The sequence below is a fragment of the Sapajus apella genome, unplaced genomic scaffold (genome assembly GCF_009761245.1).
Source record: "Sapajus apella isolate SASKATOON/1434 unplaced genomic scaffold, GSC_monkey_1.0 scaffold6, whole genome shotgun sequence".
Classification (NCBI taxonomy): domain Eukaryota; kingdom Metazoa; phylum Chordata; class Mammalia; order Primates; family Cebidae; genus Sapajus; species Sapajus apella.
The window spans coordinates 16,378,879-16,450,967 of NW_022436946.1; positions in this window are offsets into that span (position 1 = coordinate 16,378,879).

Sequence of the window (72,089 nt, forward strand, 5' to 3'; positions counted from 1 at the left end):
ATTTGTAGTTTTGGACAAGGTGTTAAAATTAACTATAATTTGTTTGAATCTACATAAAATTGATATGTCTGAGTTTCACAATTCTTTCCTTGACCATGGCTGCATTTCAAGGGATAATGCACTTTACGCGCTGCTCTGGTGGTAAAAACAAATTTCACATAAATGGAGTAAAGAGCATTTAACGAACTGAGCTCCATGCATGTGAAAGCCAACAGCAATATTAGAAATGGTGTTTATTTTATAGCCCAGAAACTGCATTTTAAATGCTAGTATATGTTTATATGACAGTTCTATTAAATATAAAAGAGTCCCATTACAAGGGAAGCCCTTTACATGGGCTTTTTATATGGTCTAAATAGCATACCCAGCTCTGCAACTACTCATGTGAGACATTTTTAGAACCTTATTTATGTTAAAGCCATAACAGGCTAGCAACTAGAAAACTGTAATGGGCACAAACGGCTAATAAAAATGAGATTGTTGAAAATACTTCTCAATAGCAACTTAGGAAGTATCCTGATGAAACAAAGTCAGGGCTTGGTGTCTCTGGAAGCCTGCCACCACAGTAATCACACACATTTGGCCACAGGTACTGCCCTTTTCCATCTTTGCTTTTCTGGCTGAAAACTAAATAGCCAATGCAGTTTAAGATTGGTACTTGCCACATTTTTCACTGTAATGCCTACGGAACCAGAGGTGCTCTAGAAAAAATTCTAGGATCGTTCTTCCTCCCTGCACTGATTATTCACTGAGTGATCCCTCTGCAGAAGGGCAGATGCTCCCAGGCTGATTAGAGGAGGAAGAATACCAGGATGCATTCCAGCTGTATTTGTGCATGTGTGTGTACACATTTGCATATGTGTGCAAATGGGTACATGTGTGTTATATATGTAAGTCCTCCAGACTTGAAATCTGGATCACTTCTCTACTAAACTGCCATGTTTAGACAAGCTGGCTAAAATGAACAGGTCAACCATTTATTTATAGAGTGGAAACTATTTGATCTGGGGTAGATAGCTCCACAGGCATATATGTTGAGCCAAAGTCATTTTTATTGCTGCATCTTGCAGAATTCCAAAATAGTTCATGTGGCCCTTCATGTGAGCAAAGGAAAAATTCCCACAGAAGGGTGGGCTGGTCAAGGGTGAAATGTGGCTTGAATCACCCCAAGCCAATATCTGTTTATATAAGCAAGAGTATAAAAGAATGGGTAAAGAATATCTTTGAGTTTTAAACTGGTGATAACCTCCTAATGAATTTTGCCCATCCAGTCCCTGGTGGTACTCTGATAGGGCAGAACTGAGGCAAGCAACAGAATACATTAATGCTATCTCTTTGCACACATGGATGTTGGAATCCTGTTACACAGGGTTTGAAAACTAATCATCTATTGTAATTATGCCAAAACAACTGATTCCCAAAGCATCCAATTTTGGCATAGGATCACCTTCCAGGTCAGCGGTGTTCACCTCTCATTCAGTGTGGAAATTTCCTCCATCACACCCTGATGATGGTACTCCAGTCTATTTTTGAACTCCTCATGTTGGGAAGCACATGACCTTAAAACTTGTCCAGTGGGCCAGGCTCTGTGGCTCATGCCTGTAATCCCAGTACTTTGGGAGGCCAAGGTGGGTGGATCACTGGAGGTCAGGAGTTTGAAAACAGCCTGACCAACATGTGAAACCCTGTCTTTACTAAAAATACAAAAATTATCTGGGCATGGTGGTAGGCACCTGTAATCCCAGCTACTCAGGAGGCTGAGGCAGGAGAATTGCTTGAACCTGGGAGGCAAAGATTGCAGTGAGCCGAGATCATGTCATTGCACTCCAGCCTGGGCAACAAGAGCAAAACTCTGTCTCAAAAAAAAAAAAAAAAAGAAGAAGAAGAAGAAGAACTTGTTTAGTTTCACTTGCAAGGAAATTCTTTGCAAAACAATTCTGAAACCACATATACTTAATTTATGTTAGCATGTCACTTCAGTGAAAATGGCCACCCAAGAACAGCTGGCTCATCTTATACGCTTCCCACTGCCATTCTCAGAATTTCTTTCTGGGACAGAGAAAAAGTATGAATGTATAGTTATGACTACATTTATGAATATTAATGTCTTTTTCAGCTTGTGTTGTCCTGCTCAGGTTCTGAGCCTTTGTTGTGCTGAGGAAAGAGGAGAACTAGAGGCCAGGCGTGGTGGCTCATGCCTGTAATCCCAGCACATTGGGAGGCTGAGGTGGGCGGCTCATGTCAGGAGATAGAGGCCATCCCGGCCAACATGGTGAAATCCCGTCTCTACTAAAAATGCAAAAATTAGCTGGGCGTGTTGCATGCACCTATAGTCCCAGCTACTTGGGAGGCTGAGGCAGGAGAATTGCTTGTACCTGGGAGGCAGAGGTTGCAGTGAGCCCAGATCGTGCCATTGCATTTCAGCCTGGGCGATAGAGCAAGACTCCGTCATAAAAAAGAAAAATTAAAAAAAAAAAACAAAAAACTGGAAGGCAGGAGGATGTAGAGTGGTTTACATTAGAAAGACACGGAGCCCTTTGCAGAGAACCAGAAAGGGCCTGGAAGGCAGGATACTGAGGGAAGAGTTGGAGCTCACATGAGCATTTTGTGGGGAGAGTTTTATGAGAAGAGAAAGATATGAGGACAATTGCCTGGGGTTGCAGACTCTGAGAGACACAAGTGCAGGGGATTTTAGGAATTTTGACTCTGTTACTCTCTCTTTGGTTTGTTTTTGAGACATCAGTGAAGATCCATTGCTTTTCAAGGTATTTGAAGTTTGATTTCTGGATGAAACAGCTTATTTGTTCTATGCGTCTCTCAGGTCACTTAAGATTTGATCTTGCTCTGGATTTCCACCTCACTAGCATTTTTGTCACTAGTTGCTGTTAAGGGTACATGGAGACACTATTATTAATATTTTGTCATTTTGGAAAATATGAATCAGTCTATCTGAGTCTGATTAACTCTGAAATACAAACACTAAGTTTCTGGACCTGCAAATCTGAGGGCCTGACTTTGAAATATGTGGAAGGTAGGGGAAAAAGAACCAGTGCTGTAGACTGGGGGCTGCCTAGACATCACCTCACACTGTGCTGTGGTTTTAGGAAAGTCACCAACGAGGCTGGGAGCAGTGCCTTCTGCCTGTAATATCAACATTTTGGGAGGCTGAGGTGGGAGGATTGTTTGAGCCCAGGAATTTGAGGCCAGCCTGGGCAACATGGTGAAACCTGTCTCTACTAAAAAGACCAAAAATTAGCTGGGTATGGTGGTGCCTGTCTGTGTAGTCCCAGCTACTGGGGAGGCTGAGGTGGGAGGATCACCTGAGCCTGGGGGGCTGCAAAGCTGTAGTGAGTCATGATTGTGCCATTGCACTCCAGCGTGGGAGACAGAGTGAGACCCTGTCTCAAAAAATTTTTCTTAAAAGTCACTAAGGCTTGGAGATTGGCTCTCAGTTTCACAGATTAAAAATTTTGCTGTTTGAGCCTTGGAGTTGATCAAACTCATAGAGATTGACTCATATGTTTCAAATTCAGGAGATATTGATGTGCAAATTAAAATATCAGATATCCTAGTATATAATATCAGTTGGTTTTTCACCCAATGAGGGGAAAGAATATGGAAAAACCACTTAGAATTTAAGTTATTTTCTAAGTGTGGAATTAGAGCCAGCAGAGGGGCTAGGAGACACTTGTCTTAAAAATTCACTTCTGCAAGAGGCACAGACTTGCTGAGAGTAAGCTGGAAGTTTGATTGAGCTGATCTTCTATTGCCTAATTTTGGCTCAATAAACACCGTCATTCTGTGGTTCTTTGCCAATCACTAATCCATCCTCCACTCTTGTTGATACGACTTTTCTTTCACTATATTATTATCACTGATATGTTTATAGTCAAATGCACCATTCTAATTTCAATCCAAGAGACATGCTATCTCTTTCTTACTGCACTTTCTAATATTTTCTTTTCTATTCAATTTTCAAAGCATTTGTTTGACTTTGTAATAACTCCAAAGAACAAAAATTTTTGTTTTGACTCTGTAGTTGGTATTATGTAGTATGTTAGACAGAAAACAGATCTAAGAAGAATGCTATTTACAATCTCACCCCTCCCTTCATCTTTTTCCAGACCCACCTGTGGTAGATAACTAATGTATCGCTCCTCTGCATTCACACAAACGTATATAAACAGATGTAAAATGAGAGCATATTTATTCATGAATCTGTAACCTGTTTTTTTCCACTTAATGTATTATAGACAGCTCTTTGGATTTTCCCTCCAACTCATTTTTTGACAGTGCCCAATATTCTATCTTGTTAATTTTCTATAATTTATTTAATTATAAACATTCTAATTATTTCCAATATTTTGCCCCTATAAACAATGCTTCAATACACTCAAACTTTGTTCAGTAATCTTTTTTCTTTTCCCTATAGGAGAAAATCTCAAATGTGGGATCACTGGGTCAAAGACTACATACAGTTTATATTTTAATAATATTTCTAGACTCTTTTCTTGAAATATTTCCTGAACCAGTGCATGTGAGAGTGCTAACTTCCTCTCATTTTCATTTATACTGGATATCACCAATCTTTTAAATTTTTGTCATTCTGACACTTTAAGTTGCATTTCTCTCATTAGTGGTAGATTTAACTTTTTCTTTAAAAATCTATTTGCTGATATGCACTTCTTTGACAGTGTTTTGCCTGTTAATATGATTTGCTTGTTTTTTTCTGTTGGGTAATTTTAATTTTTTCAATCAATTTGTAGACATTCTTTCTTTCATATCTATTGTTTTCTTCTTCTTGTCCTTCTTCCCTTCTTCCTTCCATTTCTGTCTTCGTCTCTGCTCCCTCCCTCCTTCCCTCCCTCTCTTCCTTCCTTCTCTGCCTCCACCTTTTCTCTTACTCTCTATCCCTCTTTCTCTCGCTTCCCTCTTATCTGCATCTCATTTTTTCTTCCTTTCTAAGCACCAGACTTGTTTTCCATTTGAACTTCTGTATGGTGTCTTTTATTATACATCTCAAGTTTTTATGTAACAAGGCAAATATGTCTGTCATTCTCACAGGTTTTCTGAAAATCCATCTTGTTTATTAAAGTCTTCTTCATGTTATCACTATCATGTATTTCATTAGGCAGATGTTCTGAGCTCCATTGTTCTACCATACACTGGTGTGATTTGTGCCAGAATAAGGACATACAGCAGAAGGCCTGCTGGGTCCACTTTGGTTTATTATTACTCCAACATAACATTAGCAGAAAGTTATGTTTTAAAAGTACACAAAATACATTTTTTTAAATTTTAAATACAAAGAATTATTTAATGTTACACTGTAGAATATTTCTTGTAATTGAATTGTTCTAGCCAATGGTGTGATTCTCTACTTGTAAAGTAAGTGTTTGGACTAATCTCTGTTGTTCTAGTTTCTTCCTAAAATGTAAATAATTTTTAAACTGTATTACCAGTGCTTTAAAGATAACATCTACAAGTTATTTCAGGGCCCTGAATACAGCATCTTTGGAATTGGAATATGTTAATCAAAGTTAATCAAATATTCTCTCATTTTCTTATTTTCCATCTTAAGCTTTAACTCCCTCTATCTGAAGTTGGCTCTTCCTGTTTGGAGACTATTCTCCCTCACAGGATTCTCCTAATAATAGGAGGGTTCTCCTACTATTTCTCCGATATTAAGTCTCCTCTTATTAGGAGAATCCTGTGAGGGAGATTCTGGGTATGGGATAGCAAGACTGCTAAATGGATAACATCAGTTTGAATGCATTTAGCTATATCTAAATTCAGTTCCTGATTAAAGATACTGGCATCATAATAATTGGGAGGAAATGCTAGATTTTGACTTTTGTAGGTTTTAAGAATGCCAAGTCTGCTAGAATGGTTAAAACAACTTTGAAAACAACAAAAAAATAGAGTTAGAGCACAAATACCACATTATTTTAAGATTTATTATAAAGCAGTAGTAATTTAAGATAGTAGTGGTATTGGTACAAAGATAGAGAATAGAACAATGAAATAAAATAGTCTAGAAAATGACAATTGATTTTCAACCAAGGTGCAAAGGTAATTCATGGTGAAAGGACAGTTTTTCAGCAGAAAATTCTGAGACAAGTAGGTATTCAAATGCAATAATAGACAAGCAAGAAACCTTTTATCCATATGTTATACCATGTGCAAAAATTAACTCAAAATGGGTCATGAATCCAAATATGAAACCCAAAACTCTACAATTTCTAGAATAAAACATAGGGAAAACCTTTGTAATTTGGATTAGGCAAAGATTTTTTAGATGCAACACCAAAAGTGTAATCCATAAAAGAACAAATTAACAACTTAGACGAAAGATTTAAAAAAATTCTTTGAAAATCATTGTTAAATAATAAAAAGACAAACCAATACTGAGAGAAAATCTTTGCCTAGCATACATTTGATAAAAGACAGGTATCCAGAACATATAAAGACCTCTCAAAAATCATTTTTTTCAATGGTCAAATGTTTTAAATCAACACTGTATCTAAGAAAATATGTAAATGGCAAATAAGCACAAGAAAAGATATTTAATATATTTAAGGAAATACAAGTAAATCTACAATGAGATGGACCGGAGTTTCTTCTCAGAGGTCAGAGTGTCTTCATGCTATAAAAGTGCTTCCACGAACTTAGTCCTCCTCTCACTTCATTCTCTACCCAGATGGCTGGCTGCTTAGAACCAGCCCTCTGACACCTTCTCATGGATCCCTTGGACAGTGCCAAGTTCCCTGTCACCTGCTATGGTGACTGGTCCGCCAAACAGGTGCACAAGAACTACTACCACAACTAGGAGGTCACCGTCAACCACCCGATCAACTTTGAGCTCAGCACTTCCCCATCTACCTGCCAATGTCTTGCTACGTAACTGTGATTATGCGGCTTTGAAAAACTTTCACAATTTCCTCACCAGCCTCATGAGGACAGGGGACATGCTGAGAAACTGTTGAAGCTGCAGAACCAACAAAGTGGCCAAACCTTCCTTCAGGATATCAAGAAACGAGGCCACGGCCACTGAGAGAGTGGGCTGAATGTAACGGAATATGTGATACACTTGAAGAAAAGCACGAATCAGTCACAAATGATCACTGAAAAAAACAGACCCCATTTGTGTGGCTTCATTGATAGTCATTACCTGAATGAGCAGGTACAATCCAATAAAGATGGGTGACCACTGAAACCAACCTGCATGAGATGGGGGTCCTGTAATCTGGCACAGCTAAGTATGTCTTTGACAAGCTCACCCTGACAGACAGCAAGGCTGACAGCTAAACTTTAGGTTGGTTCCCTCATAGCCAAGGGAGTGACTTCCACCAAGGCAGTGCATGCATTTGGGTTTATCTGTATCTTTTCTATAAGTTGTACCAAGAATCCATTTAAATTCTCTCATGTGTACTATGTTTCCAAATAAAGTAATTTGGTAACCTTCCTCCCCCGGTGAGATGCCACTGCAGACTTATTAAATGGCTAAAATTGTAAAAGATGACCAGGCCACATGTTGGCAGCAAAGTGGATCTCTTAACCCACTGCTGGTGGAAATGTAAAATAGTACAACCACTTTGGAAAACAGTCCACTTTGTAAAAAGTTAAACTTATACCTATCACATGATCTATCCCTTCCACTAGTTACTTATCCAAGAGAAAATGAAAGCACAAATCTTTATAAATATTTGCACACAAATGCATATTCAAGCTTTATTTATAATAGACAAAATGTGGAACCAACTCAAATTACTGGTAATAGATGAATGCATAAACGAATTGTGGTATATGGTATACCGATCCAATGGAGAGCTACTTATCAATAAATATAAACTACTGATATATACTACAATATGAATGAATCTAAGCAATTACACTGAGTGAACAAAGTCACCAAAAATAGAGATTAAATCCTATATGATTCCAATTTTATGAAGTTTTAAGAAATGCAAGCATATGTAAACTAATGGAAAACAGATCAACAGTTACCAGAAGAGAGGTGAGGAGGTACTGGAGGAAGGGATTATGAAATCGTCCAAAGAAACCTTTGAGAGTGATGAGTATGTTTCCTATTTTGTAGGAGTAGTTCAAATTCTACACTTTGAATATGTGCGCTTCATGTATGTCAAGAACATCTCAATAAAGCTGTTTTAAAAATCTCTAAATGGTGTAAACTTCTATCAGTCTCATCTTTAAATGCATCATTTAAATGTGTCTTTAAAGTGGAAGTCCCAGCACAGGGGTGCACATGCAGGAAGGAGTAGGGATTGTTCCACTGACCCTTCCTCCCGCATCTCCCTGCCCTCCCTAGCTTGTAGGTGTGGGGTCATGCAAGGTGGCTATTGCTTTTGTATCTTGCTTCTTTTTCTTTCATCTTTTTCTGTTCTTTTTCTCTTGGACGTATTTTTCTCAGGGCTTAATATTCTCAATGAAATTCTTTAAGAAAAGATATACATAAAACCAGTAAACATCCTTCTTCCTCCATTTCCTCCTTTAAAAGCCATACCTGTTCTTAGAGTAAATAGCATCGTTTTTTTGTGTTTTTTTTTTAAATTAAAAAAAAATTACTAACATCAGATTTCCATTTGACAATTGAAAAACAAGGGAATGAGCAGAATATGTGAGCCTTCTTTCTATGGAAATTGGTGTAAGTGGATAGGCTTTATTAACCTGGCCAAACAAACAAGAAAGTGGGAGGGCTGGCCCATGAATCCCATCTGGTCCTTGACTAAAGTTCAGCCTGCAGTCCAAAAGCCCCAAGTGACAAGGCTGTCTGCTTCTTCTGTGGAAAGCAGTCACTAACTTCATGGGTTTCGGGGATCAAAAATTCAAAAACCACAGATGGAGATTCTCTGCTCAAAGCTGCCCTGCTTTTCTCCTTTCTGTGCTAATGGCTGTGTGTCTCTTCTTCCATGGGGCCCCTCTCTTTATCTCCCTGTATGTGACTGTGTGTGGTCTCCTTGCATGTCTATTTCTCCTCCCTCTTCTTTGACTCTGTTAACTGTATCTTGAAGTTAAAATTTGTTTTTATTATTTTATTTAATGAATGGGATGTTTGAATTGCCTTCCTTTAAAGTAGATGGGTGGCTTATTTTATTCCTCTCAAAACCACTCCAATTACAATTAATTTACAATGCTTTATGCTTTTTATTTATATGGCTTTCAATGTGCTTTATTTCTGTGCTAGTGGCACTTCCCTCTCCTCTCCTGCCAGTGATTGTAAAGTAGCAAACAATTTAGTGAATTATTGTAGTTTACAGACCTGTTTGTGGGTGTTGACAAAAAGTGCATTACAATCGAGTTGGCAGTGCGTATAAGTATTTGTTGTTTTTATCTTTAGAATATTTTTTCTATTTTGATTTTCAATAAAAAATTGATGATTAAGATGAAACTAAGCATGTGTATTTTTTAAAGCTTGCTTATTTAATAAAACTGTGATAATCTTCAGAAATAACAGCAAAATTAAGAATATGAAATCAGTAGCAGTCAACACAAAACATCAAGTTTCTACTATTGGCTCTGGCCACTTTTCTCATTTTGAAGGAGAGGCCAATTGTGGCTGCACTATTTGCAGTGAGAGATCGTAGAGGACACTTGTTTCAGGAATTCGGTTTCACACGATGTCAGAGCCTTAAACTTCAGAGAAAGTTGACTGCATAAACTCTTACCAATCATCTGTGAGGCTGTTGTTCTACCTAATAAAACATGAAGCCAGGGATAATGGGCCTTGTAACAATTACAGCACAGAATGAAAGAATAATAAAGCAAAAGGCAAATGAGAGAAAAATTACAAAAGAGTTCTGGAAACTTTAAGCAAAAATATTCTAAAATGATTTAGCCAATTATTCAAGGAAACTAGAAAAAAAATAAAATACTGCTTGAAATCCTGTGCCTCTAATTCTCTTTTACATTTTATTATTTTAGTTATAGAAAATAAACAATACAAGGCAAGGGAAATTCTTTTGTCATACAAGCTGGAGATAACTTCTTTTGTAGTTCCTTTATTATTTCATCATCTCTTTCCAGCTCTGCTCTTACTCTGTGACTTCCTTAAAAAGAGAAGTTATAAAATTTCCAAAATTACATCCACCTGCAGGAGTAAGATTTAGAGATGGGAGGATTTCCAGAAGGAGAGTTCAGCCACATTCCTACTGACCTCTGAAGATACAAAACAACCCCTTAGTGACCAGACATCTTTAATAACAGCCAGCCATGCAGGGAAATCTCTCACCTGCATCCCATCTCTCACCTGTGGTCTTTCCTGCTCACATGAAAAATAATCAATGATATTTGAACAATTACTACTACCACATCAGCAGACCAAGTGGATGGTGGAATGTTACATCAAATTTAGATTAAGAGGCAACCAGTAGAAGGGGGAGAAATCTCAAGAGCAACTCTAGTTAGAACAGACTTTGGCCTTGGCTTTTCCACACCACAGCAAACACACACTCTTTTAGGTAAGGAACAGCCAGCAGGCATGGTGTACTTTACCCACAGTAGCTGAAGGGTCTTCAAGCAAGACTTGAATTCCTCACACCTTCCTGGGGAGAGAATCTGGACGCTGCCGCCTTCTCTGGGATTCTTCAAAGACAGTCGTTGGCAGCAGAGGCTAATGGTGTCTCCTCTGCTGCTGAATTCAGCACCAGGCTGAGGAGGCCGAGACTGAGGCACCCAGACCTTGGACTCTTGGGTTGAGACTCAGCCCCAGAATTCCTTACCGTGTAGTCTCCTTTGTCTTTCTAAAGTCAAAAGAGCAGCCCCCACCCATGCTACTACCATCTGTGGTGCCCCAAACTTCACTATGGGCTCGAGCAATTGCAAGGCAGAGACTATCTTCACCAATTCCACCCTCTGAGTCTTATCCGAACCTAAAGACAATTGCCATGTCAAATGGGCACCCATCTTGGAAGAGACAGGGTTGATTGCCTATGAGGAGGAGCTGGTGTGAATATTAGCGGTAAGTCTTGATTTCTTCCAGGTGAGGCTCAAAATGATTGCAGCTGGGCTGAGACAAGCATGGTATCATTAGGTGATGAGAATTCATCAGAACTTGTGCAGGTTAAAAGGATCATTCAGGATTAAAGAAGGAAGGAGGACTCAAGACTAGGGGCTTTTCATGTTAGAAACAGTTACCAGTTGAGGGTTTTCTATGTTCCATGTGCTTTACCTGTATTTTCTCTAATCCTTATTACAATTATACTAGATAACTATACATTCATTCTCAATGAATATGAATAGAAATATGAATAGAAACCTATGCTGTGCTGAGTTAAATGCTTAATTATGGGAAGATAGCTGAGAATAAATCAGCTTGCCTTTCGGGAGCCTACATCACATCTAAAATCCCCTTCCTGTTACAGATGGGGAAGCTGGAGCTCAGGAAGGTTAAGTAACGTATCAAAGATCCATAACCTGTAAATGTGGAATTGGGCTGGTTTCAAACCCAGATCCTCTGACTGAAGTGTTTTTCTTTTAAGCTCAATACTAACAATTTTAAACCTTTTTCTTTTTATAACACATATCATATTTGGGATCCACTGTTTAATATGTGATCATAGCCTGGGCTGTGCCATTGATAACCCATATTTCAGTATTGCTCTCCCATTCACGTTTAGAAAAAATGCACCTAGGAGAAAGTGTAGGAATGATGAAACATCTTCTCTATTTTATTTCAAAGAAATCTTTCAAAGACACCATTGTTTTAATTATCACTGTTTCAAGCCCATATTTGCATGTTAGACATCAGTTAGCCAACTGTAGATGAGTTGTTGGCTAAGCCACATGTCTGCTAGACTGTCCTATGCTCTATCTAGAAGGGATCAGGTATGGGACACAGTGGTGAAGGCACAACTGCTGGCCTCAGACGAGGGCTCTGTATTAAATATGACAGTTATCTGGCAGTGTGGAAAACTTCTCTTCTTCCACCTCTGGAGTCTTACAGAGCCAGGTTTGCCAGAACCCATGTAGCTAGTCTCTCACTGCAGAGCCCAGGGAAATGCCACACTTTCAGCATGGATGGTCCAGTTATGACCCATTTTTATCAGTTTCTACCTGACTTTAAGACCTTGATATAGTTTGCATCTGTGTCCCCACCCAAATAACATGTTGAATTGTAATCCCCAGAAAAGGAGCTGGGGCCTAGTGGGAGGTGACTGGCTCCTGGGGATGGTTCTCATGAATTGTTTATCACCATCCCCTTTGTGCTGTTCTCATGATGGTGAGTGACCTCTTGCAAGATCTGGCTGATTAAAAGCATGTGGCATATCCCCCATCACTCTCTCTCTCTTTCTCGCTCCTACTTTTGCCATGTGATCTGCCTGTTCCCCCTGCTTTGCCATCTGTCATGATTGGAGGCTTCCTGAGGCCTCCCCAGGAGCAGATGCTGCTATGCTTCCTGTACAGCCTGCAGAACCCTAAGCCAGCTAAACCTCTTTTCTTATAAATTACCCAGTCTCAGGTATTTGTCTGCAGCAATGCAAGAATGACCCAATACAGGCCTTATCCACTAGATGTAGCTGTCTTGGGGACTAGATGAGAGGCGTAAGATCTCAGGGTTCTTATCTCAGGTGATAGGACTGGATGTTTGGGGTTTGGTTGCATTTACTTTACGTTAATTATTTAGAATTACTTATTTCCAAACAATTAAAATTAATATTATTTGGATGATATCAAAGAAATTTTTGTGGCCTCCAGCTTCCCCAGGAAAACGATTGAAGCAAAAATGTGTGTGAATTTTTTTTTCAGAAAAATATATACAAATCTCCTCCAAAAAGTGATTTGATGGAGAGGAAATACCTTCTTACATTATAAATGAAGGAGAGCGAATTGTCACATTTGCACTTATATATTCATTTATGTTAACAGAAGTAGTCATAGTTTAAGTAAAACCAGGTTGACTTTTTTTTTTTTTTAGGTAGAAAAATGTATTGGTCCGGTTGCTGTAAAAGAGCAAGAAATTAGTGTAAGCAGTTCAAATGCATGGGTTTCATGCAGGGAATCTGGTGTTTATAGAGCCAGTGGAAAGGCTAGAGGAGCTAAAGTCGGGTTGCAACCGGACATTTGTTTTCAACACCCTGGCATCTGGAAGAATGAGGGCATCAGCCCTTAAGGGGAGATCTGGCTGACAAGCCATAGCACTTTGGGAGACTGAGGTGGCCAGATTGCTTGATCCTGGGAGTTTGAAACCAGCCTTGCCAACATGGTGAAACCCCATCTCTACTAAAAATACAAACATTAGCTGGGCTGGTGGCACGTGCTTGTAGCCTCAGCCACTTGGGAGGCTGAGTCACAAGAACTGTTTGAACCCAGGAGGCGGAGGTTGCTGTGAGCTGGTCTTGCATGACTGCACTCCAGCCTGGGCGACAGAGTGCGACACTGTCTCAAAATAAATAAATAAATAAATAAAATAGACATAGATAAATAGGGTGGGCATTTCAGGTGAGGAAATGAGCTCAGAGCCTGAGAAGTAGAATCCATGTAGAAAAGTCAGGCATGATTGAAAATAAACCCAATTATAATGAATATATTAACTACCATAAGAATGACAATTATTTTCTGGAGAGTATTGGTATCTAAGTGTTTTCTAGCATTCACTGTAGTTTGCTTCTTTTGCCAACTTTATTTCCTTGTACTATAACTTTGCTCCAAAGAAATTGCTATTACTCATCTTTCTTTTCATTTCTTTTACTTTCTCAACTTCTATTTTAGGTTCAGGGAGTACATGTGCAGGCTTTTACATGGGTAAATTGTGTGTCACTGGGCTTGTTGTACAAATTATTTCATCACCCAGGTTGTGAGCATAGTAACCGATAGGTGGTTTTTTGACCCTCATCCTTCTCCCACCTTCACCCTTCAAGTAGGCCTCAGAGTCTGTTGTTTCCATATTGAAAAGCTCACAGGAAGTAGTTTTCTTCTTTCTTCAAGTTGCTTTGAAATTTTTGTAGATATTTTTAAATCTGACATACTCTGGGCTGCTGAACGGAGAACAGGCCCAACAGACTGAGACTGTGACAGTGATTCACTTGTACTAGGATGTTTAAGAAATGCTTATGCTTTAGCTGAAAGTCAAGAATCCAACCATTTAAGCATCCATGATTTTTTATTAATCTGGAAGGTATGTTACCCAAAATGTCCCCTATAATATCAAGCCAAAAAACAAGAATACTGAAATCACCTTGTAAAATTAGATTTGGGAGTCAGGAGAACACCCATTATGGAAATCAATTATATGTATCTTGGGCTTTTCATTGGTAGTCAGTCATTCTTCAGGTGACCCAATAGGACTCACTACATAGAATCAAGCCATACCATAAAAGGGTTACAATGAAGAAGCAGCTTGTCACTAAGGAAAGCTACTTCCTAATGCCCTTACTCATGATTTCTCCAGGGTGACCATGTGGTAGAGTTAGGCTGCTACGCTAAGTGCTTCCCAGGACATAATGGGCCCCTCATTACCACACCATATCAGCATCCCCATGGCCAGCTGAGTTTAGTGCAGCTGTACTGCACAGTTTCAGATGACCTCATGCTCACCTTAGTCAACAGTGTTCTACCTCAAGGGTACATGTCCTTTGCTCTTTTATTCTCCTGCTTTCAAGTGCAGCCCACATGGTGGAGGGGGATGTTTTAATGTCTGGAGACACTCTTTAACGAAGGATGGGTAATAACTGGCAGGGAAATGCCTCTTGTTTCTTCCATTCTTCAGGTGGACAGTGATGAGAGGCATTCTGCCCATGTCCCAAGCAGTCCCAGAGAAATGGATTGCATTGCCCAAAGCAGCAACCTCAATGAAGCTTTTAGGGTGGCTTTCCCTTCTTTCCTGTCTTACTTCTTTCTTACTTCTCCCAGAGGCCAACTCCCAAATAAACTTTCTGAAGCCAAGTTCTTGTCTCTGCTCTGCCTTTCGGGGACACTAAAAATAACGCACCTCTGATTATCATCATTATTGTCATCATCATCCTGCTATTTCATCATGTCAAATGCTCCCTGCTAAAATTTCACAAATTTTAAGTGTTTGTGTGTATTTGGGTCTATTTTTGTACTTGTTGTTGCACTGACAATCTTTTTAATTTTTTGGTTTTTTAAATATTTTGTTTTAGATTCAGGGGGTCCATGTGCAGGTTTGTTACATGGATATATTGTGTGATGCTGAGGTTTGGGCTTTTGTTGAATCTGTCACCCAGATAGTGAGCATAGTACCCAACAAGTCATTTTTCAAGGCTTGTTCTCCTTCCTTCCTCCCCACTTCTGGAGTCCCTGGTATTCCCAGCATTATGTTCAGGTGTATCCAAGGCTTAGCTCCCCACTTAAAAATGTGAAAATGTGGTATTTGGTTTTCTGTGTCTGTGTTAATTCACTTGGGATAATGGCCTCCAGCTGCATCTGTGTTGCTGCAGAGGATGTGAATTCATTCTTTTTTATGGTTGCATAGTATTCCATGGTATGTGTGTAGGTATATATATATATATATATATACATGTATATATATATATATATATATGTACAGTGTTTTCTTTAATCCACTATTGATGGGCACTTGGGTTGATTCTATGTGTTATTGTAAATAGCGCTGCAATAAACATGCAAATGCAGGTATCTTTTTGGTAGAATGATTTCTTTTCCTCTGGGTTAGACACTAAGTAATGAGATTGCTTGGGTCAAATGGTAATTCTATTATTAGTTCTTTGAGAAATCTCCAAACTGTTTTCCACAGTGGCTGAGCTAATGAACATTCCTACAAGCAGTGTATAAGCATTCCCTTTCTCCTCAACCTCACAAGCATCTGTTATTTTTTGATTTTTTAATAATAGCCATTCTGACTGGTGTGAAGTGGTATTTCACTGTGCTTTTTATTTGCATTTCTCTGATGATAAGTGATGTTGAGCAATTTTTTTATTGTTGGCCACGTGTAGGTTTTCTTTTGAGAAGTGTCTGTTCATGTCCTTTGCCTACTTCTTAATCAGGTTGTTTGCTTTTTTTCTTGTTGATGTGTTTAAGTTGCTTATAGATTCTGGATATTAGTCTTTTGTTGGATGCATAGTTTGCAAATGCTTTCCCCCTTTCTGTAGGTTGTCTGTTTACTCTATTGATAGTTTCTTTTACTATATTAGTTTTTAGTTTAATTAGGTCTCAATTGTCAATTTTTGTTGTTGCATTTGCTTTTGAAGACATCGTCATAAATTATTTGCCAAGGCCAATGTCCTGTAGTAGAGTAATAGGTTTTATTCTAGGATTCTTGTAGGTTGAGGTCTTGCATTTAAATATTTAGTCTACCTTGAGTTTATTTTTGTGTGTGGTAAAAGGTGGGGATCCAGTTTCAATCTTCTGCATATGGCTAGCCAGCTATTTCAGCACTATTTATTGAATAGGGAGCCCTTTCCCCATTGCTGATTTTTGTCAACTTTGTCAAAGATCAGATGACTGTAGGTTTATGGCTTTATTTCTGGGTTCTCTATTCTGTTCCATTGGTCCATGTGTCTGTTTTTATACCAGTACCATGCTATTTTGATTACTGTAACCTATAGCATAGTTTGAATTTGGGTAATGTGATGCCTCTGGGTTTGTTCTTGTGGCTTAGTATTGCTTTGACTATCCAGGCTCCTTTTTGGTTCTATATGAATTTTAGAATACTATTTTCTAATTCTGTGAACAATGATATTGGTAATTTGATAGAAATTGCCTTGAATCTGTGGATTGCATTGGACAACATGGACATTTTGATGATATTGATTCTTCCAGTCCACAAGCATAGATGTTTTCCCATTTGTCTGTATCACCTATGATTTCTTTCACTAATATTTTGTAGTTCTCCTTGTAGAGATCACCTCCTAGATTGGATGTAATCCTGGGTATTTTTATTCCACTGATACATACATATGTATGTATATATATAATTCATGTATATACATACATATATATGAATTGTGTTTGCCTTATAACTCATTAATATATGTTAAAGTATGTATACCTTTCAGTTTTCCTCTTTTTCAAGATATTTGCGTCTCTTCTCGTGATTTTTTTTTTATAAAAATTCTAAATTTTATCTAGTTACAAATATGCCAGATTGTGTTTAGAGTAAATTATTGCTGGTTTTAGATTGACTGTACATATTAATTATTACTGGAAGAATTGCATTTTAAAAATAATGTTGTTTCTTTTTTTTTTCCCATTTATTTATTTTATTGCATTTTAGGTTTTGGGGTACATGTGAAGAACATGCAAAATTGTTGCATAGGAACACACGTGGCAGTGTGATTTGCTGCCTTCCTCCCCGTCACCTACATCTGGCATTTCTCCCCTTGCTATCTCCCCAGCTTCCCACCCCCCACTGTCCCTCCCCTATTTCCCCCCCAACTGACCCCAGTGTGTAGTGCTCCCCTCCCTGTGTCCATGTGTTCTCATTGTTCAACACCTACCTATGAGTGAGAACATGCGGTGTTTGATCTTCTGCTCTTCTGTCAGTTTGCTGAGAATGATGGTTTCCAGGTTCATCCATGTCCCTACAAAGGACCCAAACTCATCGTTTTTGATGGCTGCATAATATTCCATGGTGTATATGTGCCACATTTTCCCTATCCAGTCTATTGTCGATGGGCATTTGGGTTGGTTCCAGGTCTTTGCTATTGTAAACAGTGCTGCAATGAACATTCGTGTGCACGTGTCCTTATAGTAGAACGATTTGTAATCCTTTGGATATATACCCAGTAATGGAATTGCTGGGTCAAATGGAATTTCTATTTCTAGGTCCTTGAGGAATCGCCACACTGTCTTCCACAATGGTTGAACTAATTTACACTCCCACCAACAGTGTAAAAGTGTTCCTATTTCTGCACATCCTCTCCAGCATCTGTTGTCTCCAGATTTTTTAATGATCGCCATTCTAAATAACGTTGTTTCATTGTTATGTACATGGTCCATACCTGAGTGCTATACATAAGTTTTTCTGTGTATAAGTAAAACCAGCCTGTTTTTGATCTTCCATGAAAAAAAAATAATGTTATTTCATTCGGACAAGATATATTTTCCTAAGTTTTCAGGTGTTACTATTATTTGATTTTCCTTATCTGAGTTCTGTGTTTCTCCTATATAATATATTCCTAGGTATCTTTCATTTTTTGCTGCTATTATTAATTAATATTTATTTTTCAGCTTGGATCTTTAACTCATTGCTAATATAAAGAAAATCTGTTTTTGTGATTTTTTCTTTTATCTTTTTATTCCAAATAAATTTCTATTCCAAATTTTATTTTTCTTTCTCAATATGAAATTTAAAGTAGTTTTTTCTCATTCTATGAACAAAGTCAATGGTAACTTGATGGAGATAACATTGAATCTATAAATTACTTTGGGCAGTATGAACATTTTAATGATATTGCTTCTTTCTATCCATATTTTTCCATTTGTTTGTATCCTCTCTTATTTCTTTGAGCAGTGGTTGGTAGTTCCCCTTGAAGAGGTCCTTCATATCCTTTGTAAGTTGTATTCCTAGGTATTTTATTCTCTTGGTAGCAATTGTGAATGGGAGTTCACTCATGATTTGGCTCTCTATTTACCTATTCTTGGTGTATAGAAATGCTTGTGATTTTTGTACATTGATTTTGTGTTCTGAGACTTTGCTGAAGTTGCTTAAGGAGATTTGTGGCTGAGATGATAGGGTTTTCTAAATATAGAAATATATAGATTTTTGTGGCTAAATATATATTTTTCTAAATATATATATATATTTATATTTTTCTAAATATATATATATTTATATTTTTCTAAATATATATATTTTTTCTAAATATAGAAAAATATAGAGATTTGTGGCTGAGATGATAGGTTTTCTAAATTGTCTCTGCAAACAGAAACAATTTGACTTCCTCTCTTTCTATTTGAATACCTTTATTTCTTTCTCTTGCCTGATTGCCCTGGCCAAAACTTCCAATACTATGTTGAATAGGAGTGGTAAGAGAGGGCATCCTTGCCTTGTGGTGTTTTCAATGGGAATGCTTCCAGCTTTTGTCCATTCAGTATAATATTGGCTGTGGGTTTGTCATAAATATCTCTTAATGTTTTGAGATACATTTCATCAATACCTGGTTTATTGAGAGTTTTTAGCATGAGGGGGTGCCACACTTTAAAACCATCAGCTTTCCTGAGAATTCACTCACCATCATGAGAACAGGGTGGAGGGAAAAAAAACATGATCTAATTATGTCCCACCAGGTCCCCCCATTGACACGTGGGGATTACAGTTCAAAATGAGATTTGGGTGGGGACACAGAGCCAAACCATATTAAGTCTTCTAAGTATTCTGGGCATAAAATCATATTTTAGATATGTAGAGGTAACTGTCCCCTCTTCTTCAATAGTTACACTGATTATTTCATTTTCTTATTACATTTTCTAATGCCTCCCAAATGATGTTGATTTATAGTGGTATTAGCAGGTATCTTTTCTTTAGGTCTGATTTTGTGTGTGTGTGGGAATTATCTCAATATTTAACTGTTTCATACGCCAGATTTTTTTGTAAGTAGCTTTTATCATATTTAGGTAGTTTTCTTCTATTTCCATTTCACATAGAGTTAACAAAAATCCAGGAATTGAGGGAATGAGATAAGAAGAATTTCTTATGGTTTGATTTCTTCCATAAATGGAAGAGATTGATTGCAATAAAAGAGAGAAATTATTTATTTAGCAAGGTTACAGATGAGGAAAGGCCATCCTGTGAAAGTGGTAGAATCCCTTCTCTGGCAAAGCAGAAGGGACAGAAAGAAAGAAACTCGAGGACCCAGAGAAATCCTGACTCGGGGAAGGGGATGTTTTCTTTCTGTGTGAATTCCTCATGCTCCTTATGAAAGATATTGGGTAGAAACTAAAATGGAAAGAAAAGCTGAGATTATCTTAGGTTTGAGATTGGCAAGTGTGGATAAGAGAGATGTGCCAGAAGATTACATGACTCAGAACAGCAAGCCAGGCTGGACCACAGGAAGCTCAGAGGAAAGAAGCAAAAGTTCAGGTTCCTTCAGAGTGACCTCAAGGAGGCTGATTGAAGTAAGGAGGCTGTGGTCTGCGGAGTGTAGTCAAGGTTTTATGTGAAGCTAAGTGTCCTATGTACAGAAGGGAAACAATAATTTAGCAGGATGATGGTAAATGGAATTAAATTTGAAGGACTCCAAGGAGTGATCTATCTATCTGTTTATCTATTTATTTGTTTATTTATTTATTTATTTATTTTGAGATGGAGTCTCACTCTATGTTATCCAGGTTGAGTGCAGTGGTATGATCATAGCTCACTGCAGCCTCAACCTCCCAGGCTCAGGTGATCCTGCCACCTCAGCCTCCCACGTAGCTGGGATTACAGGAGTGCACCATCATGCCTGGCTAATTTTATATTTTAATGGAGACAGTGTCTCACTATGTTGCCCACAGCAAGACTATGTTGCCCAGGCTGGTCTCAAACTCCTGAACTCAAGTGATCCTCTTGCCTCAGACTCGTAAAGTGCTGGGATTACAGGCATGAGCAACTACACCTGGCCAAAGGCAATATCTTTTTAAGAGCCATTAATATGGAGGTTAAAGCAAATTTTAATTGATGGTAGGGATTTCGAAAAGAAGAGACAACATTAAGCCAGGGCCTGACTCACAGAGGAAGCTGGGATCTGAAGATGACATTGCTGAGTGTAGAGACAGGTAGTTGTACTGGGTGATAAGTTTTGGTAACACCAAAGGTGGCCTTGGCTCAGGTTGGGAGGAGGAAGGAGTACTTCGGGAATATTAAAGGATTAGGACAAGAATCCAATGGGCTGATAAGGTTGATAAAGGCATAGGTAGCTAGTAGGATATAGCTGAGCAAAAAAGGGATGAGCATTTAGGAATCTGCTGATGGGAGAGGGAGGTGAGGATAAGAAGATAAAGGAGGCTGGGCACGGTGGCTCAGGCTGTAATCCCAGCACTTTGGGAGGCCGAGGCAAGCACATCACAAGGTCAGGAGATCAAGACCATCCTGGCCAATATGGTGAAACCCCGTCTGTACTAAAAATACAAAAATTAGCTGGGCATGGTGATGCATGCCTCTAGTCCCAGCTACTTGAGAGACTGAGGCAGGATAATTGCTTAAACCTGGGAGGCAGATGTTGCAGTGAGCCGAGATTGTGCCACTGCACTTTAGCCTGGCAACAGAGCAAGACTCTGTCTCAAAAAAAAAAAAAAAAAAAGAAAGAAAGAAAAAGGAAAAGGAAGTGAAAATTCAGTGCTGGAGAGAGTTTGGTGATCATGCTGTATCAATGGAGGGATGTGGAGAATTCCCAGCTCCAAAGATTGAATTAGAAGTTTATGGCAGGGCCTTTGTGTATGTGTGTGAGTGTGTGTCTGTTGGTGTTACTAGATTTAACAAGATCACCGAGCTAAATCAAAATTTCAAAAAACAAAAAAATTTTTTTAGTATAAGTAGACCTCACACAGTGGAGTACATTTCACAAAACATATATCACTTTTTTGTTATTTATCTAAATTCAAATTTAACTTCTTTGTGTGTCTGTGTGTCTATAGGAGCAGGTATCAAAAATATGAGCTGAAGAGACAATCCTTCAAACAATTTTTTAAAAGAGCATTTCAGAGTAAGCCATGAGAAATAATATCACTGTTTTCTCAATCATTATAATTTTAAAAAGCAGGGTAATTTACACTTACAGAGATTCTTTTAGGCTTTTAAAAATATTTCCAAAGTTTAATATAGAGGTGTTTGTTCTTTAACAGCAGCATTTTTAATGTTAACACATGCTTCCTCAAACCAACCCTTCTCCAAAACCATCTCTCCCCCAACAAACAAACAAATGAAACCTTTCAAGGGAAAATGTTATTTCGGAATTTTGAGAAATTAATGACACTTGAATGTTTAGAAATTTACATTAGAACGTTGTGCTTTTTAGTGATGATACTGTTGATATGAATCTATAAAATCTAACTTTTATCAGAGATCCACATACATGATTTCCTCATGTGACTGGGAAGACTATACTTGTTGTTTAACCCACAAATTAAAATTGTAGTCAGATTTTCTTGATATTAAAAAAAGCTGTAAATATAAGTTTTTTAACCAGGTGCGCTGGCTTACACCTGTAATGTCAACACTTTGGAAGGCCGAGGAGGGTGGATCGCCAAAGTCGAGTTCAACACCAGCTTGGCAAACATGGTGAAAACCCATCTCTACTAAAAATACAAAAATTAGCCAGGCATTGTGGTGTGCATCTGTAGTCCCAGCTACTTGGGAGGTTGAGGTAGAAGAATTGTGTGGAGGCAGAATAATTGCGTGAACCCAGAAGGCAGAGGTTGTAGTGAGCCGAAATTGGGCCATTGCACACCAGCATGGGTGACAGAGGGAGACTCTGTCTCAAAAAAACAAAAGAAGTTTTTAATCCTGAAGAATTATTTACTTAGATCCCATTTTACAAAACAAGTGGAAGCAGTCTAAACATACATGAGTTTAGACATGATGGAAGACCTGACTGCTTCATGGCAGTGGCTTCTGCCTCTTCATGGGATACTCACCATTCCTACCCAGATAAGAATGTCATTGTTATTGGTGTACTAGACTGGGGTACCTGCCAGGGCTAGTTTTCAGCACTATGTATTACTCAGGGTTCTCTAGAGGGACAGAACTAATGGAATATGTATACAGATATATATGTGTATATACACATATATGTCACATGATAAAGGAGAAAGAAAACAAAATGAAGATATATCTATCAACTGGGTAGTTGGCTGACCACCCTGAGAAATGGTGCCATACTGAGAGTTCAGTATTGCTGTCTGCTACTGGCACACTGGGCACTCAGCAGTGGCCATAGCCAGGTCACCCTTGGTGAGTGGCAGTCAATGTTGCTGAGCCCATGGGTGACCTCCATACCTGCCACCACGGCCATTTTGTTCATGGGCCCATGGGGGAGATGACAGGGGTGGCTGGAGAAAGAGGCTGAGTAGTAACCACAAAATGGGTTATCTTATCCACTTGATTATTAAAATCCTCCTCTGCTGAGGTCACCCATTGGTGAGAACTCACATGGGATACAACTATCATCACAGTTTTTGACCACTCAGAGAGGTCCATCCACATACCTCTTCCTCAAATTTATTTGCCTTCAATTTTTCGATCATGCTTCTTCCAAGTCCCTGACTATCCAGCCAAACCATTGGCTAGCACCCATGAATCAGTACGTAATCACACATCTGGCAATTTCTCCTTCCATTCAAAGTGCACAAACAGGTACCCCGCTCATAGTTTTACCCAATGAGAAGACTTCCCTTCACTGTCCTTCAGGGATGTCCTAGAAAGTGGCTGTTGTGCTGCAGGTGTCCGCTTAGGGTGGTGCCTGCATATTGTACAGAACTATCTGTAAACCAGGCTCTAATCTTTCCTTCCTCTGTCAACTGATCATCGAAAACTCCCCATGGGGCCATCTGTGCAGGCCAGGGGAGAGAAGGCAGGGTGACAGGAGTGGATACCATGGGTATTTGAGCCATTTCCTCATGTAACTTACTTGTGGCTTCAGTACCTGCTCGAGCCCAGTCACATATATACCACTTACATTTGATGATGGAATGCTGCTATGCATTACCCACTTTATGGCTAGATGGGTCAGAAAGCACCTAGTTGATGATAGGCAGTTCAAGGCACATGGTGACTTGATGACCCATAGTCAAATGTTCAGTTTCAACCAAAGCCCAGTAACAGGCCAAGAGCTTTCTCTCAAAAGGAGTGTAGTTATATGCATAAGATGGCAGGGCCTTCCTCCAAAATCCTAGTGGCATCTGCTGTGATTCTTCTATGGGGCCCTGCTTAGGGCCCCAAACAGCATCCCTATCTGCCACGGACACTTCAAGCACCATAGGATCTGTTGGGTCATATGGCACAAGTGGCAGAACAGTTTGCACAGCAGCCTGGGCCTATTGCAGAGCCTCTCCTGTTCTGGACCCCACTCAAGACTGGCAGCCTTTTGGGTCACTTGATAAATGGGCCAGAGTAACACACCCAAATGAGGAATATGCTGCCTCCAAAATCCAAATAGATGCACTAGGTGTTGTGCCTCTTTCTTCGTTGTAGGTGGAGCCAAATGCAGCAATTTATCCTTCACCTTAGAAGGAATATCTCAACAGGTCCCTTACCACTGGACCCCTAGAAATTTTACTGAGGTAGAATGTTGTCAAGTCTGATCAGCAGACTCTGGCCAAATAACAGATGAAAGACAGATGCTAACACAGGTTTTTTGCCTGGTTGTGTAGCTAGTGGACTTGTGACCTACCCCAAGGGGAGTGCCGTGGCCCTGATAAGCCAGTGCATTTAATTAGTACAGGTTTAATGACAAAAGTCATGAGAACACCATTTATGGGTAATTAATATTGTCAACACCCCAAGTCGAGAGCAGTCATGTGCACAAATTGGCAAAGATTGGTCTTAGGATAACATGACTAACATGCTATTTAGATAAAGTCCCCTATGTTCTCTTGTTATCTGCTTTTTGCTATTAGCTCAAAGTAAGAGGATTAGGCTGCCTTCAGCCACAATTCTCTCTTGAACCTTTTGCAAAACCCTCCAACCTTCCAGGAAGGTTTGCATCTTTCTTATAATTTTTCCACCACCCTGACTGATCTCCTACATCTCCCCTTTTCTGTTTTTTTTTTTTTTTTTTTGCATCAGGTTTTGTTGATTGGAGAGTACAGATGTGTGCAGCAGTTTTGTCAGTTGTAGCGGTTACTGCTCATATTCTGGCTTTGCATCCTACAATTAGTAAATAGCATAAGACAAACATGAGTATCATCAGTAACATTCTTTTCCAATCAAGGAGTGACACGTAGTGTTACTTGGCACCTCAGTTCAACATGTGCCATTGCTGAGGAACCCCACTGGGGGGAAGTTAATTCCTCCTAGCCAAGAAGTTGTGTCATTAGAGGCTGGGAAGGGAGTGCCTGCCTAAGTAACAAATGGAAAAAGTCAAATTTAGAAGATGGGCTCAGTAGAGTGTAGCAGGTACAGGTTGCAGGCAAAGTGAGAGTATGAAAAATGAACAAATTATCTGTAGCGAATGGTGTTTGTGTTTGGAGTAGGATTTGCTTAGCCTTCTGAGTTGTTTTCTTTAGCATCCTTCAAGTGAGGTTTGGGGCTTGTTATCATCTGAGGAAGCCACATCATCCCTGGCTGCTGGTTTTGCAGGGTCATTTTCTCCATTTCTGGTACTAGGTTGGGTCCTAGATGGTTGGGCCCATAGTATGGCTTGATGGAATCCAAAGAGGACCTGAGGGGGTGTAAACACAAGCATATTCTCTTCCCCATGTTAGCAATTCATCTGGACCACACCACTCATTACTATTTACATTTTTCCACAAAATTGTGGGCTTTACATCTTGAGAGGTTTTAGCAAAATGCTTGTCTATAGCTAATTGAATCAGAGGGTGCTATTTGAAGATTTAGAAATGGGGTGATACTGCTTCGAATTGCTTTTTATGCAAAGGAATTCTTAAGACATTAAGGGTCATAACCTAGCAACCGATTGCATTGTCTGTGACCCTTATAGATGACTTGACTAACAGGCTGGATATAGAGAGCTAGTGTCTTAGTCCTGGTATATGAGCAAGAAACCCATTCTAGGAAGCACAGTCCTGGGGATATTTGTCCTATTAATCCTGTAGGAGAATAGTTAGTGGGAAAAATAAACAATTGAACTGAGTATCCTAAGTCTATGTGATCTAGTTACCTCTGAGAGACAGCCAGTTCTATTTCCTCAATTTCCCTTTTTGCTGCGGGGGTTAAATAAGTGGGAGAATCCAGGGCAGCATTTCCTTTTAAGATAGGAAACAGGTTTTGCAACTTATCAAAACAGTTATGCCCAAGGTGGGACAAAGCCAGTTAATATTGCCCTGTAATTTTTGATAATCATGTAAGGTATGTAAGTTGCTAGTATTTAATTTAACCTTTTAAGGCGTTATTGATCAGGAATTTAGTATGTATCCAAAATATTTCCAAGGAGAGGACGTTTGTACTTTTTCAGGTGCTACGATTAAATCTCTTAACTGTGTATTCCTTTGGACAGAGGCATATAAACTTAAAAGTACTGGCTCCATTGGGGCTGCCAGTAAAATATCATCCATAAAGTGAATGATCTTGCAATTAGGAAATTCTTTTCTACTAGGGAGCAAAGTCTGCTTTACATGATACTGACACACGGTTGGACTGTTCAGCATCCCCTGAGGAAGTACTTTCCAATGAAATTGCTGAGATGTCCTTTCATTATTGATAACTGATATTGTAAATGCAGATTTTTCTCTGTCCTGTTCTGCAAGAGGAGTAGTATAAAAGCAGTCCTTTAAGTAAATAACGATTATAGGCCAATTTTGAGGAACTGGCACGGGGGAGGGGAGCCCCTGCTGAAGAGGTCCTATAGGCTGCAAATTAGCATTAATAGCCCATAAATCATGCAAGTCTCCATTTGCCAGACTTTCTGGGAATGACGAAATGGGCGAATTCCAAGGGCTGTGTGTTGGTTCTATATGGCTGGCTTTTAATTTCTCCTCAACTACTTCATGAGCTCACTGCAATTTCTTTCCCTTTAAAGGTCACTGTTCTGCCCAAATAAGATTTTGAGAGAGCCAAGTTAGGGGTAGAGGAGGAATAACAGTGGCCATTATAAGAAAAGAGTTTACTGTTTACATAATTCATCAAATTCTGCCCTCCAGAGGAGGTACTGACTGGCATCCAAAGTTGTTTGAGCCAGGACTGACCAGTCCCATGGGCTCATATGGAAATTGTTTGCTATGGCTTCAATTAATCCTTTCATAAATGGGCTAGTGGCTTTTTTCTTATCTATTTATGAGCATACACCTGATTGCCTTGTTGATCTTGCATCACCAGGCAGGACAAGAGCTCCCTTTCTAATGCCTCTTGCCTAAGACAGGGTCCTATAGCTGTAGCATATCTCTTGTCTTTTTTCTAATTCATTGGGGAAGGAGGCTCAGGCAAAATCTCTGTTTCCTCTTTGGTATTTTTACCTGGTAATTGCTGGGCTGAGGGAGAGGGAAGAGGCGGTAAAGTAGGTGACATTTCCTCTTCCCTTCCCTTTTTAGGGTCTTCTGTATATAGCAGAACCAGAGCAGCCCTAAGGCTATAACGTTAGAGATGTTACTGAGATCCATTGTTCTTGTGCATGATACTGTTTAATATTTCCTCCCACTTGTTCCCAGAGCTCTACATCTAGTTTGCTTTCTTCTGGGAACCATGGGCTTTGGTAAACAACAGTTTGCATTAGGTCCCTTAATTGAGCCAGCAAAACTGAGCCTCCACTAGCTTTAAGCAGCTGTTTCAATACTTTTATATACTATCTCTGTTGTGTTGATAACTGCTGTCCCATGATGAAACCCTAGCCTGAACAATTCCATCGAACTTGGAAATCCCAAGTGGGCACCAATGATTTACTGACTTACTGATTTATTGACTGTGTAGTCTCTTCACCTTTGTTTTCAATGGTTCCATTATGATCTGTGATCCATTTCAGTGTTCCTCATGGAGGGGCACCTGCCAATCTGTTGCAGCGATCCTCACACCAGGGCACCAGCTGCCAAATCTGACTGGCAGACTCTGCCTGAGTGACAGATGATAGAAGTACACAGACACAGGTGTTTTTCCTGTGTAAAGGCACACAGGGGACTCCCCTTCCCCCCTCCCCACTCACAGGCCCTAAAGAAACTGGAGTCCAGCCATTTAATGACAAATGTTCTGAGTAAACACCATTTGTGGGTAATTAACATTGCTGATCCCCCGAGTAGAGGACAGTTATGCATGCAGATGGGCAAAGGTTGGTATTAGGACAACCTGAGTAAACAAGCTATTTAGATCAACTCCCTACATTCAATTGTTATTTATTCTTTTCTATTAGCCCAAAGTAAGAGGATTAGGCTGCCTTCAGCCATAGTTCTCTCCTGAGGCTTTTGCAAAATAATCTGGACTTCCAAGAAAGTTTACATCTTTCCTATAATTTTTCCACCACCCTGACTGATATCCTACAGAATGTTCCTGAATTTTAGTCAGATTTATTTTCCACCCCCTGGTACATAAATGTCTCATCAATAAGTCCAGTGTGTTTGCTAGTTCTTGTTCATTAGATCCAATCAGCATAATGCCATCAATGTAATGGACCAGTGTGACTTCTTGCAGAAGTTAACAGTGATCAAGATCTCCCCAAATAAGATGATGACACAAAGCAGGAGAGATGATATACCCCTGAGGTAGGACAATAAAGTTATATTGCTGGTCTTGACAGCTGAAGGCAAATTCCTTCTGGTGGGCCTTATGGACAGGAATGGAGAAAAAGTCATTTGCCAAATAAATGGCTGCATACCAGGTAACAGGAGATGTGTTAAATTGCTCAAGCAATGAAACCACTTCTGGTACAGCAACTGCAATTGGAGTCATCACTTGGTTAAGTTTAAGATAATCCACTATCATTCTCCAAGACTGATCTGTCTTCTGCACTGGCCAAATGGGAGAGTTGAACAAAGATGTGGTGGGAATCACCATCTCTGCATCATTCAAGTCCTTGATGGTGGCACTAATCTCCGCAATCCCTCCAAGGATGAGATAGTGGTTTTGATTTACTATTTTTCTAGGCAGAGGCAGCTCTTACAGTTTCCATTTGGTCTTTCCCACCATAATAGCTCTCACCCTACCAGTCATGGAGCCAATGTGGGGGTTCTGCCAGCTGCTAAGCATGTCTATGCCAATTATGTATTCTGGCACTAGGGAAGTGACCACAGGATGAGTCCAGGGACCCCACTGTAAGTTGGACCTGAGCTGAAACTCCATTAATTACCTGACTTCCATAAGCCCCTACTTTAGCTGGAGGACCACAGTGATGTTTTGGGTCCCCTGGAATCAGTGTTAGCTCAGAGCTATTGTCCAGTAGTCCCCAAAATACCTACTCATTTTCTTTTCCCCAGTGCACAGTTACCCTGGTAAAAGGCCAGAAGTCTCCTTGGGATAGGATGGGAGAAAGATTCACTGCACAAATTGTTGGTAATATAGAGGAATCCTTCCTCAAGGGGACTGGGCCTCCCCTTCATTCAAGGGATTCCAGGCCTGTAAACTGGCTCAAGTCTGGAAATTGATTGAGGGGCCATGATTCTCTGTTTTTATGATTCAAATTAGTCTTTTGTCCACTCAATCTAGAAGTTTTCTGCTTGTATAAATTAAGTAGGAATGCAGTAGATTTTTATCGATTTCACTTTTGGAAACGCCATTATTAATTAGCCAATGCCAGAACTTTACACATGTCACACCATTCTGATTGCCTCTTTGCCTCTGATGTCCATTATGGTAGCTATGCCCACCTTGCCTTTGATGGTTGCGTTCTGTCACTTGGTTCCTGCCACCTTGTGATCCAATTATTCCCATTGTATTTGAATTTTGTAGTTGAATGACTGCAGTTCCCACTGTTAGATCTGGCATACAGAGAAGAACAATTACAGGTTCTCTTCAAAGATGCAGGTACTGCCCTCACAAATCTATTTTGCAAGACGTTGGGCAAGGATATATATACTGGACCCTCCCAGCTGGGATAAGTAGGTCTAAAGTGACTAATCCACTCCACCATCTCAATCTCCCTAAGCCTTTGGATACCTTCCTCTACAGAAGCCAAGGGAGATCAGGCATTTCCAGCTGGCTCACAGTGGGCCATGTTTTAATCTGTATTTCAGCTAACCAAGCAAATAAACTATTCAAATCTTTTTTAACTCCCTGAGCTGCAACATTACATGCAGAATCCCTACTTAGTGGGTCCAAATCAATAAATTCAGCCTAATCCAACTCTTATGTTCCTTCCACCATTATCCCAAAACTTAATATCCATTCCCATGCCTGTTCTCCAGATTTCTGTTTATATAAAATAGAAAAGTAAAGCAGTTCTTTCTGAATGTAGCGTACCTCCTCAAGGGTCACACTCTCAACATCATCTCTAGGGGTCCACCAGGACTTTAGTCTAGTTATAGACCTAGAAGCAAACAGGGGTGTTGGGGATGGCTTATGAGGAGAATCAATATTATCTTGCCTGGCAACTGCATCAGGGGTGGCTGTCACTCTTGCCTCAGACAGCACAGGATTTATCTCCTCAGGCAAATGTGGAAAGCCTGATGGCCACATGGATCCGGGAGGGGTGTTGCCACTAGTGGAGTTGGGGAAGCTGTTCCTTCTGGGAAAAAAAAAAATCATCAGAGTTTACAAACCCAGTGTCCCCAGCTTCATCAGGGACCTTCCACATATCCCCATTCCAAGTGGTCTCATTCTTTTCCAGTCAATGCCCTCACCTTAACAGTAGACACCTGGCAAGGCTGTGCATGCATCTTTTGTTGCAGGTCAGACACTCGCATGATAAGAGCCTGTGTCTGCTTTTCCCCAATTTTAGCTCTTTTTCTACAGGAGTTAAGACTCTCACTCAGGGATATCTTAGCAGATTTGAGGCTCAGTATCTGCTTCTGAAGTCAAGAGATAGAACCCTGAGTTCATCATTTTCTTTCATTACTTTGTCTACTGAACTTAGGAGCAACCAACCAGCTTATGTTTGTTGGTGTTCATATGGTCAAACGTATTATGTATAGAGTCACTGAACTCCTTGACTCTCATGAACAATGAAATCAGGAGTGTCAAATGCATTTATTTTGCATAAATCTCTAAACAGTTCATGCCAAGGATTATCAGCATTCTCCATATTATTGGAGTAGAGTCCTTAGCATTTTTTGGTCTAATCTTTCTGTTCCTCTAGAAGCGCTCCTGTTACCAAAATCTGTATTAGACAGGGTTGTCTAGAGGGAGAGAACTAATGAAATAATATATATATTATTACATAATGTATATATTCATATATATATGAGTTTATTAAATATTAACTCACACGATGCCAAGGTCCCACAATAGGCTGTCTGTAAGCTGAGGAGCAAGAAGAGCCAGTCTGAGTTCCAAAACTGAAGAACCTGGAGTCTGATGCTGGAGGGCAGGAAGTATCCAGCACTGGAAAAAGATGTAGGCTGGGAGGCTAGGCCAGTCTCCCTTTTCACATTTTTCTGCCTACTTATATTCTAGCCACACTGGCAGCTGATTAGATTGTGCATTCCCAGATTAAGGATGGGTCTGCCTTTCCCAGCCCACTGACTCAAATGTTAATCTCCTTTGGCAACACCCTCACAGACACACCCAGGATCAATACTTTGTATCCTTTAATCCAATCAAGTTGACAGTATTAACTATCACACACTTCAATTGCGTGGGTGGCTGGTTATGTCCAGTATGTTCAGTATTCTTTAGTGCTGTATTTTGTGATGTTTACATAGCAGTGCTTAGTAAAGACCAGTGCACCCTCCATCTTCCTTCTTATGGATGGTCCAGGGACCTTACACTTGCTAATCCTTACTGGAGATTTTCTGTTACATAGTTCTACTTGGTTTTTGTGTCCACCTTCTCCTTGCAGATAAGCCACTTAGTATCTGTATGTGTCCCCACCTCCCCTTCTGCTGAAAGCATCTCTACAGAGATCAGGAGCTCTGCTCTGACTCCAGACTCCAAGTCAGGAAACTGTAGGCACCCAAGTTCAGTCCTCTGTGACTTGGCAACAAGGCGCCTTGCAACTCATTTATACTCAGCCTCTGCTGAGAGAGTGTATGATTCTTTATGTTTTCACATACCTTGTGAAATGACACAAAACCTCCCAAGGTAAATTATATTATTCCCTGATTACAGATAAGGGGACTGAGACTCCGAAAGGAAAAGAAAAAGAAAGAAACATTTCCTGTGTATTTACTTTGTGCCCAACACTGTGCCAAGCATTTAATAAACATCATCTCATCTAATTCTCACCACATACTTGAAAAGTAGATGCTGTAAGAGGCAGGAGTCATAGCATATATTTTACAGATGAAGATACAAATTTAGAAAAGTTTACTAACTTATCCAATCACCTATAGCTGAGGAGTAAGGGGAGAAGAATTCAAAGAAGGTCTTTTGTAGCTCTCAAGGCCATGTTTGTCCCATTCCACAATGGCCATGTATGGAGGGCAGCTAGATTACCCTAGTTCGATAGCTCTGTATGGAGGGCAGTTAGATTTTCCTAGCTAGGAAATGGAGGATATAGGGTTAAACTTAGGCAAGTCTGAATCCAAAGCCCACTAAAAATAGCATTTAATGGAGCGGATTAGACCATTCAGAGAACATTGTTGTCTATGGCAAGTCCAAAGAAACATCACAGCTGTCATCATAAATAAATTCTTATAACTTGTTTGTATGTGTTTGTAATTTGGAGAATGAACCTAGTAGGTTGCCTTCAGAAAGCTGCTAAGAGACCTTGAAGTGTGATCTAACTTTCTCCTTCCCCAATGCTTGGTGCTTGAAGTCCATTAAGTAAGCCTGGGCATTTGAATATAACTACTTTAGTCATATATCTGGAGGGATTATGCTGATGCTATTTTGCTAATGATAGGAGTCGTGCAACTAGAGCACAGAAAAAATCCTAGTGGATTTCACAAGAAGGAGAATTCATTGTCCAGTTATACAGAGATCATATCAGATGCTTTTTTTTTTTTTTAAAGGATAGGGTATGGGATAGATGGGAGTCATTTCATGGCAGAGACTTGGCTTCTAGTTTGACCACTGGGAGTAGCACACTGGGGGACCTTGGGCAAACTGCTTAACTCTTCTGGGTGATTTGTTTCTTTGTCTGGATGGAGACTGGGGAGACCATCTATCTAAGTTAATCTACCTCCAACATTCTGTAATATTATGACTTAGTGATATTTTGTTCATTCTGCTCTTCCTTGTTAAGCAAAGTCATGTGTAGTGGACCTAGGGTGATGATGGGATTCCTACAGAAAGCAGGTCAGAGTAGTCATGGGAAAAATGGTACAACAGGTCTTCCTTCTCTTATCTCAAGCCCCGAACAGCAGCATGCATTTTGCCTGGATCTACCCCGTTGGAGACAGCTTTCCACCTACAGAATTTCCAGCGGGCCCTTTCTTGCTTCTTATGCTCTCCCTAAACCCATCTGTTCTGAACCTCAACCAGTGCCTCACACAGAAGCAGTACCAACAGCTTGCTGTTCTATACTCACTGTACTATAGTCCTGGGCTAAGACTACTTTGGTTTATATCTTGGACCCATCATCTCTCAGTTGTATGGTACTAGGGAAATTGCTTCCCATTTCTATATTCCTGTTTTTGTTTGCAAAATTGGGAGATGATGGTGTTTACCTCATAAGTATGTTGTATACATCAAATGCATTAACATACACAAGCTTAGCTCAGTTCTTGGCACATAGTAAATGGTCAATATATATTAAATAAAAGATAGAGTTAGGACTCTTTGAGGTGACTAATGTAACCTGTTAATTAGCACTAATGTACTCATGAATCGCTATGGCTATACATTTTTCCTAACCCTGAGCACATTTTCCCATTTTTGTATATTAAATAAATGAATGGTTTCTTGGGAGTTCCCAGCACCATGGCTTGTACTGAGGCAGATGTATTGGGTGGGCATCCTTTCTGCAGCCCTCAAACCACACCCCAGAAGCCCTCTCTGCATCCCAAGCTGACCCTTTGTGTGAACATTTTGACAGCACTGGGCAGTCAGCACCTCTGACAAGAGTAATTAAGACTTACTGCCAGAACCACCACAGCCACATCTTATCACACCCTTTAAATGGTGTTGGGGTGGCAACTAGATGTGTTTTCATGCACACTATACTAGAGTCCTTTTTAGGCCCCTGAGGGAGTCATGAAAGCCCAGAATTTCCTTCTGCATTACTTTTTAATATTTCTCTCTCTGTTGATTTCGACACTGCATTTTATGCTTCTATCCATCGGAAATGATGGGTAAAACTAAGACTTTGGATTGGTGTACTTTTTCGTTTTGAAGTAATATTTTACATATCAGAAAGCCAATTACATGACTGTTCAAAGGAACTGCTGTCCAAGTGTTGTGTGGAAAGCCTGAATTTCTTTTTCAACTGTCACGTACTTTCTTTTTTATGAAATGATAGGATAATGTCCTTTTTCTGGTTAGACTCAGAAAAATCATAGTGAATGAAAATGAAACAAAGAACAATAAAAAAAAATCAACCTTTTACCAGTGTCCTGCTTTGCCACCTCTAGTGGGTTTGACATTCAGGAATTTGTAAAAGGTTTGGCATTATGTGCACAAGAAGTTTTTCACATGACACGGGCATTTTCTACTGAGTCTACTGGGCATCTTTAAGCATCACTATTGAGCCAGTGCCAAGTGCCAGCGTGACTAGTCAAACTCAGGCATCCGAATGGTTTGATTCAATACCCCACACAGCTCTTATTATAAAACTGCAGCCTGATCAAGAACTGGTTTAAAAAAAATGTACTTGATTAACTAGGATTTTTTTTAAATAAAGAAGTAACAGTAAGTATTTTAGAAAACAAAATAAGAGATAGACACATGGAACTTTTCTGCCTGGACCAGAGTAAGATTCAGAATCCAGAGTATAGCTCCAAAAGCCAAATATCTTACTGAAGTTACCAAGAACAGCTGCACTGTGTAGCAGATTTGGACTAATAATGAGAGCTATCTGGTATTGCTTTTCCTTGTAAGATTGGTATATTTGTATTGTACTCTTATCAAGGGCAGAATGTCCTGGCTAATAAAGATTGTTTTGTGTATCAAATGAATAACTAGAATAATCACTGAGAACCTCCAGTGAGTTACTAACATACACATGCCACATGTCTTCTATAGGGAAAATCTTTCTGTTATTTGCACATATTCATGAAATATTTCTCCATTCTATTTTCTCTGACTGTTTTTGCATCTTTTATTTACTTACAATAAGAAACATGTCTTCCACTTATGGAAAAGTTAAACAACATTAGCAAAAAAAAATTAAATAAAATAAAAAGCAAAAGGTAAGATACGTATGTATGAAAGAGATGTTAAAATACTAACTTCAAACAGCATGGGGAAGAAAACAGTATGTTTCCCATTTCTTTTCCAAAACAAAGGAAGTAAGAAATTCTTTCGGTTTTTATTTGTTTTTCAAATCACACTGTCCTCAACTTTTAAAATAATAATCTCCCTCGAAAGTCATTTAATAATTGTGAGTGATCTATGACTTTATTATAAAGTACTCATCTAATGATCTATTTCCTTTACCCCAGGGGCCAAGTACAAAGCTAGAGAATTATCTTGGTGATACTTTTAATAACTTCCTGTGGGATTGCAAGCTCTAACTGCAGCAGACTCTGCAAAGGAGTTAATCATGTAATTTCACAGATTAGACACCACAGGGTTACTAATGAGAAACTTCGGTTTAGTGATAAACTTTTTTTTTCCAGGAATATTTTGAGAGGCCTGTAACCTTTGGCTGACACCCAGCAAGGCTATTAGTTTAACCATGGGATGCACTACCAAACGCATGAGAGTCAGCAGAACCTCTTTTCTGGAAAGTCGACTGTAAGACTAGTTTTGTTAAAGAGACCACAGAAACAGATGGGATGGACAAAAGGGAGAAAAAAAAAGCATTAAAAAAAAAAAACTTATCAACTTCCGTTGGTTGGCATAACTTCAGCTTCCAGTGTCTTTCAGCCATATGCTCATGATGGAAACCGCAGTTCACATTTAAATGTCATTCTGCCCTCTGTTCCATAAACATGTATCATCCATCACTAAATATTTAGATCTGAATTGTTGGAGCTGAGCTCTGTGCCAGGGGTAGGGGGATTAATTCCTTTCAAGGTCCTCACATGATGGATTTTCCACTGAAGTAAACATCCGAGAAGAGCTCACACTAAAGCCATAAACTATATAAATAAAGTTTAAAGTTTAATTAAGTTAACATTATTTAAAGTGGTTGTCATATTTTATGGCAAACTTTTCGTGTTTATTTTGTATGACTCCTAATAAATAGCCCCTCCTGATCAGACAAAAGGCACAGCTAGGTTAAAGTCAAGGGCTCCAAACTTAGGGCCGGACGTGGCTGAGTTGGGGATAATGCAGCATTTTCCCCTTATGCTTTTTCTCAAAACCCAACATGTTAGCTAGATACTGAGTCAATATCCTGTACAGACAGGATGTTTCAAAATCCTTTAAGGGTTTATCAATTGGACTGTGGAGAGACAATATACTCATATAGACAAGAACAGAGAAAGGCAAATAAAAGTAAAAAACAACTTTCGTTTTATTTTACTTTTTTTAGTTCTCATAATAAAAATAATAATAATAGCTAATTTAAAATAAGTTCATATTGGCTTATTAGTGTCTTAAAATTATTTATTTATTTGTTTATTTATTTATTTATTTTTTAAGATAGGGTCTCCCCTGTCATGCGGGCTGGAATACAGTACCATGATCTGCAGCTTCGAACTCCCAGGCTCAAATGATTCTCCCATCTTAGCCTTCTGAGTAGCTAGGACTACAGGCATGTACAATCATGCCTGGCTAATTTTTTGTTTTTTGTAGAGACAGGATATTTCCATGTTGCCCAGTCTGGTCTCGAACTCCCGGGCTCAAGTGATCCTCCCCACTTGGCCTCCCAAAGCGCTAGGATTACAGGCTAGAGCCATGGTTCCTGGCCTTAGAATATTTTTTTTTAAAGATAAATCACTTAAATGTACATATTTCCTACTCCCCAAAAGTCAATATAATAGGGCGCCCGATTTTTGTCCACTAATATTAAATAGGGAAGTTGTTAAACATATCCTTTCCTGTATGATGAATATGTTGTTTAAGGAGAAAGAGCAAATAAAAGCAAGAGGATTTCCTGTGGCGAAGAATCAAAGCACAGTTGCCTCTCACCAAGGACTTTTTCCTTTGCAAGAGCTCCCTCAACATTACATTGAGATCCCTATTTCTTCCCGTAGAAAGAAATGTGTGTTCAAAGAAATATTTAAAGCTAGAAGAAAACATTCCAAGTTAGATAAACCTTTAGCTCAACTCTGACATTTCATAAGAAGAAAACCAAGGCTGGGAGAAACTAATTGTCCAAGTTTACATAGTTAACTAGTAGCAAAGCAAGCCTAGAACATGTCTTCTAATGTCCACCTTACTGCTTTCCTATCCATTATACTCACCAAATAATGTAGATCTTTGCAGAGGAAGTTCATGGTAGGTATTATTTGCAGTCTTTGAGAAAATAAACTGGCATAGCTGTGAATATTGTAGTAGTATCTTTGATGGTTCTTGGGATACATATTTTTGGAAACTGGATGACTTGGAGCAAACTACTTAATCACTAAGTTTCAATTTCTGCATGTGTAAAATGCAGGTACTGTGAAGATTAGAGGTAGCATTTGCAAAGTGCATCCAGCGTATACACAGCAGACACCAGTGGCACCAGTCAAAGGTATCATATCCACACTTTAGAAACTACATATTAAGGAAAAAGTGTTATTCCAAATTATTAAGTTGCTGCTACAGCTGAGGATGATTTCACCTTTTTTGCTAAATTGCAGCTGATATTTGTTTTTTGACAATCCACAATCTTTTTTATATACAGAAACAAAAAAATCTAAATGAATTTGTTTTATGGAGTAAAAATATGTGTTATATCAAATCAGAAAATACATGCAATTGTAATGTTTATTATCACTTGGACTAGAGTTTGAGGTTTTCATAAACTGAAAAAAAATTTAAAACGCAAAACACAAAATTTATTTCATTCTTTTTCATTGAGAAAATGTCTCTCCACATGTTCACATTTAGAATATTTAAATGTGGTGATTAATCATATGGCAAATTAATTAGGAAATTTGCAAACATTCAGTTATAGTCTGCATATATTTTAGGCAATCAGTCAAAGAAGACTAAAATAAAAAATCTCCTGATAACAATATAAAAACTAAAACCACTTCAAGGACCTACATCACTACATACAATCTCTCTCCTTTTTAAAACGTTTACTTAGTTTCTTTCAAGTTCACACATCATTCTGAATGTGCATTTTTAGTTCCATATCATTTCTCTCCATATTTCTACATAGTTTTCTTCATCAAAAACAATGAAACTATTGTACTTTTTACATGAATATATCACAATCTGCTAAATCACACCTCAGGATATTACATGTTCATGAAATAAACGTGATGAAAAGGAAAATAAATGAAAGTTAAATTATCCATCTATACTAAAAGAAAATTTTAAAAGATTATTACAGACATGAAAACATTATGCCAAAGGCAGATGATTTTATGAAAACTTGTATGCAAAATAATAACTCTAATTGAATTTTTCAGTATTTCAACATCTAGTAGATCTGTTATGAGATCTATTTGAAGATATGCTTAAAATTCACTAAAATAAAAATGGTAAAACATAATTCCTACTAACCTGATGGGCGCTATGGTATTCATCTCTTGTAACAATTATTTCATTAGATAATTCTAATGGTTTAACATTCTTTATTAATTTGCATCTTCTAAAATTATCTTTTAATTTTTCTGCTGACTTTGAGTAGTATACATTTATAAATACGTATACATTTATGACTACAAATAGATAGACTGAGGAAGTTATCACTATTTGTTACCTTCTTAGGGGTAGAAAAAAATAAGGTAATTTGTATACATTTAGTATTTTTCTTTCTTTCTTTATATTTTGGAGACTGGGTCTCACTCTGTTGCTCAAGCTGGAGTGTGGTGGTGCAATCATGGCTTACTGCAGCCTTGACTTCCCTAGTTCCCGTGATCCTCCCACTTCAGCCTCCCTGATAGCTGGAAGCACAGAGGCATGCACCACCATGCCCGGCTAATTTTTTTATTTTTATTTATTTAGTTTGTTCAGTTTTGGTCTTGCTCTGTCACCCAAGCTGGAGCGCAGTGTTGCAACTACAGTTCACCACAGCCTATATTTAGTATTTTCAATAGATGAATGACCAAACGTTTCATAGAGAAATTTTAATAAATATGTAAAAAAAAAAAAAAAGCCATCCACAAAGTCTATGTCCTGAATGGTATTGCCTAGGTTTTCTTCTACGGTTTTCATGGTGTTAGATCTTATGATTAAATCTTTAATCCATCTAGAGTTTATTTTTGTATAAGGTGTAAGAAAGGGATCCAGTTTCAGCTTTCTGCACATGGCTAGCCAGTTTTCCCAACACAATTTATTAAATAGGGAATCCTTTCCTCATTGTTTGTTTTTGTCAGGTTTGTCAAACATCAGATGGTTGTAGATGTGAGGTGTTACTTCTGAGGCCTCTGTTCTGTTTCATTGGTCTATATGTCTGTTTTGATACCAGTGCCATGCTGTTTTGATTACTGTAGATTTGTAATATAGTTTGAAATCAGGTAGTGTGATGCCTCCAGGTTTTTTTTTTTTTTTTTTTTTTTTTTTTTTCTTTTTTGCTTAGGATTGTCTTGGCTATGCAGGCTGTCTTTTGGTTCCATGTGAAGTTTAAGGTGTTTTTTTCCAATTCTGTGAAGAAAGTCAATGGTAGCATGATGGGGATAGCATTGAATCTATAAATTACTTTGGGCAGTATGGCCATTTTCACAATACTGATTCTTCCTAATCATGAGCATGGAATGTTTTTCCATCTGTTTGTGTCCTCTCTTATTTTCTTGAACAGTGGCTTGTAGTTCTCTTTGAAGAGGTCCTTCACATCCCTTGTTAGTTGTATTCCTAGATATTTTATTCTCTTTGTAGCATTTGTGAATGGGAGTTCACTCATGATTTGGCTCTCTTCTTGTCTATTACTGGTGTATAGGAATGCTTGTTATTTTTGCACATTGATTGTGTATCCTGAGACTTTGCTGAAATTGCTTATCAGCTTAAGGAGATTTGGGGTTGAGACAATAGGGTCTTCTAAATATGCAATCATGTCATCTGCAAATAGAGACAATTTGAATTTCTCTTTTCTTAATTGAAAACTGTTTATGTCTTTTTCTTGTCTGATGTCCCTGGCCAGAACTTCCAATACTGTGTTGAATAGTAGTGGTGAGAGAGGGCATCCTTGTCTTGTGCCAGTTTTCAAAGGGAATGCTTCCAGCATTTGCCCATTCAGTATGATATTGGCTGTGGCTTTGTCATAAATAGCTTTCATTATTTTGAGATATGTTCCATCAATACCTAGTTTATTGAGAGTTTTTAGCATAAAGGGCTGTTGGATTTTGTTGAAGGCCTTCTCTGCATCTATTGAGATATTCATGTGGTTTTTGTCTTTGGTTCTGTTTACATGATAGATTACATTTATAGATTTGTGCATGTTGAACCAGCCTTTCATCCCAGGGATGAAACTGACTTGATTGTGATTCCCCAGGATATATAACTATAAATACCATTTGACCCAACAATCCTATTACTGGGTATATACCCAAAGGATTATAAAATATTCAATTATAAAAACACATGCACATGTATGTTTATTGAGATACTGTCTACAATAGCAATGACTTGGAACAAACCTAAATGTCCATCAATGATAGACTGGATAAAGAAAATGTGGCATATATACACCATGGAATACTATGCAGCCATAAAAAAGGATGAGTTCATGTCACTTGCAGGGATATGGATGAAGCTGAAAACCATCCTTCTCAGCAAACTGACACAAGAACAGAAAACCAAACACCACATATTCTCACTCATAAGTGGGTGTTGAACAATGAGAACACATGAACACAGGGAGGGGAACATCACACACTGGGGCCTGTCGGGGGGTGGGGGCTTAGGGGAAAGATAGCAGAGGGTGGGGAGATTGGGGAGGGATAACATTAGGAGAAACACCTACTGTAGATGACAGGGGGATGGATGCAGCAAACCACCATGGCGCATGTATACCCATGTAACAAACCTGCACGTTCTGCACATATACCCCAGAACTTAAAGTATAATAAAAAAAACAAAACACATAGCTAGAAAAAAAAAAGCCATCCACAAAACTCTGCTTCCTTTTCCACTGTGCTGCTTGAAAAAAACAAAAAACAAAAACAAAAACAAAAACCTTTCCTTGATTGATACCTAACCTCATCCAAGTAGGCTTTCAGGAGTGTGGTTTCCGACGCTCATAAATTGGTGACCTAGAAGACACTAGAAGGCACGCTGGAGAGTGAATTAATTTCATTAATGCACTCTGAGGGAAAGCGCATGTGCAGCTAGTATTTCCATACCATCTATTTGTCTAAACAATTCCCCTCACTTAGTTAATTATACATTATGTGGTGGAACTAGAGTGGATGCTAAAGGTAGAGTCAGACGAGAACCTTTCGAGATGCAACTCACAGGTAGTAAATCTTGGGCTTTTATCAGGGACACTCTTCAGCAAGCAGAATATCTATGCAGAAGCAAAGGCTTTCAGAACAGAACAAGTTGGATAAGTATCTATTATTTAGCTATCTATTTTCCAAAACATTTATTACTAATAGTACATCAATTTATTCCACAAATATTTGTTGACTAACTCCTGTGCAGTTGATGAGATCTAGTGAAAAGTAGACTTTCTCTATCTTCTGCCTGTAATGAAAAAGTTTTTTAGGATACCCTGTAAATCTTATATCAACACACACACACACACACACACACACACACACACAGAGAGAAACATATATGCATGCATTTTTAAAATGTGTGTGTAAATGTATATGTATACGTTTAATCTTAATAAAAGGTTCATATTAATTGCTTTTTAAATAAATTTACATATGTATTTGCAATCTACATAAACACATTTTATTCCATGCCTTTTGGCTTTATTGTATCTCATGACCATAAAGAGGGATTGTGAATGAGATTAAATTGATAAAACAATCAACCCAGAAATATCGCCAGCTCTTCAGTTTACCAGTTCTAACTAAAAAGTACAGTTTTCCCATCATTCTCAGCAAACTAACACAAGAACAGAAAAGCAAACACTGCATGTTCTCACTCATAAGTGGGAGTTGAACAATAAAAACATATGGACACAGGGAGGGGAACATCACACACCAGGGCTTGTCAGGGGTGGGGGGCTAGGGGAGGGATAGCATTAGGAGAAATACCTAATGTAGATAACGGGGTGATGGGTGCAGCAAACCACCATGGCAGGTGTATACCTATGCAACAAACCTGCATGTTCTGTACATGTACCCCAGAAATTAAAATATAATAAAACACACACACACGTGCACACACACGTGCACACACACACAAAATATGGTTTTCCTTTTAGGTAAGGGTTGAAAGAATGAGAATGGTAGGAAATGACTTCGCTTTTCTTTACTAGAATGCCTTACAAAGAAAGTCCAAAAAAGAGTCTGTAAATTAGTATAAACAAAGATGGTACTTTGTGTACATAGCAAAGCTACTGCCTTAATAGCCCACTTTCAAGTGTAGACATTATACATTTCATCTATATTTTATCCAAACTATAAATCATAAAATGTAGATATTATTTCTACCTCTTTAAAATGTAGATATTAATGGAAAGCCACTGTGCTTCCCTGATAAAACTGTTCTTAACTTAGTTGTGTTTTGACATGATTTTCATATTTAGTATATAACTTCTATGTAACTTTATTATTAATAAACTCAAAACCCAGGTAATAACAAAGTCCAACACCTTTATCTCCGTAGAATGTTGAAAGCTTGGCATTGTCACAGGACTATATATTGTTTAAATATAAAACTAGCAAATGTGCACTGGTTAGATACAAGTTGGCAATATGAAGGCGGAAACTGTCTTTTAAGGATGTTGAAACAGAAGGCATCATTTATAATATAAAGCCACAGATTATAAACCATCATTTATAATATAAAGCCACGGAGTTAAACAATTATGAAAATAATTTTATGTAATGTCATTAATATGAAAGTTAAAAAGAATAAATCTGAAACAAAGAATTTAATTGAAGAAACCACATGCATATAACTTGAGCCAGCATGATCATTTTACACTGTTATAACTAACTACAAAAATGAGAAGGAAAAATATCCCCAGACTATAGCCAGAGATATGAATTAGAGAAAAAAATTTCAAATTTTAGTAGTAAAAATGATATGATTTTTGATTAAAATGTTTGATTGGTTTCATTTGTTTAGAAAATACCCCAACAAAGATATATTGAGTCTTGAGAAATATCTACATTCAACTTCAAATCTCGCCGCATAATGGCAGTAGAAGTAATGTTACTAAAACAGGTAATAATTAAAACATACAATTCAGAAAAGCACCTGAATGACAGAAATGAAACTAATTGGTGGAAGGATATGTCCAGAATGCCTGCTTCATAGTGATTTGTTGATGGTATTTTAATTAGCAATTTGTCAGATGTAATAATCATCCCAACAATAAAAAATATTAGAAACCTACCAGTGCTTGGTAGAACACATACTTCTTTCTTGTTCCCCAGCAAACATGAGTGAGAGGTTTATTATCTCTGTTTCACAGATGAAGAAAACAATGCAACATTCCCAAGGCCATAGTAAGTGTCAAAGGTGTGACACAAACTCAGACTGATCTGATATACAATCCAGTTTGTTCCATCACACTATGCTGTAAACACTATAAATATGATATAAAATGTGGTTTTACAAATTTTTAAGAGAAAAACAAACAACAATCTTAAAGAATAGATAAAGGACATGAACAGACACTCTTCAAAAGAAGACACATGCAGTCAACAGACATATGAAAAAAAAGGCTCTATATCACTGATCATTAGAGAAATGAAAATCAAAACCACAATGAGAGACCATCTGTATTAGTCCATTCTCACAATGCTATGAAGAAATACTGGAGACTGGGTAATTTATAAAGGAAAGAAATTTAATTGACTCACAGTTCTGTATTGCTGGGGAGGCCTCTGGAAATTTACAATCATGGCAGAAGGCAAAGGAGAAGCAGGCACCTTCTTCACAGGGTGGCAGGACAGAGTGAGTGAAAGCAGGGGAAGAGCCAGATGCTTGTAAAACCATCAGATCTTGTGAGAATTTACTCACTATCATAAGAACAACCTGGGAAAACCACCCCATGATTCAATTACCTCCACCTGGTCCTGCCCTTGACATGTGGGGATCATGGGGATTACAATTCAAGATGAGATTTGGGTGGGAACACAAAGCCTAACCATATCACCCTCTCACACCAGTCGAAATGGCTATTATTAAGATATACAAAAAATAACAGATGCTGGTGAGGTTGTGGAGAAAAGGAAACACTCATACAGTGTTGGTGGGTGTATTAGTTCATTCACACATTGCTATGAAGAACTACCTGAGACAGGGTAATTTATGATGAAAAGAGGTAAAATTGACGCACAGTTCCACAAGCTATACAGGAAGAAAGGCTGAGGAGGCCTCAGGAAACTTATGGTACAAGGCAAAGGGGAAGCAGGCACATCTTTGTATGCTGGCAAGAGAGAGTAAAGGGGGAAGTGCTACACACCTTTAAAGAATCAGATCTTGTAAAAACCTCAACATGACAACAGCAAGGTGGAAATCCACCTCAATGATTCGATCACCTCCCACCAGGCCCCACCTTCAACACATGGGGATTAATTCTACATGAGATTTGGGTTGGGACACAGAGCCAAACCCTATCAGTGGGATGGTAAATTAGCTCAACCATTGTGGAAAGCAGTAGGGCAAAACCTCAAAGAGCTAAAAACAGAACTTACCATTTGACCCAGCAATCCCCTTACTGGGTATATAACCAAAGGAATATAAGTCATTCTACCATAAAGACACATGCATGTGAGTGTTCACTGCAGCACTGTTCACAATAGCAAAGATTATTGTGAATAGGAATCAACTTAAATGCCCATCAATGACAGATTGAATAAAGAAAATCTGGTACATATACATGATGGAATACTATGCAGCCATAAAAAAGAGTGAGATCCTGTCTTTTTGGGGAACACAAATGGAGCTGGAGTTCCATCCATGTTCCATCCATTATCCTTAGCAAACTAACATGGGAACAGAAAACCAAACACTGCATGTTCTCACTTATAAGTAAGGGCTAAATTATAAGAACTCGTGAACACAAAGAAGTGAACAACAGACACCAGGGCCTACTTGAGGGTGGAGGGTTGGGAAGACGGAGAGGAACAGAAAATATAACTATTGGTTATTAAGCTTAGAACCAGGGTGATGAAATAATCTTTACCACAAACCCCCGGGACAAGCTTACCTATATAAAAATCCTGCACATGTACCCCCAAAACTAAAATAAAAGTTAAAAAAAAAAAACTTGCCCAAGATCATGAAACTTGTAAATGGTGGAACTGGAGTTTTAAACCCAGGAATCTTGTTCTCAAGGCACTGTGCTATGTTGCCTGGTAGGAGGAGCTTAATAAACCTCTTTGAGAGAAAAAAATAAAATTAAATAAAATGTGGTTTTAAAGGAAATACTGAACTTGTTTCAGTTGCATCTCCATTTTTATTTCCCAGGAACTAAGCTAAGCTTTACCTTAAACTGTAAAACAGTCGAACTAAAATAAAAACTCAAAAGGGTAGTTACTTGGCAGAAGTACTGGTATGAGAATTTTGAAGGAAGAGCTATGGTAGATGGTTAAAAAAATAACCACAAATTTTTCCCATCCCTGGATTCATGCCCCTCGCAAAGTGACTTTGTAACTACTTCCATCAAGAAATGAAGTCTATTTCTCCATTCCTTGAACCTAACCTTAACGATGTGACCTGCTTTGGCCACAGACATGGAAAACGTGACATAAGCAGAGGTTTGCCCTCTTGCTACTGGAAACATTTCCACCACGGCGTGAGGAAGCCCAGACTAGAAGCAGAGGCTACACAGGAGAGGACTCAGGCACTCTGATGGGCAGACAGCCTGTGGACTGCCAATCTATGAGTGACAGTGCCTGCCACATCCAAGGTGCCAACTGACTGCAGTGAGCCTAGGTGAGATAAGCAGAATTGTCCTGCTGAAAGTCAGATTTCTGACTCAGAGAATCATGAGCTAATTCAATGTTTTTATCCAAATCAAAGTTTCATGGTAGTTAAAATAGCAAATTCTATCATAGGTTAATTTTTTTAAAAAACATGGAATCCTTAATCATTTTTTCCTGTTGAGACAATATATTTTAACTGAGCAATATAACATTTTTCACTTTTCATCTCACTTTGTGATCAAGTAATGCATTTGGTACATGGCTTGGTTGCTATGGAATAATGTTTCTCTGAAGAAAGTTAACTGACTTCTTGAAACTGAAGATTCTAGTTTCACTAGCATCCTGCTTCTGGAATGGAGAGCCTTGGCTCAGATACTATTTTCAAAAGGGTCTCTGCAGCCAGCTGAATGGTTGATAGTCATCAGGTCACATTATAACTTTCAGGAGCCCTAGCCCCTTTGCCTGTATAGGCAACTTCCTTATAAAAAAGTACTGATAATTATGGTTTATGACTGCATTGGTGTAAAGATGAATATACTCATATTACATACTAAAGCCTTTTTTTCAACTTAAAAGTTTGGTTTTCTTTTCTTCTGATTTTAAGTGAAAATAAAATATTTTTCATGGATTCCTAAAAAGATTATGGGCCCTGGGCACTGGGCTTATTGTGTTTAATGAATAAGTCAGCCTAGCCAGATTTATAAAGCTCAACTGATTTACTTCTTTCTTCCTTCCAGATCTTCAGAGCTGCTAGTTTATAACTACAGTTGAGAAGAGGTGTGTGTGTGTGTGTGTGTGTGTGTGTGTGTATTTTGACAGTGGCCTCCTTTTATGACTAAAGTAGGTAAGCCACTTCTCCAGTTCCAGTTTCTCCCACATCCACGTCTTACAACCCAGGGGTACTCTGCATAAAGGCAACTATATAGAGATTGCAAAGGACATAACCATTCATATCCTACAATGGCCACACTCAAAAAAAAAAACCCACACTAGGGAATCTTTAGTATAAACATTAATAGTTTCCCACATCTTTGTTTAGAGAATAGCCCGAGGATTTCTAAACTTGTAGTTCTTATTCATTCCAGGACTGTTTCGCTTATGGCCACATAAATCTTGATCCTTCAGAAGTTCCAAGATTAAGACTCTTTGGAAACTAGAATTACAGAGAAATCACAGGTGATCCATGTTAAGCAAATCTGCTTTGGGCTGTTCAGGAGATCTACCATTTGCTGACAGTCTGAATCTAGCTCTCACATCAGTTATAAGGAATAGAGATTTGGGGCTGGGCACGGTGGTTCACATCTGTAATGCCAGCAGGACTTTGGGAGGCAGAGGCAGGCAGATCACAAGGTCAGGAGATTGAGACCATCCTGGCCAACATGGTGAAACCCTGTGTGTACTAAAAATGCAAAAATTAGCAGGGCATGGTGACGCGTGCCTATAATCCCAGTTACCCGGGAGGCTGAGGCAGGAGAATAGCTTGAACCAGGGAGTCAGAGGTTGTAGTGAGCTGAGATCGTACCACTGCACTTCAGCCTGGTGACAGAGCAAGACTCCGTCTCCAAAAAAAAAAAAAAAAAAAAAGAATAGAGACAGAGAGACTTGGTTAAGAAATATGGAGAGTTTGGTAACAATTATAGTATTCTTGTTGTTTAATAAGGTTGCATTGTTTTTTTTCTGGTTACAAAAAGACATATTCAATGTAGAAAATTTAAAGAATTCTCTTTTTGTAGAATAAAAAATGAAGACTATGAGTTATATACAGGGCTGACATGCCAGATGTGACTGAGAATTTAAGATTTTATGTAATTTTTTTCTCTACCTACAAGCACGTTTCAGTGGCATTTTATTTTTGTTAATGTATTTTATTTTGAATCTAGCAATATAGAAAGCTCAACCCTCCAACATGTTCCAAAGTGAAAAAGTAACCACATTAAAGAAAGTTACAATGAGAGCTACAAGAGCTTATGGCTTACCTTTCCTTGTAAGTTTTAGATCTCCATATCCTCTCACATTTTGCCTAGGATCTAAATTATAAAATAGTCCACTATTCACAACTTTCCTCCTCAGTTCATGGCAGCTTTTAAAATTAAAAGATTATAAAACAATAATCATACATTTCCCATGATGTAAAAGAACCCAGAAATTTGTCTGAGTCATACCTCATAGCTCTCCAGTTTATGAGGATCATCAATCTACTGACCTCTGTGTTTTGTCACCATCTATTGACCCATCTAACTTGCCTTCTGTTTCCTAGAGCCTGGTGTCCAGGGTACATCATTTTACATGGCAGTAATCATAACCTTGTCTTTGCTCAGACACTGATTCCTTGGGGTCACATGCTGTGACATGCAAAACCCAGAGGTTGAAATGAAAATGGACTGTAGGGAGCACGTTTTGCAATATTCCCTCTTTCTCTTCTCCGCTGTGTAGGAGTACTTGGGAAAGCCCTCTATGAACACAAAAATAGAACAAGTCAAGTTTTACATATTGTATCTTATTGCCCCAGAAGCTACTGAAATGCCTTAGAAACTAAAATATATTTACATAAAAACTGCATCTTCAAGGCTCCCTCTCCCTCTGGGAAGTGTCTCAAATCTGCAGCTTCAGGTTTGGGAGGTGTCATAGAACTCTATTGCACAGTCAGTCATGTGGTACCCAGAAGCAGAAGAATTCTCACCACCTGCTATGGAAATAAATTCCAGCTGCCGCAGCATGCCAGAACCAAACTAGGAACAGGAAGAAAGGCATCATCTCAATGCTCACAGCACATGCTCAGAGACCACTTATTCATTGCATTGTCTCATATCTTACAAGTTCTTGCACATAGGTCATCCCAAGGACTATAAGGAATCGTAATTGTTCTAGGCAGGTGCAGATGACTTGGTGACATGAACTTAGACAAGGTTAAGCAGCAAAGAAAGTGTGATTTGTATTTGTGGCTCTCAGGTTAGGATGATGCTGTGGACCATTGGCTCTGAGGTCAGTGGTGTTCCTTCCCTCACTAACCCCCTCAATTCAGTCAGTCCCTAACTCCCTGTCCCCTCAGCACTCCACAGTCAGTTGGAACAGATTGATCAGACTCACTTATTGGTTGATTTTATTTGTGATTTCTGAGTCATTTCTCCGACTACATTACAAACTCTGAGGCCCTGTCCCTAGATGGCCTTATCTCCTCACAGGACTTCAATTTCCACATGTGACCATTCTCGTGTTTGTGCTCAAATGCATGTCAGTCATCAGCACGTGGATGTCCCATGTGAACCGCAAATGCAGTGTCCAAAACAGAAGTTACCATTGCTGTGAATCTTCAGGCCCCGACTCTACTCCCTCACTTACTATCTTAGGCAACAGCATTCAGACCAGAAACCTGGTTATCATGTAGACTTCCTCTGACTCACTCCCCATAGCCATAAGTCATTGACATTCTTATTGCCTTAACAATTCTTCACTCACTGCCTTTCTTTTTACTCATATTGATAGGACTCAGGAACTCATCATCTCTTGTCTGAGTTGCTGCAGCAACCTCCCAACTACTTCTCACATCCTTCTCTTGATTTCCCAAACCAAGCAACATGTTTTTGGTGAAATATTTTTCTAAAACAGAAATCTGATTATGAAACACTTCCACTTAAAATAATTCAATGATTTCTTCTTCTCCTATAGCCATCATTCACAGACAAGAAGCTCCAGGAGAAGCATGGTGCATCTTCTTAAAGATTAATTTATTTGAAGATAAATAATTCAAAGTTGACTAAAATTGACATAATATTGAGTAGGTTACAAAATTCACATTTGTTTTTAGACTTGGAAGCTCCAGAAATTTTAACACAAGCAACAACCATTTCAGGTGATGCTCCTATATCTTCAGAGAATAAATACTTGTTCACATTTGCTGTTAGGAGCAATATGATTTTTAAAAAGATAATTAATGAATAAGATCAAAATTCCTTTACATGTGTTATAAAGTTAATTTTGTTCTGGCCCTCCATGTCTTCTCAGCTTCATAGGTGCCTTCTTAGGTCTCACCTAAGCACTTCTGACTAACTCCTAGTTATCATTACCTCTCAAGCATGGCTTTATCCGAAAATTTTCCTTCTATTCCTCCTTACCCAAACTGGTTTTAGGCTTCCCTTCTCTATAATCCATCAGCATCCTGGGCCTACTTCTATCATAGCCCCTACCACATTGCTTTGATGTTGAGGTTTTCTTATGTGATTCTTCCATTAGACTGTAAGCACCCTAAATGTAGGGGTCATATAGCTTTGAAAGTTCAGTGCCTAAGATAGTATTGAGTACACAGTAGGTGCTCAATAAGCTTGTGATTAGTTGAATAATCACCCTCCACAGAGCACAATAGATGTTTAACAATTGATAATCAAGAAACAGATGTTTAATTTAACAATTGATAATCAAGAAGTAGACATTTCTCATTAATTCTTTCCCTTTCCTTTTGAGCATTCATAATGTTCCACCACTAATTCTTAAAACCCAAGCTCCCACCTTCTAATCACAGCCTCCTGTTGCAATGTGGGGATTGCAAAGGGCAGTCAGATAGGATGCAGATCAGTGCCTCTGCAAATTGATCCTTTTTAGTCCCAGGTGGAGCTTCTTTGTCTTCTGGCAACCTTTTAAATTGTCCTTTTCCCTGAGTGGATATTTCAAATATTCACCACTGGCATCAATTCCATTGACATTTCAGTATGCAAGTTCACTCTCTAATTCATAGTTTATCCTAAACTTTTGCCCTCCATTTAAAACACTGACAGGTTCATCTTTATCTTGTGTGTTCTCCTGTTTTCTTTTCCTTTTATGGGAGAAGTTACCCTCTTCTCCTCAAGAGGCTGCCCTCCAGGCTCTAGATTCCAATAATCACCTGACAGCAAATTCCATCAATGCTTCGCCTTATGTATTTCAAGTGGTCATCTGTTGCATTTGAAATCATTACTGATCTTTTTGCAAGTGGAAGTCTCCTTGGTTTGTGTGATAGATTATTTTATTCTTCAACTGCTTTGTCCTTTGCACACTGTTTTCTAGAGTTCCATCCTTCGCTGTTCTTTCATTACCTGTATTCTCTCAGTAATTCTTCTATTCTGAAGGATTTAATTGCACATAATGTACTAACATTGGCCAGATCTGTATACTCTGCCATAGAGCTTCTAGACGTCTCAAGCTAGAAGCCATTTGGAGATTTCAAACTCAAAAATCAATAGCTTATCAACTTTATCTCATCTTTCCTCTTCTAATACCCTTAAAGTTCTCCTTGTCCTGTGTTTCCTTGCTAGGTGAATTGGCAGCAGCATCAAGTTGCCCAAGTCAGAGATCTGAGAGCCGTTTCACAACATCCTTTCTTAATGTTGTTGAAGAGCTCTTTCTTCTAATCTCTTCAATTCTTTCTTCTAATCTCGTTTTTCCCATCCTCTTTAACCCAGCTGCCAATGGTCTGCCTGGTCCTCACCAGCTCTCACATGCTGTGTTACAACAGACCCTAGTTGTTCCCCTCTCAGGCCTCACCTCTCTCAGCTCATACTTTTAACAGCTGCCAGGGTTGGTTCTCTGAGTCAGCCCAGACATTGCTTCCTGTAGAAACTCTTGCAACACCATCCCCTGGGCAGAGATAACTGCTTTCTCCGGAACGAATCTGAGCCCCGGTACAGCATAAATTTCTCTGTAATCTTCTATCCTGTTGCATTCATTCATTTTCTGTTTCTTTCATTTTCTCTTCTCCACTTAATTGTGAGCTCTTTGATTATAGAAGCTGTATTTTCCTGAATTGCTCAATAAATATTTATTGAATGAAATGTTTATTCAGTAAATTCTTCCAATTCTTTACCTTTTTTCCATTTAATTTCCCTGTTACTGTTTTTTATTTAGAGGTAGTATAGTGTTTTAAAGTTCAGATTCTGCAGTGAGACTTTCTAAGTTCAAATCCCAGCTCCACCCTAACTTTGCAAGCTTCTTCATTTTTCTGTACCCAATTTCCTGACCTAGAAACTGGAGATAATAATAATAACATTTTCCAGGAATAATGAGGACTAAGTGAATGAATAAGTAAGCATTTGTATTTTAGACTATTGCCTGACACACATTCAGCCCTTAGATGTTACTTTTATTAATTGTATTTTCCTTTTTCTTCTCTTCTTTCTTCTTTCCTTCCTTTTTTCTTCTATTTTTGTTTGTTTGGCATTCAATTTTCTTCCTTCTTCTCCTATTACTTTCATATTTACTAACAACTCATAATGTCCCAGCCACAGAGAAGGTCCTGCTCTGAGGAGTCACACAAACAAATACCTTCTTTGTAACGTCACATTGATGTGACATTTAGAGATGGAGTAAACATTTGCATTGTGACAGTCGTCATGCTCAGGAATTTGATGGCAACACAGCCCTCTATAGCATGGAATGCAGAATAATCTCACTCCAGAACCCCGTCCAAGGCAGGGTGGAACATTTTGAGGTCATTACTTGCGTTATGACTCCAGGCATGGCACTACTGCAGGCTTCAGTGCTGTTTCTTTGTGGTCAATATCATCTGATGAATCCATTTCAAAACCTTGCTCTGAACTGGTCTTTCCTGGTGGAGAAGGAGTCCTCCAAGCTGGATTTGGGGAGCATGTGATTTTAACCCTCAGGGGGAAATTTCTCTGGAAGTCTGACTGCTTCCAATAATAAAAGAATATTTTATTCTTTTCAAAATATTCTTCCAATATTTTGAAAAGAATAAAAATGGAAAGACTATACCACTAGATTTTATGGAAATATGTGATTGTTTATGGCCAATGTTATTATATGAGCACATCAAAATGGTCTAACCATGTCAGTGCATGAGTTCACTTTCAGTAATATGAACATCTAGAAAAGTTTAGGGGTGTGTGTGTGTGTGTGTGTGTGTGTCTGTTTTCCGTAGAGAGAAACCAAAAGGGCAGTTAAAAAGTATGCTTAGCCTTCCTTTTTCATAGAAGTAATTTAAACCAAATTTAGAGGCGGAAGACTCAAAGGTTTACCGACATGAAAACATTTAATTGGGCAAATTTGGGCAAAGGCTTTTGTTTTTATGTTTTTATGATTAGTTTTTGTCACAGGATAATAATTGGATTTGGTCATTAAGAAGCCCTGACACACTAAATTATGTAGCCTAGTGCCTTACACATGGTGGATACTTGGTAATTACTTGAGGGATGAATGAATAAGTGAAAAAATGAATTCATCAGTTGAAATGATGTGTACCAAATTCCCTGGATAAGTTTTCTGGAGGAAGATACTTATGAATACATCAGCCAAGAGAATTGGAATGAAAGAAATTGAAAGGCTAGGATAAAATATTTAAGGGGAAAAGTGAGTTGTGGCAATCAATTTAGAAATAGAGATTCAGTTACTATTGGCCTAGTGACACTTGAAAACCATTTGTAAGTCTAAGTTTTGTGACAATTAGTGGAGACAAATAATAATTTACAAATATAAACATGTTAGGAATGAAGCATAATTTTAAGCCTGAAATACCTGCTTGTCCTCCACAGCCACGTCTGCCTCAAGATCAGGTCCTTCATAACTAATGAAAACCAGAAAACAAGAGAAAAACTTAAAAATGAGATTTCTTTATTACTCACTGAGCATACATTTAGACAAGGCCTTGTTCTTAGTGCTTCAAAGACTTGAGAAATCCAGATCTTGATTTCAAGGAATTTATTCTCTAAAGAAGAAAGAAATTGAGTAAAAAATTAATATTGACACAAGACAGATTGTAAGACCAAGAAATTTGAGTGGTTTTTGTTTTTGGTTTCGGTTTTTTTGGTTATATTAGTAAGTATTCAACCAGAGAAACAAGATCAGTAGGGGATACTAAGAAATTATTGCAAGGAATTGACTTATGTAATTCTTGGGGATGTCAAAGCAAGTTTGAAAGTCACAGGACAAATCATCAAGAAAGGCATGCTGAGAGTCCTGGGCATAAATTTCAAGTTGCTATCTACAGGCAGAATTTCTTCTTCATCAAGGAAGCCCCAGTTCTGATCCTAAGACCTTTGACTGATTGATTCAGGCTCACACTGACTATCTGGGATAATCTCTCTACATAAAGGCAACTGATTATTGACTTTAAGCACATCCACAAAATACCTTCATCAAACACCTAGATTGGTGTTTGATTGAATAACTGCAGACTATAGCCTAGTCAGGTTGACACATAAAACTGACCATCACAGTCCACATTTTGCCAATTTTACATCCATGCACATCTTCTGAAACCATACTTAATCTCCAAATAAAGATAATGGCAAAGTCATACTTCCATCTAACATGATACAACTATCTTCCATGCCACCAAAACCACACTAATACTTTCCTCAGAAGAGTACACAAAGTCTTGGGTGCTGGTCACACTTCTCCTTGATGTTCTATAATGTAAATGTTGTAATATAAAGTTAATTATAATTAATACAGCTTGTGTTATGTGAAACAGGGATAAGAAAGGAAAGAATACAAAAATATTTGCTAAATATAGATACAAGCATTCATAATAAAATAGAAAAAAATCTATTATAGTTCTCATTTCTGCAGCTGATCATTAGCCATAATTGATATTTTTAACTATGTTCCTCCACTATTCATTCTGTATTCCTTTTGCCTTCAACAAGTACCTCAACTGCTTATTTTTTATTACTTGCAAGGATGTCCCAAATCTTCATTTCTGAAGGATCTGGACCAACAGAAGTTGTGCTAGAATTGGGTTGTCATAGTTTTCCATTAACTTTAATCATGGGGCACGGTAGGATTAGGAGATTCCATAAAGGATCTACTATATTCCATGCAGACTCTAACTTACCTCTGTTGTGGAGAAAGATCCCAATTGCCAGTCAGTGTCAATAACACCAGCCAACATAGAAACTTCCTTCTTTGCCTGTTGCTTCAGAGACACGAGGAGCCCAATGTGGCCAGGTGGTTGTTTCAACTTTCAATTCAGTGGAATCGCTGTCGGGTCTCCTGGTAGAACCATTCCTCCCTTTGGAACTCTAGACCAGTAGAGCCCAAGTTCAGCAAACATTTTACCAGTAGATCACAAAGGATAACAGTGATTAGAGCTACTCCCATTTCTATTCCTTGATTCTCAGACCCATGAATCTTGGCTATGGGAGACAAAATACCATACATTGGTTAGTGATTTAGAGCATATATAGTCTCCTGCCCCAACCCCACGAGGCATTACCACCTAGCTGGCATTGTAACAATGTATTCAAAGGCTATAGGCCATCTGTCACCGAGCTGCTTCAGGATGACAGGGTATAATGGTAAGACCAGTGAATTCCATGGGCATGGGACCACTGCTGCCCTTGATAAGAAGCACTGATTTGTACAGTGTCATGATTGTGGATAAGACATTCTGTAAGTTTCAACAGAAACATTATATACAAGGAAAGCAAACCCATATGCAGAATAAGTGTCTTTCTCTAAAAGAACAAAGTGATTTCCCTTTTATGATGAAAGTGGTCCAAAATAATCTGTCACCAAGTAGCTGGCTGATCAACCTGGAGAATAACGCCAGTGTTGGTCTCTTCTGCTGGCAGATTGGGCCCTCAGCAATAGCTATATTTAGCAGCCTTGGTGAGTAGAATCCATGTTGCTGAGCCCATCATAATCTCTTTTTCTAGCACCATGGCTACTTTGTTCATAAGTCCATTGAGCGATAAAAGGCATGTCTAAGAAAGATGCTGAGTGGTATCCACAGAATCACTATTTACTTGATTATTAAAATTCTCTGCTGCCGAGGTCACCTTTTGGTAAGCAATCACATGAACCACATATATATTCATATTCTTTGTCCTATTCACATTCACTTTCTTGTCAACAACTTTCCAAGCATGTTTTTTTCTAGGACTCTGATTATCCATCCAAACCCCTGGCAGTTACTCCTTCCAAGAAGCGTGAACAACCAGGTACACTGCTTGATGTTCTGGCCACTGCAAGGAAATTCTTTCACCACTGTTCTTCAGGAATGTTCAAGAAAGGGGCTGTAGTGCTGCAGTTGTCAATTTCCATCCAGGTGGTGCCTAGCTGATATGGCTTCAATGATTGTGTTCCCTCCGAAATTCATGTTGAAATTTAATCCTCAATGCAGTAATATTAAAAAGTATGGCCATTGGGAGGTGATTAAATCATGAGGGCTCTGCACTTATGAATGGGAATAAGTTGAAATGAGCATTCTCTCACTCCTTTATCCTTTCTACTATGTGAAGACGGTGTTCCTTCCCTCTGGAGGATGCAGCAATAAGGCACCAGCTTGGAAGCAAAGACTGGGCCTTCACCAGACACAAAACCTGTTAGTGCCTTGATCTTGGACGTCCCAGCCTCCAGAACCATGAGAAATAAATTTCTGTACTCTATAAATTATCTAGTCTCAGGTATTTGGTTACAGTAGCACAAAGGGATAAAGACATTGCCTATTGTGCTGAATCATCTATAAATCAGGTCCTAGTTTTTCTCTTTCTCATCAACTGGCCATAGGAAGCTCCCCATGCAGCACAGATATGTACAAGGAGGGAGGAGGCAATGTAGCAGTACTAGGGGGCATGAAAATATGGGCCCCTTCTTCATGTAACTTACTTGCGCCTTCAGGGCCTGCTCAGGCATCGTAAATTTTAGGACTTGGTGGACTAGATAACACATTTTTTTGTTGGGTAGCTCAGGTCATACGGTGAATTGGTGGCCCATTGTTAAGTGCTAAGACTCTACTAAAGCCCAGTAGTAAACCAAAAGCTCTTTCCCAAAATGAGAAAAGTGATTTGCAGAAGATGACATGGCTTTGCTTCAAGATCCTAAGGTGTGATTCACTTCTAGACACCTTCCAAAAGCTTCAAACTGCATTTCTTTTGCCACTGACACTTCAAGCATCATTGGATATGCTGGATCATATGGCCCAAGTGGCAGAGCAGCTTGTATGATGGTCTAGGCATTGCAGAGGCTTCTCTTATGGGGTTCACTCAAAAACACTATTTTTTTGGGTCATGCCCAAATCAAGGAAGTCAAGAAGTCCAGTAGGTTTTGTTCCTCTTTTTTTGGTGGCAGGAGGGACAAGATTCGAAAACTTATCATTTAACTTAGAAGGGATATCTTAGCTTCCCACTTCCCACACCACTTGGACTTTTTGTTTGTTCGTTTGTTTGTTTTTTAGAGGCGGGGTCTCGCTTTGTTGCCCAGGCTAAAGTGCAGTGGCATGATTATGATCATAGATTACTGTAACCTCTAACTTCTGGGCTCAAGACTCCAGAGCGACTAGGACTACAAGTCCTAGGCCACCACACCCGGAAAATTTAATTTTTGTTAGAGAAAGGATTTCACTAAGTTGCCCAGGCTGATCTCTAACTCCTACCCTCAAGTGATTCTCCTACCCCTGCCTCCCACAACACTGGGATTGCAAGCATGAGCCACTACACCTGGACTTGAACCCCTAGACATTTCACCGAGGTGGAAGGCCTCTGAGTTTTTGTCAGGTTTATTTCCCATCCTCTGAATCATAAATGTCTTATATATGTATATGCATGTATATATACATGTATATATATATATATATATACACACACACACACATATATTCTTGTATATGTGTATATATAAGAAGTATATTATGCATATATTTAGTCCTCAGGGAGCTTGGTTGCTGTCCTCTTCCAAAAGATACCATGCTGTTTCATTACATTGATGATGTTATGTCAATTGGACCTAGTGAGCATCAATGTAATGAAACAGCATGATATCTTTTGGAAGAGAACAGCAACCAAGCTTCCTGAGAAATAAACAATGACATAAACCTGGAGAATGGATATACAGTGAGGTGGCACAGTGAAAATGTATTGCTGACCTTTCTAACTGAAAGCAGTCTGTTCTGGTGGTCTTTACTAATAGGAATATAGAAAAAGCATTTACCACCAAAATAGCTTCACACCAAGTATCAGGGGATGTGCTAATTTGCTCAAGCAATAAAATCATGCTGGGTTCAGTAGCTGTAACTGGAGTTACTATCTGATTAAATTTATGATAATCCACTGTCATTCTCCAAGTTCCATCTGTTTTCTGCATCGGCCAAAATGGAGAGTTGAAGGGGGATACAGTAGAAATCACCATCACTGAAACTCTCAAGTCCTTAATGATAACAATAATTTCTGCAATCCCTCTAAGAATACAGTATTGCCTTTGGTTTACCATTTTTGTGGGTAGAAGTAGTTCTAGTAGCTTCCATTCGGCCCTTCTTATCACACTCCCTGACCTCTCCCAGGTCACACAATAAATGTAGGGACTCTACCAGTTGTGGAATATGTATGTTCTATAAACACATTTTGAAACTGTGAAATAAATGCAAGATGCATTCAGAGGCCTTGAGCTAAAATTCCACTTATCACCTGACCTCCATGAGCCCTTACTCTGAGTGAGTCCAGTGATGTTTGAGATCTCCAGGAAATTAGTATAAGTTCACAGCCCAAATCCAGTAATTTCCCCCAAAGTCTTATCATTTCACTTTCAATGCACAGTCACCCTAGCAAATAGTCATAGGTCTCTTGGGGGAAGAATGAGAAAAAATCAAGAGTATAAACTTACGGCATGGTAGCAAGTTCCCTCCTCAAGAGAAACTTTCCTCCTCTTATTTAAAGTGTTCTGGATTTGTAAACTGGTTCAAGTCTGGAAATTTGTTGAGGGGTCATGATTCCCTATGGTAGATGTCTATTCACTAGACTTGGAACTTGCCCTCTTATACAGATCAAATAAGAATTTAGGAGACTTCCCACTATTTCTTCTCTAGGGACAATAGGACAAACTAGCCAATGCCATAAATCTCTGTCATCAGACTATTCTGATTACTGCTTTGACGTACTTGTCCATTGCAATAATCATGACTACTTTATATTTGGCAATTTCGTGCTACCACTTGGCCCCTGCTACCCCAGGATTCCACTATACCATTGCATTGAGGGATCTCAGTTTGGTAGTTGCAGTTTCAATGCTAATTTGTGACCTGCAGATAAGACAGACCACAAAGCCCTTGAGAATTCTGGAGCTCCCCTGACTAATTTATTCCTAAAACTCACAGTGAAAGATGTGCCCTTCCAGGCTGGGTGAGCATGATAAATCCACTCTAATAGTCCAGTCTCCCTATGCTATGGAACAATATATCAAGGCAGTTCGGAAATTTCAACTTCATTTTTCATCAACTTTGGTTTACGTGTTTTAACCAAGCAAACAGTTGGAGCCTTGTCTAACCCCTAAAGCTACAACATTAAATCCAGAATCTCTGCTTAGTGGGACCATATCAGCAAATTTGGCCAGATCCAGCTTTACATTCCTTCCACCATTATCTTGCACCCTTAAGATTCACTCCCATACATATTCCCTGAATTTCTGTTTATATAGGTTGGAAGATCTTCTGGAGTAGCTAATGTACTCATGGGTCACACTTTGCACTTCAGCTTTTAGAGCCTGATGGGACTTGAGTCTAGTTATAAGTGTAAAAGCAAAGAAGGATGGATGGTGGGGGTGAATCCTGAGGAGAATCAACAGTGTCTTTCAAGTCAACTACATCAGGGGAGGTCAATGAAGCTTCTTTAGGTAAAGCAGGGCTAATTTCCTTGGTCAGGTGTTAAAGGACTGCTTTTATGAGCAAAGAAAGCTCAGCAGAATCTATGGGTTCAGTGTTCCAAGCTTCATTGGGATATGCCCATATGTCTGTATTTCAATTTGCAGGATCCCATTTCTTCTCAATTAATGCCCCCATGTTAGCCAGAAGACATCCTGAAAATTTGAGAATTCGATTTGTGTTATAATTCAGCTACTCATACGCTGGCACTCTGTGTTTGGTTTTCAGGAATGTCAGCCCTGAAACTACAAGAGACAAAGGTTTACAAAAGTTTTCAAGTCATTAATGTAGAACTTGAAATGAGTATTTTAAGCCCTAGCCTCTCACTCCCCGACTCACCACAACTTTCTCCAGTGCATTTAGGAGCCATTGGCCAATCCCAATTATACTTTTTAGTTTACCAGAATATTCTAAGATATCAAATACCTAGTCACCCGGAAACTTACCTTTCATGGTTATTTGATTAGGAGTATTCAAGGGAGATATTTTGCGTATCTTAATTGCCACAGTATGCCACGGGCTATCAGTGTCCTCTTTACCATTGGAAATAGAATTATTAGCACCTTTAAATTTAATCACATTAGACAACCAATTCCAGAAAACTCAGAACCAATTCAAAAAACTCATCCTTAAGATCTTGGTTCTCTAGAATCACTCCTCATATGAAAGACTGTATCAGTCAGAAAAAAAGAATTACATTGTTATCACACTATAACATCATCGCCCCATACAATTGACACACTACACCATCAACACCTGACATTATTTTCACACCACATCATCACACCACACTCTACCATCATCACACCACACTATCATCAGGCTACACCCTAATCACACTAAACCATCAAGAAAACGGACTGTCCACACCACAGCATCATCTTTCCTACCACCATTACAGCACGCCATCTTCACCAGTACCATATCATCATCAATTATCATGATTTTTGGTACCAAATTAGATTAATTTGAAAGCATATTCGATAGTGGCCATGCTTACTTAAAACAGTAAAATTCTGAAAGAAAAGCAAAACTTGATTCATATTTATTTATATGATCACCATTCTCAGGTTACCTTTATTATTTTCATTAATCTTATGATCATCTCCCAAACCACTATAGGCTCTCAATTTTTCATACATTCATTATTCAATCCTGGTGTATTGGTTAATACTGACTGTCAACTTGATTGAATTGAATGATGCAAAGTATTGTTCCTCAGTGTGTTTGTGAGGGTGTTGCCAAAGAAGATTAACATTGGAGTCAGTGGGCTGGGGAAGGCAGACCCACCCTTTATCTGGGCAGGCACCTTCTAATCAGCTCCATTGTGGCCAGAATATAACGCAGGCAGAAAAACGTGAAAAGACTGGACTGGTTTAGCCTCTCAGCCTACACATTTTTCCATGCTGGATGCTTTCTGCCCTCAAACATCGGACTTCAAGTTCTTCAGTGTTGGGATTCGAACTGGTTTCCTTGCTCCTCAGCTTGCTGATGGCCTATTGTGGGACCTTGCGATTGTGTGAGTTACTACCACTTAATATCCCCTTTATATGTGTGTGTGTGTGTATATATATATATATAATTTTATTTATTTTATATATAATTTATTTTATATATATGTGTGTGTGTGTATGTGTGTGTGTGTGTGTGTGTATTCTATTAGTTCTGTCTCTCTAGAGAACCCTGACTAATACACCATTCAACAATCTTTAAGGTATTTATTATGACTCTCAAGTAGTAGATGAGGAGACTGTGACTTACCTCACTGGTAAATTGCAGATTCAATATTGGAATTAACATCTGCCTACCTCCAAATATTTTGCTTCTTACCTTATAGCATGTTGTTATATTTGGAAATACATGTTATTTTCAATAGCTTTTGACCAATAAATGGCTTTTATATGTTTGTAACCTATTGAGATAGAGAAAATCATACATCAAATAAACTCATCTCTACAGCTAAATCATCTGAGATAAAGCCAAAAGTACTTTTCTAGTGTACAAAAACTTTAAGAAGGCTTGGTGTGGTGGCTCATGTCTGTAATCCCAGCACTTTGGGAGGCAGAGGCAGGTGGATCGCTTGAACTCAGGAGTCTGAGACCAGCCTGGGCAACATGGCAAAACCCATCTTTACAAAAGATATGAAATTATCTGGGCATGGTGGTGCATACCTCTACTCTCTGCTACTCTGGACGTGGAACTGAGTATCAGGTGATACTCTGGAAGATCACCTGACCCCCGGGAGGTGTAGGCTATAGTGAGCTGTGGTCGAGCCACTGCACTCCAACATGGACGACAGAACAAGACCATATCTTGAAAAGAACAAAAAACAAACAAACAAACAAAAAAAAACAAAAAAAGTTTTGTTTTTTGAAATATTATAATTGTTAGAAGACATAGTCCTTTGTTTGTTCTTTGCTTGACTTGCTTTGGCATAGGACACAGTGCCACATAATAAATGCATTTCATAAAGTAAATTTATTTCCTTCAAGATTCATATGTACCTGCAAATAAGTAGCATAGAGCCCATCGAGAATTCTAAGAAAATCACATTGCCTAGTTCATGATAGACACCTATGAGACACATGGAAAATAACGCATTTTAAAAATTTAAATCTCAGTAGGAAAATAATGGAAATAAAAATTAAATTACACAGTTCACCATACAAAAAGAATTTTAAACGAGGGTAAGTGGAGTGCAGTGAAATAATCTGGAAAATAACTATAAACCTTTAAAACACTAATAATAAATAAATGTTATCTGAATTAAACTGGCAAGTTTTAATGGGCCATATGTAATTTATTCATGTCCTGATGAGGCCATAATTTTATCCAAAGCCCATATCCAAATTTTTTTCTTCATAATGAAGATAAAGTAGCATACATACCAAAAACTCATTTGAAAGATGCTATAATTTAATCCAAAAAGATAGTGAAGATCCATGTCTATTTTGGGGAGCTTGTGTTGTTTTAAAAAACATGGTTTGCAACAAAAAGCTGGCTGTGGAATAAAAGTTTATTCCATAAGCAGCCAATATATTTGCTAAAACGTTTGCTCTTTTGGTCCTAATCACATTGCAATCTTTTGGGACTATTTCAATAAGAATAATGGCAACAATTAATAATATCCAACTGGGACCAAACTTCATGACTGAGTTTCACAGTGATGTCCTATGGAAACTTTATGGGGTATGTGATCTGCGTTTTGATGTTTTTCATGTGAAAGAGTGCATTTTCCTGAGGCGCTGCCTACATAGTGGGTGGTATTGAAGACCCTGGTCAAAGGGCATAATACAAATACAAATCTTGTTTATTGCAAAGAAAAGAAAAATTACAAACAATGAGAGGACAGATTAACTTTAATAATATACACTTTCATAGAATGTGCCCATTTGTGATTACCTGAGCTGTTAATGGATAAATTAAGCGCCCCTTATGACTCATCACCTCTCCAAAATTATTTGTAGTGTTTTAGTTTTATAAATTATACTTTAGTCTTTTACTCTGAAAATTCTATATACCAAATGATGCAATCCATGAAATTTAGAAATTTTAAAATGTTCCAAGTTACATGGCCTTTCTCTTGCCTTTTACTTGGAAGAGTGTTGTAAGTTGATAAAGTGAATGTCAGCGTTTCATTAAATAAGTATTTGTGAGAGATACCTTTTCAGATACCTAAACCTTGAATATCAATCAAACATGAACCCTTGCATCCAGGAGCTTATCATATTTAGAAAATACAGATATGTAAATAAATCAATACAGCATAACATGATAGAGGCACATGTAAAATACTGTGATTGAATGAAAGAACAGCACATTCTGGAGTATGAATAGAAATGAAGAGTTTTCTGTGGACGTATTCTTTGACCTGGGACTTAAAGGATGTTCCATAGACAGACTAGAGGGAACAAGTATTACCAGGAAGGGAAGGAAAGAGCTCCTGCCTAGATGTCAAGGAGAGAAACAGCATGGCATCCTTTCATTCCTCTTGCAAAATATTTAGTCAATAAAGTACATTGTATTTCCTAGTTAGTCACAAGCAAATGACACAAGTATTTCTGAGAAAGATGCATCCCTAGCAATGGAGTGTCAGAGGATACAATAGGATATGAATGATGGTGTAATCAAGAGGTATCCACGCAGCACAATCCTACCAGACAACCTGCTATGCTCTTTGTGATCTCCCAGGATTCCAACATTGTACATAGCTAACGATTTCATAGCACTGAACAACGTTTTATTTAGTGTCTATTTATAACCCCAAGCATGTAAATAAATGATAATACTATGTGAGAAGTTCAATAATGAGAGTATCTTCAAAACAAAGAGAAAGCCCAGAGCAGGGGGAATAATTAATAATTATTAATAACAATTTTGGGTTGAGCTGTTTCAAGAAGAATTACTGGAAGAGTTTATAAATTTGGAAAAAATATTGTTGGAGCATAAATTTTGATAGAAATAAGAATGATGGAAGATGAATGTGTCAGTTAGGTGGCCGTTCTGCAACAATAGAGAGTCCAAGTTAACCAAACAGACGGGGGTTCCTTTTTCTAATATAGTCAGGAAGTTGTGTTTCAGTAGATCAACTATCAGGGCCAGTGTCTCTGCGATTCTAATACTCTTTCTTCATGGTCACAGAACGGCTGCTATAGCACTAGGCATCTTATCTTTATTTTTAAGTCAGGTAAAAGGAGGAAGAGGGGATGTGGAAGACACTAACCTTTTCCCCTTTCCTAAGGATAAGAAAAGTCTTTTTAGAAGTGCCTTCACTGATTCTGCTTGTAACTCCCTCTTTGGCCAGTGCTGTATCACATGGCAGCCCCTAATCCAAAGGGAGGTTGGAGAAGTGACAATTTAGCTGTTCAGGTTCTATCTCAGAGTAGTAAAGGAGAAAAGCAATTGGGAATAAATATTAGATTAAAAACTGTGTCTGCAACATGAGCTTTGAGAGAGAAGCAGACTCTATGTCATGAGGATTTTTGGTTTTCTTTTTTAAATGACAGGTTAAGAACTTTTAATTTTATCTTGTAGGGAAACGGGGGTACAGTGATTAGTTTTGAGAGGTGTGATCAAAACTGCATATTTGAATAAAGAGTTACTTAATGGCTTGACAACAGAGGCACATTCAGGAAGGCCTTATAAATGCAAAAGTGGTTTGAAAGAAAATTCACATTAACAAACCATTGTACAAACATTAATCTTTCTAGCTCTTGGTGCACATAGTAATTCCATATTTGAGGATAAAAGAATATAATCACACACACATGCACTCATACATACACAAAACATCCATGCACTTCTCATGCTGGGTATAGAGCTAGATGCCTACATTAATTATGTTCATCATCATAGTTAATTAATCAATTTCCAAGTGGCTAATCAGTATATTTTCTGGTGCATGACTCCATCTTTATTCACTTCCCTTGGAAAGGGCCTTTGCTTATTATACTGGTTTGCAAATGACCTCTTAAAAAAATATGACTCAGAACCAGCTCAGTTCGCTAGTTCTATACACTATAGTGGAAGCCAATCATTGTCTTTTTCATTATTGTGTTTGTAATTGAATAAGAGTATCCATTACAATCACATAAGAGCAAGCTAAAATGAATAGTTTTTCCTCATCCCACCATTAGAAAATTAGTAAAAGCATTAATTTACACACCCACCAACACAGTGTAAAAGCATTCCTATTTCTCCACATCCTCTTCAGCATCTGTTGTCTCCTGATTTTTTAATAATCACCATTCTAACTGGTGTGAGGTAGTATCTCAAATACTCATCAATGACAGACTGGATAAAGAAAATGTGGCACATATACACCATGGAATATGATGCATCCATAAAAAAGGATTAATTCATGTCCTTTCCAGGGACATGGATGAAACTGGAAACCATCATTCTCAGCAAACTGACGCAAGAACAGAAAACCAAACACCACATGCTCTCTCTCACAAGTGGGCATTGAACAATGAGAACACATGCACACAGAGAAGGGGACATCACACACTGGGACCTAGAGGGCGAGGGACTAGGGGAGGAATAGCAAGGGGTGGGGGAATTGGGGAGGATAGGATTAGGAGAAATACCTAATGCAGATAACGGGGCGATGGATGCAGCAGACCACCACCATGGCACATATATACTTATGTAACAAACCTGGACCATCTGCACATGTACCCCAGAACTTAAATATAATAAAAATAAATAAGTAAATGAGATGATGTACATGCTAATTACCCTTATCTGCTCACTATACATTGTACATATCAAAACATGTACCCCAAGAATATGTAAAATTATTTGTTAATAAAAAATAAAATATTGAAAATTAATAAAAGGAAAATTATTAGGAACCGAAAAGATTCTGGCATAAAATGTAAAAGAAGCACTTTCCCCAGACTGTTCCTATTTCTTTTTTAAAAAAATAGCCATTTCTCAGATTCAGTCTCTGAAGCAAAGCTACTCATTCCACTTTCTAAAATATGGAAACTCACAGATGAGTTTAAGGAGTAGAACAGAAGAGCACTGCGCTTATGAAGTAAGTGTACAGGAATAGAAGCATAAAGTAGAAAATGTAGTTAAACGTAATTGCTTCAATTTTAAATGAAAGAAATAGAGGTGAGGAGTCCTTTGGAGAGTCAGGAGAGTGCCTAAAGAGAAGTCTGTGAATGGGAGCTGGGCAAAAGAGTCAATGGAAGTCCCCCTTGGTAGCTCTGAAGTAGGATGTGCCTGAGGTCTCCACAGGCAGGCATTCTCTGCAAAAAAAAAAAAGAAGGTATGAGCAGAATGTGAAGCAAACTGCCAAACTGCACAATGGGTCAAGAGGGAGTTGGACGGAGTTTTGGACACAACAAGAAAATACACAGCTGCTCCCAAGATTTTTAAGCTGAGGATGAGGAGTCAGTGTGTAAATGAACTGGTATTTCCTGGGCAGGCCTGCACTGAGATCTTGTGCTCTCCAGGCCCCGAATGTTGCACTATTTTTGCTTGAACTCTTACATCTACATAAGCGTGTATCTTTACCTGCTATATCTAAGAGTTAGTAAGGCCTGATCTTGATATTAATGAGATTTTCACTGCAGTTCTTCATCTTTATTTCTGTCACCTTGGTGCTGGTTAATTCTTGGAGGATTCTGAATTACAGTCTAGAAATGGAGAGAGGGAAGGATACCTACTTTGATTGATTTCATGTATCTGTACCTATATCTACATTTTATTCTCCAAGCAACAATAAGCTTATGAGGTAGATATTATTGTCACCATCATTTGCATTTTGGTAATGATGAAATGGGGATGCAGAGAGGTTAAACAACCTCACTGAAACAAGCAGGAAAAAAAGAAAAGCAATCACAAAAACAGATGCCCTGCTTAAGAGCCAAGCTCTGTGCTGGAGAGGCATAGAGGCATGGCTGAAGTCTCACTGTTTTGTAATTCTAGGATCAGGAATGTTCTGGTTATGCATCTCCATTAACTTAAAAAGGGTTCACAGGACTTCAGTGGACCAATGGTATTTGCTAGGCTTTCATGGTATGTATAAGGCATGATGATCAAGTGCTAGGGGAAAAATGAAAAGTAGAAAGCAAATAAGAGCACCTTCTCCCTAGCTGTTTAAAATATGAATAGTGTATAAATATGTCTGAATATGAAAGAACAAAGATGAAGTGTTAATTATTTGCATTCATACTAAAGGTGGCATGTGTCCCAACTGCTGCGAAAGAAAGTGGCACAAGCTAAGGTAATTCCACCTTTCACAAAGGCACGTTTATTCTTGTTTATGGTTCTTTTTCTCCCCATCTATAATGCTGACTTCACTTAATACTTTTGCGAAAATTCTTCAGAGTTTGGCTCGTCAAGAAAATATTTCCCCGCAATGTCAGCCCAAACTCATGTTTTCTTTTTATAATTCCCAGTTGAATTCATTTTGTGTGCCCTCTGCTCTGATTTAAAATTTAACTTAGACTGCAACTCCTGTTTTGCAATAGGCAAATAATTATCATCCTGTTAAAAGGAACTGTAGAAATGCTACTGTCAGAGTTTGCAATAGGTAACTGTGTGAAACTGTGTGATCGTGTGAACTTGAAACAGAATGAGGCAGGATTTCCTCAGATTTCTTCTATTGCTTTAGAAATGCTTTAAACTCTTCTCATTCTGGCACACAGGATGGTGGAAGTAAGGGGTGAATCACATAGGCTGACTCTCCCTAATTTAACTTTGCTGTAGCATATACCATCCTTCCTTCTTTACACTAGGGAAAACATGTCTGTAATGAGAATTTCTTCTTTCTTGTTCATCACATACAGTAGGTAGAGATTCACTGACATCTGATGACGGTGCAGGAGCCACTGAGGGACACACTGTCTCCTTCAGCCATGGTCTTGTGGCTTCCATGGAGGAAAATGGTTTTTCTCCTGAGAATGATGCTCGGATGAACCCAGATACATATTTGAACAAAACTGTAGCCTGTGACTTGGAAGGGGAAGGACAGTTTAAAAGTTCTTAATACCGAGTTTGGGTTGTTATCACTCATTATTGATGTGAGCATATAGATGTAAAAGAGTCTTCGGGCTCCTGGCCAGGCATGGTGGCTCACACCTGCCATTGCAGCACTTTAGGAGGCTGAGGCGGGAGGATCACTTGAGCTCAGAAGTTCAAGATCAGCCTGAGCAACATAGTAAGACTGTCTATCCAAAAAAATAAAGCAAATTAGTCAAGCATGGTGGTGCACATTTGTGGTCCCACCTACTTGGAAGGCTGAGGAAGGAGGATCGCTTGAGCCCAGGATGTTGAGGCTGCAGTGATCTATGATTATGCCATTGCACTCCAGCCTAGGTAGCAAAGTGAGATCCTACCTGAAAACAAAGAAACTCTTCAGGATCCTGATAATTAGTCCTATAACTAACTATATGCTTTGTCTACTGAAAGGACTTAAAGTTTCCAAAGCAGGAATCCTACACTAGGCCACTTGTCATGAGAAGTGGGGCCCAGCAGCAATTTAGTCCTATAGTCTACAAGTGCCAGTCATTGGCATCTTCCCTGAGACTCTCTTAAGGATACAGATAGAATTTGCTAAACTAAAAGAATTTGCAATGGGGAAAGGATTCCCTGTTTAATAAATGGTGTTGGGAAAACTGGCTAGCCATGTGCAGAAAGCAGAAACTGGACCCCTTCCTGACATCTTACACTAAAATTAACTCCAGATGGATTAAAGACTTAAACATAAGACCTAACACCATAAAAACTCTAGAACAAAATCTAGGCAAAAACATTCAGGACATAGGCGTAGGCAAGGACTTCATGACCAAAACACCAAAAGCATTGGCAATAAAAGCCAAAATAGACAAATGGGACCTAATCAAACTTCACAGCTTCTGCATGGCAAAAGAAACAGTCATGAGTGAATCGGCAACCAACAGAATGGAAAAAATTTTTGCAGTTTACCCATCTGACAAAGGGCTGATATCCAGAATTTACAAAGAACTAAAAACAGATTTACAAGAGAAAAACAAACAAGCCCATTCAAAAGTGGGCAAAGGATATGAACAGATACTTTACAAAGGAAGACATACATGAGGCCAACAAACATGAAAAAATGTTCATCATCACTGCTCATCAGAGATATGCAAATCAAAACTACATTGAGATACCGTCTCACACCAGTTAAAATGGCGATCATTAAAAAATCTAGAGGCAACAGATGCTGGAGAGGATGTGGAGAAATAGGAACACTTTTGCACTGTTGGTGGGAGTGTAAATTAGTTCAACCATTGTGGAAGACAGTGTGGCGATTCCTCAAGGGCCTAGAAATAGAAATTCCATTTGAGCCAGTAATCCCATTACTGGGTATATATCCAAAGGATTATAAATCGTTCTATTATAAGGACACGTGCACACGAATGTTCATTGCAGCACTATTTACAATAGCAAAGACCTGGAACCAACCCAAATGCCCATCGATGATGAACTGGACAGCGAAAATGTGGCACATATACACCATGGAATATTATGCAGCCATCAAAAAAGACGAGCTTGTGTCCTTCGTAGGGACATGGATGAACCTGGAAAGCATCATCCTCAGCAAACTGACACAAGAGCAGAAAATCAAACATTGCATATTCTCACTCATAGGCGGGTGTTGAACAATAAGAACACATGGACACAGGGAGGGGAGCACTACACACTTGGGTCTTTTGGGGGGAAATAGGGGAGGGTCAGTGGGGGGTGGGGAGTTGGGGAGAGATAGCATGGGGAGAAATGCCAGATACAGGTGATGGGGAGGAAGGCAGCAAATCACACTGCCATGTGTGTACCTATGCAACAATCTTGCATGTTCTTCACATGTACCCCAAAACCTAAAATGCAATAAAATAAAATAAAAAGAATTTGCATCACTCATAAGTTCCCATTGTTGATTAATTGAGATGCTTACAAGAGTTTGAGAAACTTCAGAATCTAGAACTACCTTTATTTTGGATTAACACAGTATGTTTTAGAGCTTCTATAGAGCTCCCAGTACTTCACTGTCTCGGATATCATGTTTAACCACTGTCTTGGATATCATGTTTAACCAGAAATAGACCTGAGACCATAATGAATTCATAGGTTTTTTTTTTTTTTTTTTTTTTTTTGACTAGGGATGCTTTTCTAGATCATTTCTAAAGTCACTGGTAGCTTAGTCCATGTTTGGACATTCATTCATTCAGCAAATGTTTATGATATATCTCTTGTGTCTATACACGCTCATTTCTAGGCCCTGTAGATAAGATAATAAACAAGATAAACATTCATCCTGGGAGAGTTCCCAAAAAGACTAGAATGCAGATAATCTACTTCCTAGTCCCAATTTTATCATTAACAGGATGTTTAACTTTCAATCAAGTACCTACCCTGGGTTTCAGTATTTGTATTTGAAAAAAAGAAAAAAGCTATAGATTAGGATGTTTCTTTCAGCTTTAAAATTCTGTGATCTCATACTCCTTTCATGGTTTTTACACTCCAGGTGAAAAGCACAAATAAAAACAAAACCAAAAGAAACCAGCATGTCTGCTGCCCTTAATGAGCAGTCTTCCTTTACCGTAAAGTATTCAAATAGCCTGAAAAGAAACTTGACTCAGTCCAAAGTAAAAATTCAGACAGAGAGACAACGATTTCAAACCACATTTTAAAAAATGAGCAGCAATAAACCTTTGTAGGGCCAATGAAGAAGGAATGAATCTATGAATCAGTCTGCCAACCATTTATGTGTTAAAAAAAGTAATAGTTGTAGAACTTGTAAGGCTTTTCCTAAAGCTGTTTCACAGATGTGATTACTATAAAGAAGCAATGTATTGTTGCATTTACAAAGTATAGAGAAACAGGAACATAAAAACACTTACAGATATTTTCAGAATTAGGAAAAGATAAAGTATGTACTTTTTCACTTCATTCAAGTGATGGACCTTTTGCATACTATGAAAGGTTGCAATCCAGCCCACTTTCTGGATAAAGTTTTCTTCTTCTACTTTATTTTCTCTTACACACACCAGCGCCTGTCCCCAGGCTATGTAGTTTCCCAGGCACAATTATCACTTATTCTAAGAGAAATTTCCTGTGAATTTGAAGGGTGAAGTTTAACCTTCAGGTGTCTCAAATGCTCACTCTTTTTTTTTATCTTCATGTCAGAAATATAAAGAGACCATGACAAATTAATTCTTACATGTATTTCTCAGCTTATACTGGGAGATGTTACTTATCTTTCCAAAGTCTAAGAACTCAGGCCAAGTACAAACGAGTCAATTTCCCATAATGTCATATAAGATTTATGGGAGCCAGACTCAATCTATCTGACGTGGAATAAAATAAACCCTCCACTGTGAATCCACCCCAAATACCCTAGGGGATAATTTTATATTATCGGCTATCACACAGGTATATGTTTCAGCAAAAGCTGCCTCATATTCTTGGAGTTTGATAATATTTTGAAATTTTTTCTACCATTCTCCTGTGGCTTAAGCAGATAGCCAGCTCAGGGGTTGACCCTGTGGCAGGGTGCAAGACAGGTCACTTTCTGGTTTGTGTTTCCAAAAGCCTAAGCTCATCTGAAAACTCCCAGGGCTTGCAGAGGAAGAAGCGTGGAGGAGGGATGCAGCCATGTTAGGGGCTTGCAGGGCTTCCAGAGAAAGGAGCATGGAGATGGTTGCAGCAGTGTTAGGAGCTTATGAGGGAGGCGTGGCTCCAGCATGGTGTTATCAGCTTCAGCAAAGACCCCTTGCCTTAAGGATGTTGCAGTAGCAGAACCCAGCCATCTCCATGACAGCACAGCATAGCGGAATCTGCTTACAGCTCAGATGTTCTGCTGTTCTGCTCATCTATGATAAGAGGTAGGTAAAGTCAATCAAAGGCTTCCTAAATGAATTGACTATTTTTATTCTAAACTCCAAAGGAGGTGAGAAACTAATTTGTACACAGACACAGATCTAACAACCTGCTAGAGATGATAAAATATTTTCGAACTGACTGGAGATGGCTGAAGAGGAGACAGAATAAGGGATGCTGAGCAGAGAGATCATGAAAGGGAGGAACTAGTCATTAATTAGGTTGAAAAGACTGGTTATGACCCAAG